This window comes from Canis lupus, chromosome 2, assembly GCF_003254725.2.
Source record: "Canis lupus dingo isolate Sandy chromosome 2, ASM325472v2, whole genome shotgun sequence".
NCBI classification, from domain to species: Eukaryota; Metazoa; Chordata; class Mammalia; order Carnivora; family Canidae; genus Canis; species Canis lupus.
In genome coordinates this window covers 14,798,403-14,849,789 of record NC_064244.1, presented here as the reverse complement: position 1 = coordinate 14,849,789, position 51,387 = coordinate 14,798,403, and the positions used below count along the sequence as shown (strand labels likewise).

Below are 51,387 nucleotides of genomic sequence, written 5' to 3'. Positions count from 1 at the left end.
CCCATTTAAAAAAAAAAAAAAAAAAAAAAAAACTGGGGTCTTGAGCCAGACTGGCTTCCTGGCAAATTACTCAGCCTCTCCAGGCGCCCATTGTGTTCTTTGTAAAAGGGGGCCTGATCCTAATGCCTGCTTCACCGATTGTTGTGAGGATTATGTGAGCTGCATAGGAAAGTGCTAGGTCAAGAGTCTGGCATATGATATGTGTTACTTTAGCTATTACTTTTTAGTTTTTGTGGTATATAAGAATTCTTGCTACTCAGAATTCAGATTTAGAGTTTATACTGGTTTTCAAAATAGTTTCCATCTAAATTTTAGGTCAGAAATCATAATGAGCTCTGCTTGGGATATTTTGGGGGACTCACTAGTAGAATTGTTATGAAGCAGTGAGTGCTGTGCTCATGTGGCTCTGCTGTTTGGATTTCACATCTGAAACCAACAAACAGGTGTCTGTGTTCTTTCGTACATATACAGCGTTCCTTTATACAGTTCTTTTAAAAGCCTTTTTTCATTTGTTCTTTAATTAGGTTTATTCTGTTGGGATAGAAACCTATACTAAGAATTAAAAAGAGATTTAAAAAGCATAATTACTTTAGAGTTTCTAAGTGAAGTGATTTTCTGTTCCCAGATATTTGATCGAATGTTTTCTTTTTTAGGTTGGTGTTAAGTCTAAAATGATCATTTAGGCACATAAAATAAGTGTTGGTATTCTTTCTTTTTCTTTCTTTCTTTCTTTCTTTCTTTCTTTCTTTCTTTCTTTCTTTCTTTCTTTCTTTCTTTCGTAATCTATAGAACAACTTGGACGCTGTAGGTTTGTGTTACTTTTCAGGCTGAGATTAAATTATGTGATGAATTTTAATCTATAAAGGTTTTTTAATCCAAAATTTTAGTTCTAGTCAACTGAACATAGACTACAAACAAATTTAATGTTTTCCCTTAAGTTCTTTGTATCACCTCCCAAATTTTTAAAGGGTAGTTTAGTTTTTATTATATTTTAGGGATAATCTGCCTTTACTTGACCTTGCCAGTTCTTTCTTAAAACTGATTACAGCAATAAGGTCCGGAAAAAGGTTTTGTTCAAGGTGTTTCTTTTCTAGCTGTTTGTTACTAAGCTTCCATTCATTAGCTTTCAATGAGTTTTGCTCAGTCTGTAAAAACAGTTTGAATATGAGCCTACCTAGATCGGATCGATTTCACTTCTACATCTACATCGTTCTGGATTTTATGGCCCACTGGTATAATTCTGGAGTTACTACCACCCATCCTCAGGAAACTGGAGAATTGGTCAGAGACATTCTAGGAAAAAGTCTATAATCTTTCTCATTCACAAACCTCTAGTCATCATAGAGAAGAGAAAATATTCAAAGTAGGGCTACCTGCTGTCATTTACTATATGCCTCTTCCTTTTGCTCAGGGGCTGTAGTCAGGTAAGAACAGAATTGGATGGTTTCAAGTTACGTCATGTTCCTAGAAATTCCTTGGCATTTATAGTACAGTTCTAACAGTTCCTTACAGCCTGTTGGTGCCATTATAGGGAAAAGTTAACATTTGCATGTGCAGTTTAAACCAACACAGGGAACATCTGCAGCAAAGCCAGCAGGAAGAGCAGCCAAGCAGCACAACTTGTCCACATAGCATCTCTCCACTTTTCAAGAGTTGGGCATTCAGTTGATGAGTGGCTGTTAGCCGGTCTCCATTCACTCCCTTTAGGAAACATAGTGGGAGTGCAACATTCACAATGCCATAGACATGAATAAGTCATTTGCATGAGATGGTAGGAGAAAGCTTTATTGATGAATAGCATAGGTAGATCTGGAAAGGATAGGTAGACTGAGAGAGGGGCACAGGGCTTACCGTTCTGAAAAATAGGACAGCCTGAGAAAGATTCGGGAAGAGGGAAGTGTAATTGGAGAACTGGCAGTTTGGATGGGTTGGGCTGTAGTTTTTTCTGTGGTTCTCAGAAGAGTTAAGGTTAAGTGAGATAGTGAAGGAGTGCCAATAGCAAGTGAAGGAAGTTGAGTGTATTTTCAGTGGTAAGCTATTGAGGAATTGTATTGCAAGAGAATAATAAAAATTAAGGCAGTGCTTTTAGACAATTCATCTGTTCATACCAAGTAGTTTTAGATCACTGCTTCTGTTCTGCAAATTTTTAGTTCCATGGATCTCATTAAGTTAGATAAAATTTGGCTGTTAAATTTTCCATAAAGCTGACTCTCATATACCTCAGAGGAGTCTTTCTTAATATTTATATTAATAAGGAAATAAGGTTTAAGTAGTTTAAAGTTATCATCAGGAAATATCAGGTCATGACACACAATTTCATATAAAAGCCTTATTAATGAAAAATTCTTTGTAATATATACTTGGAATGAAAGCATAACCAAAAATTACTTTTCACCTTGGAATGATGTTGGAAAATTTATTTTAAATACTTGAAAGGCTTATTTTGGTTTCATGCAGAGTTCAGTTACTTGTGGATACATATCCCAAAGAATATAAACATTACAATGTTCTTCTGGAATTCCCAGGGAGCAACTCCCAGAAAAGTCTATTTTAGATAGAATTTTTAATCTGTAATATATATAATACAGGATGTATAAAATCACCACAAATTATTTAAAAATAGACTATTTGTATGTTATCTGTGGTATGTGTATCCCACCCACTGTCTTAAAAACTTAGTGGAGTCAAAGCTAGATTAAAGGCATTACACACACACTTTTTCTGTCTACTCTTAGGTAAATGCATTTCAACTTAATTTCCTCCCCCTGTGGTAAAGTTTTGAAGCTATTAGCATGTAGTGCTGAAACATTTTAAAAGAAGCTATTGGAAAGATTCAACTTGAATAGTGAATGTTATGCTATGAAGACAATAAAGCATGGTAAAATACCTAATTTGGAAAGGCCAAAGCAGGATTAGTAAAATTATAAGTTATAGATGGTTATTTTTTCTGAGCTTATTTTGAATTATGGCATGTTAAAAACTTACTGTGATGGATGCTGTCAAATAAAATGGCTCAAATTAATGAAGAGATTACAAATCAGGTCTGTATTATGTTCTGAATTACCAAAATTCTTTAACTCATTAAATTGTTAGGTAGAATGAAATTCTTACATTTTTCTAAGCTTTTCCTGTTACAAGATTACTGGTATTTGGCTTAGATTCATGCAGCTTAGTGATTAGAGTTTTAATTAATCTTGACTGAGTTTACACATGGACTTGGAGAGTGCTGTAAAATAGCATATTGACATGTTCTCTCTCCCAAAGATTAACACTAAAAGGTAGGTTATGAACCTGGCTGATGTCATGAGATGGAATTTGAAATTCAAAGCCTGTTTTTTGTTTTTTATTCCATCTAAACTTTGTATTGTAATTCTGTAAGTACACATATCAATATAAAACTCGCACAGGCTTCACCTTGTTATTCTTCATTAATTTAGGTGATTTAGAAAGGGTTGTTAACAATTTATGTGATAATGCCCCTTCACATTGCACGCTCTCCCATTCTCTAATAGACCCAACAGTAAACTTCTTTGGCGTTTTCCTGCTTGATTTCTTGGCATTACTGGTTATAAAATTCAGTTATCAATATTGACTGGTTTCCTTTAACTTTATGTAATTAAATTTGTAAAGCGAGAACCATAACACCTTTTGCATATTTTTATATTTGACTCATTCACTGTTTCCCAGCTGAGCCAGGAGCCCAGTGCGGGACTCTATCCCAAGACCCCAAGAGCATGACCTGAGTGAAGGCAGATGCTAACCAGCTGAGCCAGCCACCCAGGTGCCCCATCATTTGCCTTTTTTTTTTTTTTTTTTTTTTAAAGTAACTACACTTAGAATAACGAGCACTGGCACTTCATTTATATTTTGTTAACTGGTAAGATGGCTTCAGATGAACAATATTGATTTCCACAACCTCATCCTCCCTTCCTGGCATATGACTCAAATCACTGTCTTAGTCTCACCCTCTGGTACTTCAATTTCTTTTATGCACTGGACTTTGTGTCCTAAATATTGCTCCTCACCTCCAACTGAGCCTGCCTGCGTTGTTAAAATTATCTTCTTCCTTAAACTTGACTAACCTCATAATTTGCCTATGTCTGTGGTTAGTGCCATTATTCTCTGCCACCACAGATCAAATGCTGGGATCCTTTTAGACTCTGGTTTTTCCCCTTTGTTGGGTTAATCTTTTTCTGTTGCCATTAGCTTAATTCATGATTATCTGTCTCCTAATTTAATGCAATAATCCATTAGCTTTTTTTTTTTTTAAGATTTTATTTATTTATTCATGAGAGACAGAGAGAGAGAGAGAGGCAGAGACATAGGCAGAGGAAGAAGCAGGCTCCATGTAGGGAGCCCAATGTGGGACTCAATCCCAAGACTCCAGGATCATGCTGAGTCGAAGTCAGACACTGAACTGCTGAGCCACCCGGGCGTTCCCATTAGCTTGTTTTTTAACCTAGCGATTTCCCTCTTCTATCTACTGATTTAAACCATTAATGTTCAAATGAGTCGATTTAAGAGTACATATTATGGTAAGTGAATATGAAATTACGTATGTGTGTTTGTTTATTGTAATTCGAAAAATAACCTTGGAATTATGCAGACGTTAAGGTCATTCTGAATATCCATGAAACTTTTGTACAGGTATATGAAGAAGATACTGATTAAAGATTTTAATTAGTTAGGATTTTTTTCTGTAATATCTGAAAGGTATTCTGTTTATAAGCTCCACTGATCTCTTGAAGTTTTCAGATTTCTCTAATAATGACACTTAATCCCCAGATACAGTTTGATAGAGTCATTCATTCAGTAACCATGTTTACTATGTACCAGACACCATAAATCAAGACACACTGCTTACTAAGTGATATGAGAGGTTTGAATTGCAGGAAAAATGATTTTTGTTCTTGAATAGAAAGACTTAGTATAAGGGTAACAGTTTTACTCACATGTATTTATCAATTAATAATAGTGCAGTGAATTAAAATCCTATAAGGATTTTTAAATGTGAAAGTCATCAGAAGTCTGTCTTGAAGAATAATCATACAAGAGTAGCTAGGAGAAATTTTTTAGCTTGGTAAATAACCTTAACATACAATACAAAAGTGAAACAGAATGCTATTGGTTTGTGATAAACAAATCAATGAAACAGCCCAGAAATAGATTCAGGATATATGTAGGAATTCAGTAAGCTAAGTGCAGCATTTCAAATCAATAGAAACATGGATTATTTGATAATTTGTGTTGGGACAGCTGATAGCTATTAAAAAAAAAAAGTTTGATCTCATTCTCTTATAAATTCCAGATGAATGGGAATTTAAGTTCCAGAGGAGTTGGAATTTAAATGCGGAGGAGGAAAAGTGTAATCATAAAGTACTAAAATAAATTGTGAATGAACATTATAAATGTGAAGTAGGGAAGCCTGTCTTTTCAAGTATGACATGCATTGATAAAAGAATATATTGATAAGCTTGACTACTTTAAAATGGAAAGCTATGCCACAAAACAACTATAAACAAAATGAAGAATTCTGGCAACTAATGAACAAGGGCTAATTTTTCTAATAAAGATCTACAAATCTATAAGTAATAGGCAAAAACAAAGACGATCACAGAAGCAACTAAAATGTACATGGAAATAGTAAAGATCAAGTGTACCAATAAATATATAAAACTTGATTATGGAGAATTTGAATAAAGTAAACTGAAAAGTATAATGAATTTGCATCAATCTATCACTTGTTTCAACACTTAACTTGACAGATTGTGTTTAATTTACAACCCTATTACTTGCCCCTTTTGTATTAAGTGAATTTCAGTCATCCTAATATTTCATCTGTAAATATGTATCTCCAAAGGATACTTTTTCTAACAATCATAAACCATTATTAAATCTTAATGAGACAAGGAAAAATAATGATTCTTTAATGTCATCACATCCGATTGGTGTTCAAGTTGTCTTACAGATCTCACAGTTTTGTTTTTTTTTTCCAAGTGCATTTGTTTGAGTCAGGATCCAGTTACTGTGCACATATTATGGTTGGGCTGGTTCTGAAGTCTCTTTAATCTTTAGGTTTCTGTTTCATCTCCCTTCTTCCTTGCAATTTATTGAAGATAATAGGTTGTCTTAAGGAGTTTCCCACATTGTGGATTGTGTGGATTATGTCAGCACATATGATTATGTGCTATGGAGTTGTTCAGCGTTAACTAATAACCTAAAAAGAATTTTTATCTGTTTTAGAAAAATTTCAACCATATTTTGTTGTATTTTCTGACCTTTTCCCCATCTTCATTTCTGAAACTCTGTTAGTTTACTAATTTTTTTTTTTAAAGCACTCTTTTTTTTTTTTTTTTTTTTTTAATTTATTCATTCAGAGAGAGGCAGAGACAAAGGCAGAGGAAGAAGCAGAGAAGCAGGCTCCATGCAGGGAGCCCGACGTGGGACTCGATCCCGGATCTCCAGGATCATTCCCCAGGCTGCAAGCAGTGCTAAACTGCTGCGCCACTGGGGCTGCCCTAATTTTTTTTCCCTTAAGCTGTGTTTAGTTTCTTAAACCGATTTGCTGAATTATCATCTTTAGTAGTTTTTTTTTCCAGTTTTAGAATTTCCACTTGATACTTTGAAAATTTTTTTTCTAATTTTCTGACAAAATTCTGTCTTATCTGATTTTCTTACATTAAACAGTCACTTTAAAGTCTGTGTGTAATCACTAGATATCTGCTCCCCTGTAGTTCTCTCTGTTTTTCATGATGTTGAGTTCTCTCCTAGTACACCTGGTTGTTAACTTTGCCCAATTGACATTGTCTATGAGAGAGAGCAGAGATTATTTTGGGGAGGATGGTGTCAGTCTTCCTTCAGAATTGATTCAGTTTTGCTTTCAGAAGGCAGGTAGGGGTACTTAGGATCATAAATCACCTTAAGAAAGGGCTTGAGATTTTGAAGTTGGATTCAATTCCTGATTTAGTTACTCTTGACTCTCAGAGTGTGTCCCCATCCAAAGTCAGAAGCCTTTGCCAAGGTCCTTTCTCTTTGGTAAGCCCTGAACTTCAGGGCTTTGTCTCCTTTCCTATGAGTGTTTTGAAAGCTCTGCTCCACTTGCCTCATCAGCAGGTGTTTCTATGGGAATAGCAGTCCCAGATGCTGGGTATACCTGTGTCCTCTAAGTTTTCACTGCCTTGTTGGCATTTGGATGCTTTCAAGTAACTGCCCTTGGTTTTGCCCACATTTTCTAGTGTTCAGAGTTGGTGTTTATTACCTAGTCTGCCATTAGTGGGAACCGTTGAGTTCTTTGTGATTCCACACAGATGCGTGTGTGCGTGTGTGTGTGTATTTTTAACCCTATAGAAATGGTATATACTATTCATTTCATTTGCTTCCTTGTAAGGAGTTTGAGATGCTATTTCCCTTACCGACATGTGTTGAGATGGGCTTTGGGTAACAGTGTGAGCACCTGGCTGCAGTGAATGCCTAATTCACCACCAAGGAAACAGGGCACTGCAAATGTTTTGTGCTCTGTTTCAGAGATCAGAAATTTCTTTTATTTATGGACTGTGATTATTTCTGGGCTGTGATTTCCTCATACAGGATTTTTGTACGTGCCAGTTCAAAGTTTAAATTTATGCCATGTGTGAATGTGTGCAAAATACCCAAATAGGAATGGGGAAAATATCTGCTTTTTCCAACCATTTTGAGACACCTCAGACAACAATGAAATACAGTTTTTCTTCCAGTTTTCCAAAATATTTCTCTGGGTTGAGACCAGGAATGAGGCATTTTTGGCTAAAATGCTTCTTAGAATTTTTATGATTTTATAAGAAGAAATTTTCCTTTGAACTTCAAGCATATGTTATTATCATGATATTCATGAATGCAAACATTTCATGCATTTTTACATCAGTGAAATAATTTAGATTTTCTATATTATTATGAGTCGGTTATTTCTCTGATGTTTGGCCATTTCATATTTGTTTTTTAGCTCTGCCTATGTTTGTGTACGTAACAGAGAACTTAGGAATTAAAAATAGCTATTATTATTTTGAGCTGGTTTTTAACTTGTGTTTATGTTTTGCTACATATATTCTAATATTACTATTGCTAGAGATTTTCATTCAGGTCTTTAAATATTTAATAAAACCATTTTGAAAACTGAAATTATTTGATGTTTTTATCTTGATTGCTCTGAACAAAGACAATACTTCAAACTTCCCCTTGATGCTTCAGGATAAAAGTCGGGTTAAGCAATATTTGAATTTAGATGTGGTTTAAAATGATTCTTAATTCTGAAGTCCTTTGTAGTTTTTATTTTCCAAGCAATATTAGCTGTATTTGATCTTCTAGATGAAGAAAGATTTGACTATGATTAAATATGTGCAGTGCCATCCTGGAGTAAATTTTATTCATAGATTAATAAAATCTGTCCAGCATGATTTAGGAGAAGATATTTTAGGCCATTAAATTCAGTTACATAAGCTACAGTCTGTTTTAAATTCTGTGCAACTAAAATCTGTTTTGCTTTTAAAAAAAGTTCATTACGCTGGGAAATGTGGAGTATTTGTGTTCCAAAACCATCAAAAGCATGCTCAGTCACTCATTTAGGAAAATTTGGAAGTACTAGTGTTAGCCTTTCAACTTAATGACAGTGACTATCATTGTCTAATTTTCTTCTCTGTACTTAAAAGCCTTAAGAACATGATAATAATTGATTTGACTACATGCTTTTTTAGTGGTTTTTTTTCTGTGCTTCAACTGCTGTCCTTTTCTCAGATAGGAAGTTAACTATATAAAGTAAAGGAGTCTAGCATGGTACCCAGCATGTATGTGGTAATCGGTAAATTACTTTCTCCCTCCCGACCCCCACCACACACACATCTTAGCCCATGGTTTTAAGTGTATTAAGATATAAAAATAGTACCAAGAAAACTTTATGAGCTCAGCTTCCATTTAAATCTTCAAACTACTTTTTCTAAAAGAAAGATTGAGAATTAATACATGGTGTTGTAGGCAGAATTCTGTTGTGGCTCCCTGGATTCCCACCCCCTTGGAGTATATACCCTATATAACCCCATGTCCTGAGTGTGATCAGACCTGTGAATAGAATGTAATAGTCGTTCTTGTGGTGGGGTTGCATTAAATGCCAAAGGCAATGGTTACAGCATTCCTGTGATTATATGTCTAAGATCATATAAGTCACCTAGAGAGTGAATCCTGCTGGCTCTGCAGAAGTAAGCTGCTGTGTTATGGGAGGCCACGTGGCTAGGGCTTAAGAATGACTTCTGAGAGCTGAAAGCTGTCCCTGCCAGCAACCAGCAGGAAATCCAGGGACCTCAGGTCCAAACAAGAAGAGACTGAGATAATAAGTGAATAAACTAAGAGGACCCCCAAGCCTCAGGTGAGATTACATCCTGGCCAACATCTTGATTTTACTGAGCCTTCTCAGACCCGGGGCAGAAGGGTGAAATCAGTCTCTGACCCCAGAGTCACAGAAACTGTGAGAAAATAAATACATTGTCTTAAACAGCTAAATAGGTGGTAATTTGTTACTTAGTAAGAGAAAAAGAATACATTTGGGAAAATTTTCTTTTTTCATGAAAGATGATTATCTTATTTTGTAAATATATTCAGGATCAGCAGTGAAAGGATGAAGATTGAATAGGTGAACTCATCAGTAAACAGAGGTCACTGTATGTGATAGGCCAATTAATGTTGCCAACTGTGTCTACATTTTAATCTCCTTTACATGGTAAAGGGACTTGCTGATGTGGTTAAATTAAAGGTCTTGAGATAGGAAGATTATTCTGGATTATCTTGGTGGGCCCAATATAATCACAAGGTTGACCCAATATACTCACTTATTAGAAGGGCCAGAGGGAGGGAAGAAGATGTGATGATGCAGTCAGAGATATTTGAAGATGATAAGATGATACACTGCCGACTCTGAAGATGGAGGATGGGACTGTGAGCCAAGGAGTGTAAGTATCATCTAGAAGCTGGAAAAGACAAGGAAACAGATTTTCTTCTAGAGGGGAGGCTGAAGGAATGCAACCCTGCTGACACCCTGGTTTTAGGACTTCTGGCCTCCACAATCGTATGCTGTTTTAAGCCAGTAAATTTGTGGTCATTTGTTTAGCAATAGGAAAATAATACACAAGGTACCTGAGAAATGCTTCTTACATGGTAGAAACCCAAATAGTGATTTATATAACATACTCATATCCAGGAGGAAGGACACCACAAAGATAGAAACTTTCCCTGACATGCTTTAGAAACAAGTGAATGTATGCATCCATAAAAGAACAGAATGGTACATATACATATAAACACTCAAAATCTTAAAAATTGAAATATAATAGAATTTTAGAACTCCATATAAGGGTTGGTAGAGTTAAGGAAATTGCTCAAGAAAGATTAAAAAAAAAAAAAAAAGAAAAGGTAAGAAAATCAATGGAGCAAAAGCAGTAGGTCCGACTGAAACCTGAAGAGTTGATCTACCATTGAGAGAAAGGAAAAAAAAAAGAGGGAAAACTCCTTGAGAAAATTTGTCAAAGTTAAAGGATAATGAGTTTTCAGGTTGAAGATGTTTGCTGAGAGACTAGCAAAATGGATAAATAAACTCATCCTAAAGCACATCATCATAAACTTTGATGGCAGCAATTAGAAAATCCTACAGACCCCCAGAGAGATTGAAGGGAGTGAAGAAAAGGAAAGATCATGTACAAAAAACAATGTCTATGTACAAAGGAATATTATCAGGAATAATAGCTTTGATCTTTTTGACAGCAACAAGGGAAACAAGGCAATAGCCAAGCCCTTCCAGGTTCTAATGGAAAAGAAATTCTGACCTGAAATTCTGTGCCTAGCCAAGGTATCCTATAAATACTATTCAGGTAATTTTACAGAAATGCCCTTTCTCATACTACCCCTGAAGGGTGTCTTGCATAACATGAGGGTGCAAACCAAGAAAGAGGAAGACAGGATTCAAAAAAGGAATGAAAATGGGAAAATTGAAGAGAATACCCAGAATGACCTTTGGGGGAAATCCGAGACACATTGTGTCTTGGATCACAATCCTTAGTATTTATTCTTCTGTCAACAAATATTCAAGGTGAAATTATCCAATCTTTAAAAGAAAAAATTCAAAGTACAATTTCCATATAAAACATGAAGTGTGAAATTTCATGTTTTGACCTAGGCATACACCCATCACCAAAATCAAGATACTGGATACATTTGATACATTTATCATTTCCAAAATTTCCATGTTGCATCCTTTTAATCTTTAACTCCTGCTCCCCACCTCCCCACCCCCACCAACACCTTTGTTCCATTCCTAACCTGGTCTCCAGACAACCGTTTTCTGCTTTCTGTCATTGTAGATATTTGCAAGTAGAAATTATATAAATGGGAAATTACAGTGTGTACTCTTCTTTTAATCTGCACAAATTTTGGAGACTCATCCATATTTTTACATTTATAACCAGTTTAATTTTTTAAAATTACTGAATAGTGTTCCATTTTATGAACTATCTGGGTCATTTCCAGTTTGAAGCTGTTATAAATAAAGCTGCTATGAACATTCCATGTACAAGTCTTTATTTGAACATAGGCTTTCTTTCCTCCTAGGCAAATACCTAAGAGCAGAATTGCTGGGTCATAGGGTCAATGTCTATTTGGCTTTTTAAGAAACTGACAAATTATTTTCCAAAGCAGTTGTGCATTACTTTCTTCTATGTATAATTGTTCTACTTCCTCCTCATCCTCTCTAACATTTAATATAGTCAGGTTTTCTAATTTTAGCCATTTAATGGTGTTTTGATTACCTGGTATTGGTACGATGGATCCCCAGCTAAAGTTTGGTTTGGATTTCAAGATTGACAATGCCACACACAGACCAGGGAGGTAGGCAAAGGTTTATCACATAAGAAGACTTTCTGAGGAGACCAGAGCGGGCCTCCCAAGCTGCTTTGAAACTGACTTGAACATCATGGTTTGTCTCCCTCTCTAATTTTTCCCACCCAGTTCCCATCCTTTCCCTTATAATCCCTTTCACTATTTCTTATATTCCACCTATGATTGAAACCGTATAATGATTGTCCTTCTCTGATTGACTTAACTTCACTCAGGATAATACTCTCCAATTCCATCCACGTGGAGGCAAATGGTAGGTATTCATCTTTTATTTTTATTATTTTTATTATTATTTTGTTGTTAGGTAGAAATTTCCTATTGCCATTTTATTAATAGTTTTCTGTCTGTTTTAGAGAAGTTTTGCTCTTCTCATGCTAGCTTCCTTTGTTGTTTGATGATATTTTATGTGTGTGGTGATTTGATTTGATATTTTTCTCTATCTTTTATGTATATATTATAGGGGTTTTTTTTAGTGGTTACCTCAAGGTGTGCATAAAAATATTATCATTATAACCATCTATTTTCAGCTTTGTATGAAAATTCTACACTTTTACTCTCCTCCCAACACGTTGTGTTCTTCTACTCAGAGGTTGCTTCTTTTTATATTGTGTATTTATTAATATATTTTTACCCTTTAACTTTTATATTTGGATTGAAAGTAATTTACATACTATCATTACTCAGTTACACTATTCTTTATTTGTTCATACAATTACCTTACCAGTGAGATCCATTATTTCATATGCTTTTGCATTGCTGTTTAGTGTGTTTTCACTTCAATTTGAAGATCTCCCTTAAGCATTTCTTGTAAGACTAATGTAAGGTCTAATGGTGACAAAGTTCCTCAGTTTTGTTGGCTTGGGGAAAAATTGATCTCTTCTTCATTTTTAAAAGATGGCTTTGCTAAATACTCTGAATATATCTTCCACCCCTCTCCTGGCCTGCAAAATTTCTATTAAGGGACCTGGTGATAGTCTGAGGGGGTCCCTTACATGTGAAGCCATTTCTTTTCTGCTGTTTTTAACATTCTCCCTTTGTTTTTGACTTTTGACAATTGTAATATGTTTTATTGCAGATCTCTTTGTGTTCAGCCTATTTGGCATCTTTTAAACTTATTGAATCTGCATGTCTGCTTTCTTCCCCAGATTTGGGGCTTTTGGGGGGATCATTATTTTTATAATAAGCATATTTTTATAATAAGCAGTTGCCCTTTTTCTTCCTTCTTATTGTGGGACTTCTATAATTTGTATAAAACCCATGGGCTTTCTTCCTTCTTTTATTTTTTTTAATATGTATATATTTTATTGGAGTTCGATTTGCCAACATATAGCGTAACACCCAGTGCTCATCCCACCAAGTGCCCCCCTCAGTGCCCATCACCCCCCCGCCCACCTCCCCTTCCACCACTCCTTGTTTGTTTCCCAGAGTTAGAGGAGTCTCTCATGTTCTGTCTCCCTCTCTGATATTTCCCACTCATTTTCTCCCCTTTCACTATTTTTTATATTCACCATATGAGTGAAACCATATAATGTTTGTCATTCTCTGATTGACTTACTTCACTCAGCATAATACCCTCCAGTTCCATCCACATCGAAGCAAATGGTGGGTATTTGTCGTTTCTAAAGACTAAGTAAAATTCCATTGTATACATAAACCACATCTTCTTTATCCATTCATCTTTCGATGGACACCGAGGCTCCTTCTGCAGTTTGGCTATTGTGGACATTGCTGCTAGAAACATTGGGGAGCAGGTGTCTTCTTTTAATTTTTTTTCTCTGACTGGATAATTTCAAATATTATGAACGTGAGTTCACTAATTCTCTCTTCTGTTTGATTCACTCCGCTGTTGAAGAGCTCTTTTGCATTTTTGTTTTCATTCATCTCTAGAATTTTTGTTTGATTCTTTTTTAGGACTTCTCTGTCTTTGCTGAACTTATTTTCTTCATGTATTGTTTTCCTGATTTCGTTCAGTTGTCTTTCCATGTACCTTTGTAGCTCACTGAGCTTCTTTTTGTCAGTTATTTTGAATTCTTTGTCAGGCAATCTATTCCTTTAGGGTCAGTTACTGGAAATTTGTTGTGTTCATTTGTTTACATCAGGCTTCCTTTTCTTTTTTTTTCATGGTTCTGTAGCCTTGTGTTGGTGTCTCTACTTTTGAAGGAAGTCACCTCTTTCAGATTCTATGGATTGGCTTTGGTAGGGAAAAAACCACCTGTAAGTGAGCATGAGGGCATTGGCTAGGTGGTGTGCATGACAGTGCTGGTTCTAGACTGGGTCTGAAGACACTGTTTCCAGGAGTGCATGATGGCACCAGTTCTCAGAGCAGGGGTGAGGGGAGGGCTGTCTGTTTCAGGGGTAAGTGCAGTGGTTCCAGGACCACAATGTGCAAATGAAGCACCAGAGCTGAGGAATGGGGTATGATATCTCTGATCCTGGGGAAGCATAGCCGTGTCTCTGGCTCTGGATTCAGGAGTACAGCAGTGGTTGTGGCTCTGGGTAGATCTGTCAGCTGGAGTCGGCGTCAATAAAAACTAAGGGATTGGAGCACCTGTCTGGCTTATTGGTAGAGTGTCTGCCTTCAGCTCAGGTCATGATCCTGGGGTCCTGGGATTGAGTTCTGTATCAGGCTCCCTGCAGGGAGCCTGCTTCTCCCTCTGCCTATGTCTCTGCCTCTCTCTCTGTGTCTCTCATGAATAAATAAATAAAATCTTAAAAAAGAAAAAAGATTGAGAGACTACTGGACAATGAAGATTTCAGAGCATCGATAGCCACAGCAAGGGCTGCCAGGGTCCCCAATGGCAAAAGCTGCTCCAGTTCTCCTGTTCTCCTTTCCCTTATGGAGGAATGTCACGGCTGAGGGAGTCTCTTGGTGCCAAGTTATCCTGGCTTGAGGAATGAAGTGGCACAGATACAATGCTTTCTCCATCTTACTATGCAGCCATCTTGGGTTTTCGTGTTTCCCTTGGTCACTGCAGCTTCTTAATTGTACTCTCAAGCCCTCCCCGATACTCATTAATCTGCGAGTAGTTTTTTTTTTAATATTTTGTTTATTTATTCATGAGAGACACAGAGAGAGAGAGGCAGAGGGAGAAGCAGGCTCCATGCAAGGAGCCCGATGTGGGACTCGATCCCGGGACTCCAGGATCACACCCTGGGCCGAAGGCAGATGCTCAACCACTGAGCCACCCAGACATCCCTGATCTGTGAGTAGTTGTTAAATTCTTGTTTTGTGAGGAGTTTGGGTTAGACCTCCTAGTCAACCATGTTGCAACATCCTATTTGCATCATCTTTATTCTTATTACCACATAAAATATACTTAGTTTATCTTTATATATATTCTTTATTAAAGTGTTTCACCAAATATTTTGCAATTTAAAAATTGAGTTCTTTACTTTTTAAAAAATTGAGGTATAATTGACCTATAATGTTATGTGAGTTTCAACGGTACCACACAATGATCTGGTATTTGTTTATTTTGCAAAATGATCATCTGTCACCAAACATAGTTACAATTTTTTTTTCTGTGATGAGAACTTTTAAGATTTACTCTTAGCAGCCTTCAACTTTTGTTTTCTTATTATTGAGTATTATATTTGCGTTCAGGATACAAGTTCTTTATCAAATATGGGAGCCGCTACTGTCTTCTCCTATTCTGTACCTTATGTTTGCATTATTTTAACAGTATCTGTTTTTATTTTACATTAGTTTCAGGTCTACAACATAGTGATCTGACAACTGTGTATGTTACACCCTGTTCACCACAAATGTAGTTACCGTCTGTCCTGCCACCCTACAGTACTATTTCACAGTACTACTATGTTCCCTATGCTGTACATTTTATCTCCATGAGGCATTTACTCTGTAACTGGAAGCCTGTATCACCCACTCCCATTCACTAATTTTGTCCCTCCCTCCACTGCCTTCCTCCCTAGCAGCCACCAATTTGTTCTTTGTATTTATGGATCTGTTTCTGTTTTGTTTTGTTTTTAGGTTCTACATATAAATGAAATCATATAGTATTTGTCTTTCTCTGTCTCATTTATTCACTTAGTATAATACCCTCTAGGTCCACCCATGTTGTTGCAAATGGCAAGATGCCATTCTTTTTTATGGCTGAGTAATATCCAGTGAGAGTGTGTGTGTGTGTGTGTGTCTGTGTACACATACCACATCTTTTCAATCAGTTCATCTAGGGTTGCTTCCATATTTTGGCTACTGTCAGTAATGTAATGCTGCAATAAGCATAGGGGTATATATCTTTTTGAGTTAGTGTTTTTTGTTTTCTTTGGATAAATACCCAGTAGAGGAATTACTGGATCATATGTTATTTCTATTTTTAATTTTTGATGACGCTCCATACTATTCTCTATAGTGGTTGAATCAGTTTGCAATCCTACGAACAGTGCACAAGGGTTTTCTTTTCTCCAAATCCTTACTACCATTTGTTATCTCTTGAATTCTTGATGATAGCCATATTTAGAGGGGTGAGGTGAGCTCATTGTGGTTTTGATTTGTATTTCTTAATGATTAGTGATGTTGAGCATTTTTCAAGTATCTGTTGGCCATTTGAATGTCTTCTTTGGAAAAATGTCTATTTAGTTCCTTTGCCCATTTTTTTATTGGATTTTTTGTAATTTTGTTATTGAAATATAAGAGCTCTTTATGAATTTTGGATATTAACCCCTTATATGATACATGGTTTGCAAATATTTTCTTCCATTTTCTGGGTTACCTTTTCATTTTACAGAGTATCATTTGCAGCGCAGAAGCTTTTAAATTTGATGCAATCCTACTTTGTTTTTTGTTTTTTGTTTTTTTTCCTGTCCATGTGGCCTGTGTTCTTGATTTCTCATCCAAAAAAGCACTGCCAAGACCAGTGTCAAGGATCTTTTCCTCATGTTTTCTTCTATGAGTTTAGTTTCAAGTCTTATGTTTAAGTCTTTGTTCATTTTGAGTTCATTTTTATGAATGGTGATGGTGGGAGTCTAATTTCATTTTTCCTGTAAGTGGCTTTCCACGTCTCCTAAGCACCATTTGTTGAAGATGCTGTTCTTTCTTCATTAGTATGCTTGTCTCCCTTGTCAATAGTAGTTGACTATATATGTAGGGGTTTAATTCTGGACTCTCTATTTGGTTCCATTGCTCTATGGTTTTTATGCCAGAACCATAATTATTAGAGCTTGTAGTACAGTTTGAAATCAAGAAGTGTAATGTTTCTGTGTTTTATTTTCTTATGATTGTTTTTGCTCTTTGGTGTCTTTTGTGGTTCCATATGAACTTTAGGATTTTTTTTCTGTGGAAATAGCCATTGAGATTTTTATAGGGATTGTACTGAATCTATAGTTAGCTCTGGCTGGCATGGACATTTTAACAATATTAATTTTTCCGGTCCATGAACACAGGATGTCCTTGCATTTGTTTTGTCTTCTTCAGTTTCTTTCAGTAGAGTGTTACAGTTTTCATTCTACAGATACTTGACTTCTTTGGTTAAATTTATTCCTAGGTATATTATGGTTTTGATTCTGTTGCTCATGGAATATATTTTTCTATTTTTTTCACTTTGAGTCTAAATGCATCCTTAGTTCTGAAGTTGGTCTCATAGCTAATGGTATGTAGCGGGACCTTGTTTTATTAAATACATCACATCCAGCCACTTTGTGTCTTTTGATTAGTGAATTTAGTTCACTGACATTTAGAGTAATTATAGATATATAGGCACTTACTAATGCCATTTTATTAACGGCTTTCTGGGTGTTTTATATTTCCATTGTTTCTTTTTCTCTGTTTCTACCCACCTTTGTCAACTGGTTTTCCATGGTGGTAGACAATTTCCCTTTTCTTTGTCTTTTGTGGATCTACTCTAAGTTTTTGTTTTGTGATTACTATGGAATTTACATAAGACATAGATAAGACCGTCCGTTTTAGGCTGATAACAACTTACCTTCAATCACCTATAAAGGCTTCAGCCTTTTACTCCTTGCTTTTGTATTAATAATGTCACAATTTACCACTTTTTAGGTTGTGTTTTTATTAATAATTTATAGTACTATGGTTAATCTACCATTTTCCTTTAATATTTAAACTATAGTTGAGTGGTTAATACACTATCCTAATATACAGTTACATTTTTCTAAGTCTGACTGTGTATTTTTCACCTTTACCAGTGTGTTGTGCACTTTCATATATTTTCTTCCTGTTGTTGCAATAGCAAGATTTCATTCTTTTTTATGGATAGATAATATTATATATATAATGTATAATATATAATATATAATATATAATATATAATATATAATATATATATATTATATATACCACATCTTCTTTATCATTCATCTATGGATGGATACTTGGGTTGCTTCCATAGTTTGGCTATTGTAAATAATGCTACAATAACTATAAGGGTGAATGTATCTTTTTGAATTAGTTTTTTCATATTCTTTGGGTAGATACCCTGTAGTGAAATTGCTGGACCATATGGCATTTATGTTTTTAATTATTTGAGGAACCTTCATAGTGTTTTACATACTGGCTTCACCAGTTTGCATTTCCAACAACAATGTACGAGTGTTCCTTTTTCTCCACATCCTCTCTAGTGCTTGTTGTTTCTCGTGTTTTAGATTTTAGCCATTTTGACAGGTGTGAAGTGATATCTCATTGTAGTTTTGATTGGCATTTCCCTGAGGATGAGAGATGTTGAACATCTTTTCATGTATCTATTGGCCATCTGGATTTCTCTTTGGAGAAATGTCTGTTTGTGTCTTCTGCCCAGTTTTAAATTCAATTATTTGTTTTATTTGGTATTGAGTTTTATAAGTTCTTTTTTTTTAAGATTTTTAAGTTTATTTATTCATGAGAGATGCAGGCAGAGGGAGAAGCAGGCTCCATGCAGGGAGCCTGATTTGGGACTCGATCCCAGGACTCCAGGATCACGATCTGAGTCAAAGGCAGACACTTAACCACTGAGTCACCCAGGCATCCCTTATAAGTTCTTTATAATTTTGGAGACTAACTCTTTATTGGATATGACATTTTCAAAAATCTTCTCCCATTAAATAGGTTGTCTTTTAGTTTTGATAATAAGTTTCTTTGCTGTGCAGAAGCTTTTTATTTTGATATAGTCCCAATAGCTTATTTTTACTTTTGTTTCCCTTGCATCAGGAAACATATCTAGATAAATGTTGTTACAGATGGTGTCAGAGAAATTACTGTCTGTGTCCTCTTCTAAGATTTTTATGGTTTCAGGTCCCACATTTAGGTATTTAATAAAATTTTAGTTTATTTTTGTGCATAGTGTAAGAAAGGGTCCAATTTCATTCTATTGCATGTAGCTGTCCAGTTCTCCAACACTATTTGTTGAAGAGACTGTCTTTCTCCCATTTTATATTCTTGCCTTCTTTATCAAAGAATAATTGACCATATATATATAATCATGGGTTTATTTCTGGGCTCTCTATTCCGTTACACTGATATACGTGTTTATTTTGTGCCAGTACCATACTGTTTTGATTACTACACATTTGTGTATATCTCCATATCCAACTTGTTCATGTTAATAGTTTTGTAATGTATTCTTAGGTTTGGTTTGCTAATATTTTGTTAAGGACTTTTGCATCTATGTTCATCAGATATTGGCCTGAAGGTTTTTTTAGATAGTGTCTTTATTTGGTTTTGATATTTGGCCAACCTCATAGAATGAATTTGGAAGCTTTCTTTCCTCTTCTATTTTTTCAAATAGTTTGAGAAGACTAGGTAATAACTCTTCTTTAAATGTTTGGTCAAATTTACCTGTGAAGCTGTTTGGTCCTGGACTTTTGTTTGTCGTGAGTTTTCTGATTACTAATTTAATTTTTTTAAGATTTTATTTATTTATTTGAGAGAAAGAGATAGAGAGAAAATGAGCAGGGGGTGGGGAGAGGGACAACCAGGCTCTCCACTGAGCAGGGAGCCCAACCTGGGACTCCATCCCAGCACTCAGGGATCATGACCTGAGCCAGAGGCAGATGCTTAACCAACTGAGACACCCAGGTGCCTTACTGATTTTATTTAATTGCTGATAACCAATCTGTTCAAATTTTCTACTTCCTGATTCAGTTTTGGGAGGCTATATGTTTCTAGGAATTTATCTATTTCTACTAGTATGTCCATTTTGTTGCCTTATAATTTGTCATAATGTTCTCTTATATAATCCTTTGTACTTCTGTGTTTTGTTATTTCTTCTCTTTTTATTTCTGATTTTATTTGAGTCCCCCCCCTCTCTTTTTTGATGAATCTGACTAAATATTTGTCAATTTTATTGATCTTTTTAAAGAACCAGCTCCTGGTTCCATTAAGTTCCTCTATTTTTTTTCTTAGTTCTTATTTCATTTATTTCTGCTCTAATATTTATTATTTCCTTATTTCTACTGGTTTCAGATTTTGTTTGTTCCTCTTTTCATAGGTCCCCTATGTGTAAGGTTAGGTTGTTTATTTGAAATTTTTCTTGTTGCATGAGGTAGGCCTGTATTGTTATAAAATTCCCTCTTAGAACACCTTTGCTGCATCCCAAAGATTTTGGACTGTTGTTTTTCTTTTTCATTTTCTCCATGTGTTTTTAGATTTCCCCTTTGATTCTTGGTAGACCCATTAATTGTTTAGCTGCATGTTATTTAACCTTCATATATTTGTATTCTTTCCAGGTTTCTTCTTGTGGTTGATTTCTAGTTTCATAGAATTGTAGTCAGAAAAGATGTATCTCTTTTAATTTGTTGAGACTTGTTTTATGGCCTAATATGTGTGTGATGCATTCTGGAGAATGTTCCATGTGTCCTTGAAAAGAGTTTGTATACTGTTGTTTTAGGATGGAATGTTCTGAGTATGTCTGTTAGATCCATCTGGTATAATGCGTTATTCAAAGCCACTGTTTCCTTGTTGATTTTCTGTTTGGGTGATTTATCTATTGATGTAAGTAGGGTGTTATAGTTCCCTACTATTATTATATTACTATTGATTATTTCCTTTATGTTGTTATTAGCTGCTTTATGTATTTGGGTGCTCCCATGTCGGGTGCATAAATATTTATAATTGTTATATCTTCTTGTTGGATTGTTCCCTTTATGATTATATACTGTCCATCTTTGTCTCTTATTACCGTTTTTGTTTAAAGTCTATTTTGTCTGATAATAAGTATTGCTACCTGGCTTTCTTTTTGCTTCCATTTTCATGATAAGTGCTTTTCTATCCCTTCACTTTCAATCTGTGTGTGTCTTTAGTTTCTGAAATGAGTCTCTTGTAGGCAGCATATGGATCTTGCGTTTGTATCCATTCAGTCACCTTATATCTTTTGACGGGAGCATTGAGTCCATTTCCATTCAAAATAATTATTGATAAGTATGTACTTCTTGCCATTTTTACTTGCTTTTTGGTTCTTTTTATATTTCTTCTCTGTTCCTTTATTCTCTTGCTCTCTTCTGTTACAGTTTGCTGGCTTTCTTTACTGATATACTTGGATTCCTTTCTCTTTAGTTTTTGCATATTTATTAGTAGTTTTTGATTTGTGGTTATCATTAGGTTTACATATAACATTTTATGCATGTAACAGTCTATATTAAGTTGATGGTTGCTTATGTTCAAATCCATTCTTTACTTCTCTCCCCCCATATTTTAGATATATAGTATTATATTTTACATCTTTTTATTTTGTGAATCCCTTGACTGATTTTTATAGATCTACTTACTTTTTTTTCCTTTTTACTGCTTTTCTTATTTCTATTTTTCTTACTCCTGCTATGGTCTTTCCTTTTCACTCAAAGAGTTCCTTTCAACATTTCTTATAAGGCTGGTTTAGTGGTGATGAATTCCTTTAACTTCTGTTTGTCTGGGAAATTCTGTATCTCTCCTTCTATTCTGAATGATCGCTTTACTGATTAGAGTATTCTTCGCTTCAGGTTTTTCTCTTTCAGCATTTTGAATATATTATGGCCCTCCCTTCTGGCCTGCAAAGTTTCTGCTGAAAAATCAGCTGATAGCGTTACGGGGTTTCCCTTGTATATAACTATTTTCTTTTGCTGCTTTTAAAATTCTCTCTTTATCACTACTTTTTGCCAGTTTAATTACTATGTTTTTTTTTTTTTTTTTTTTTTTTTTTTTGGTGTGGACTGCCTTAGTATGGATTTTATTGGGGGCTCTCTGTGATTCCTGTATCTGGATTTCTATTTCCTTCCTCAGTTTAGGGAAATTTTCAGTTATTATTTCTTCATATAAATTATCTGCCCCCTTTGCTCTCTCTTCTCCTTCTAGGACCCTTAATAATATGAATGTTATTATGCTTGATAGTGTCATTGAGTTCCCTTAGTCTATTTTCATTTATTATTATTATTTTTTTCTCTTCACTGCGCAGCTTGATTGCTTTCCATTACTCTGTCCTCCAGGCCACTATGGTTCTTCTGCTTTCTTTAGTCTACTATTTATTCCATCTAGTGTATTTTTAATTTCAGTTATTGAGTTCTTCATCTTTGATTTTTTTTAATGTTTTCTACCTCTTTATTTAGGCTCTCACTGAGGTCTCCATTCTTTTCTCAAGCCCAGTATCTTTATGACCATTTGTAAATTATTTTAAATTCCCTATCAGTTATATTACTTATATCCATTTCATTTTGCTTTCTTGCTGTGATTTCATTTGAGACATATTCCTGTATCCTCATTCCATCTAAATCTCTGTGTCTGTTTCTATGTGCTAGGAAAGAGAGCTATATCTCCTGCTTTTGAAAGTAGTGGCTTTATGAAGAGTTCTTGTAGTGCCCTACAGTGGAATGTCCCCTTCACGAGAACTTGGTCTGTCAGGGGTATCTCCTATGTGTATAGCATGTGCCCAGTGTGTGGCTGAGCTGCAATTGCCTTCAGTTCAGTCACCTGCCAATGGCTCTCTTTGCCTGTTATGGGCAGTGTTTGGTCCTTATGTCATTAGTGGGCCTGTCTGGGTCACCTTAGGCTTGAGTTGGGTCAAACCAGGTGCTTGCCAATGATGCAGTAGCACTGACCTGCAAAGCATTTTCCTTGTGTTGTCCCTTGAAAACCTTTCACTGGAGGGCAGGTCCTATAGTCTGCCCCTAGTCCACTACTAGGACCAAAGTTGGACTGATATATGTGGTTTTCTTTCACTCTCCCCAGGGCAGAAGTCACTTTGGAGTGGTGCTGGCCCCTGTCAAGGCTACTTGTACACTGCCAAGCTTGTGGCACTGCTTTGGATGGGTTCTAGCTAAGGGAGTATTGGAGAGGGCAAGTCTGCAAGAGAATGTAGTGGTGGGGTATGCTGTTCCAGCAAGGTGGGCACTGGTGCATTGGTGTGGACCTGTAGCTCCAGGGTTGGAGGGGGCAGATTTGCAGAAGCATGTGGGGATGAGCTACACTGTTGGCAAGCTAGGTGGAAAGTGTTCCATGTATCTAGGATGGAGTGAGGGAGGGGAGGGAAATGACACCCATCAGCTCTTTCATTCTTAAAGAAGTCTCCCAAAGATTCTTGCTCCTCCAGCACACATTCTAAGATTAGTAAATAAATATCCTTCCCATATAACTCAGGTGCTTTTCAAACTGCTGCTTCTAATACTATATCTTCATAGGACTGTTTTTTGTGCTGTCTCTTCAAGGGCAGAGACTCTGACTTCACAGCCCTCCCAGAGCTGAACCCACTGATTTTAAAGTTCCAGATGTTAAGCCCCACTTATTATTAGGCTCCTGTGGTTTTCAAAGGCAAATGTTATGGGGATTTGTCTTCCCCATGTGGGATGCCTGTGCTTGGGGTGCCTGGTATGGGGTTGCTCTCCTACTGTCTCTGAGCCTGTAATATCCCTCCCTCCTGCAGATGGTCCCATGGACCTCTTTAGCTCCCCACCACATCTCCATCCTTCCTACCCTCTAAGATGTGGCCTCTTCTCTACATTTAGCTGTGGAGAATATGTTCTGCCCATCTTTAGGCTGCTTTCTGGGTTATTTACACTGATGTGGGTGTTATCTGGTTGTATTTGTGGGAGAGGGTGAGTTTAGAATCCTTCTACTCTGCCATCATCCCCAGAAGTCCCCTCAGCTGTTATTTCTTTAAATAGACTCTCTGCCCACTTCCCCTCTCTTCTCCTTCTGGAACCCAAATTATTATTATATTTGTGTTATTTCAAAATTCCTATTCTCGAAGTCATTTATTCTTTCTTCCTTCTGGTCTGCCTTGCTACAGGCACTCTGTATTAGATTTATCATCTCATTCATTGAATTTTTCAGTTCCAGAATTGCTATTTGGTTTTTCCCCAATAATTTCAATATCTTTTTTTAATAAATCATTTTATTAATATACTTTATTCCTGATTTCATTGAATTGTTTTTTAGAGTTTTCTTATAGCTTGTTATTTCTTCATAACCTTTAAAAATAATTGTTACTTAATATTTTCTTTTTTAAATTTATTTTTATTTTTTAAATCTTAATTCCAGTATAGTTAACATACAGTATTATATTAGTTTCAGGTGTACAATATAGTGATTCAACCTTTCCATATATCACTCAATGCTCATCACAACAAGCATACTCCTTAATTCCCATCACCTATTTCACTCATTCCCCCCTACCAAACTTCCTTTAATATTTTCTAATAGCCACCTTAAAAATACAAGAGAAAAAAGTGAAATCAATTTTAATAATATATCCATATGTATATTTAAAAATAATTTCAGTTTTTTAATTTTACATTTCTATGCATCACAGTTGTTGTAGGTGCTGGTTCATATAATGATGACAAAAGCAACATGGCTTCTGCTGGCACAGAACTTACAGTTTTTCGGGAGGAGAAAGATATTAATTGAAGGTTTATAACAGAAGGAAGTCCAAATATCTAAGTGGAAGTATTTCATTCAAGAGCATCACAACTATTTTGAATTATTTATCAGATCACAATCTCTTGTCATTGAATTTGTTTGCTTGAGAATTATAATTTTTTTGTGATGCCGTATTTTCATATTCTTTGTAGTTATGTGCTATCCTTATGTGCTTATGTCCTAATGCTTTTACATTGGAAATAGCAGACACCTTTAACTCTTTGCCCCTATCCTTCAGCAGACGGAGTGTTATGTTCTATGCTGTTATTATCTGAGGTTTTTTTCTTTCTTTCTTCTTCTCTGTCTCTGTGAAAGTGTATCTGACTCACTTTTATTGTTCCTTCCTGTGGATGAATTTTTAAGCTTTTGTGTCTGCTCTGGTTCTTATAATTCACTCAGCTGGATTTGGAAACCTTTCTCCTTTTCCATCAGGTGGCACTATAGTTCAAGTTTGTGGTCTGCCCCTTGCCCACCAACCTTGGCCTGTTTTCTTAACTAGCTCCCTGTGTACTGGACCTTGTTCTCCCAGGTGGACTCCTGGTCATACACAAAGAGCAGGTACCAGAGCGAGGGTAGGTGTGGGTTTTGCACTTCATGCATGGGGTGCCCCTGGACCAAATAAAGAGATCTCCAGGTGTGGTACTTCTAGAGGCTTTTGAATGGACTTTCTGCTAAGCACAATCAATATTACTTGAAATTCATATCTGCCTATTTCTCATTATGCTCCCTCTCCCCACTGTAGAGCTCCCACCTTAGTACTGTGGGTGTTGATGGAGAGAACTGTTTTTTTTTTTTTTGTTTTTTTTGTTTTTTTTGTTTTTTTTTTTTCAGCTCAGTGCCATCTAACTGGTATATAGTTCAGCTGTCACTCACCACTTCCCTATTTCCTTGTAGGACAGATAACTTCCTGATAAATCAGTCCATGTCAGTGTTTCTTTGAGAGAGGGGATGGCACTGGGAAAGTTTCTCTTACTATCTCCACTGCAACCAAAATACAACCAAATTCGTATTTTTCTTTTTTCTTCTTTGTCTTCATCTTCTTCTTCCTCTTCCTCTCCTTCCTCTTCTTTGTCTTCTTCCTCCTCTTTGTCTACTTCTTTCTCTTTGTCTTCTTCCCCTCTTCCCACCCCACCTGCTGGCCCCAGCCTCCTCCCCTCCCCCAACCCCCCCCCCCCCCCCCCCCCGCCCCCGTGGTGTCCTAGAGCCCCACTTTGGGAAGACTGGAATTTTGCAGATTCTCTCTTATGCATCAGTGCCTGCCCAGGACAGCACTCACCTAGTTTTTATGCTGACAGCAATGAGAGGGGTCTTTGCAGTTTGACTGGCTCCATGGTTCTGTAGCCCATACAGAGGCTTGTCTATATCTTACAGGCTGGGCTGCACTCAGACATGAGATTTCTAAAGAGTCTCTTGGAATAAAGTACTTGGTCAAAAAATCCCCACAAAGGTACTTTTGTTAATGGAAGGATGTTCAGTTCTTTAATTAAAACGGGTGATAAAAAGGAGGAATGTCTTACCCCATCATGTTGCTAACATAACTCCCTAAACTCTGTAACAGTATCTTTTGAAGAGCAGAAGTTTTAAATTTTGAAGAGGTCCAATTTACAAATATTTCCTTTATGGATCATATTCTTGGAGTCATAGGTAAGTAATCTTTGCCTAATCCAAGGAAACAGATTTTCTCACTTGTTTTCTTTTACATGTTTTGTTATTTTATATTTTAAATTTAGTTTATGTTTCATTTTGACTTGGTTTTTATATATTGTATAGAGTCTGGATTGAAATTCATTGTTTTGTATACAGATATCCATCAAATTGACTTCATACCTTTGTCAAAAATCAGTTGTCCATGAGTGACATTACTCCTGATCAATCATCATTAAGATGGTTTAGTAGGGAACTCCAAAACTCCATCTCTTTCCTGAAACAGTGATTAAGCTAGAGAAAACTTTCAGAAGCAACTTTTCTGAAAGTTTGCAATCTAACAAAAACTTCATGCAATGTACTGTAGGATGCATAAGAAAGGAAGCTAATGGATTTCAGTAAAAGAGCTCTGTGACATTTTAATTTACTTGCTTACCATTTTTTAGTTTTCTACTTGGCAGTGGCTATGAAAACAGCAGCCTGCACTCTTAATGTAGCTTCCTGGTTCAGAGGGAGTAATATGGACCCTATTTTTCAAAGAGTTGTGTTATATGTTTTGACTTGTTCAGTGATTCCTTGAAGAATCATCTCAAGGGCTTGACTTTCATTTATTTTCCTCAGAACTTTATCAGATTCAGAGACTTGGAAGCATTTATCAAAACACTTAATAGGAAATATACTAGCTACAACTGCCTGGGGCAAGAGATAACAGCGTAAACAATAGATACACTGAAAATTCCAGGGGGAAAAGACTGGGAAAGGGAATATGGAGGGATGTAAGAGCAATGAAAAGCTCTCAGATATACAAAAGTCACACAGATGCACAGGACTGGAAGCTTGCTCATTAAAGACCTGAGCAGAGGGATGCCTGGGTGGCTCAGTGATTTAGGGCCTACCTTCAGCCCAGGGCATGATCCTGGAGTTCCGGGATTGAGTCTCACATCGGGCTGCCTGCATGGAGCCTACTTCTCCCTCTACCTGTGTGTCTCTGCCTCTCTCTCTTTCTCTCTCTCATGAATAAATAAATTTTGAAAATGTTAAAAAAAAAAAAAAAAAAGACCTGAACAGATCCTGAAACTTCATCTCTGGATGACCTTTAGGCTTCACAGAAGCAGGAAACAAAGAGTTGTATACAGCTTGCCTAAGAATTGAAGGAATGTCCAAACAGAGTCAATCTGCAAAGATTGGGAGATGATGAAGATAAGGATGATGATTACTGGCTAAGTCATAGATATCTCTGTCAAGTCTCTAGGTGACCAATAAGCTTATATAACAGAGATTAAAGTGACTAATGACAAAGACTATAGTCTTTACAAAATCAGTTTTAGAAGTCACTAAACAAGCCAAAAAAATCCCTCCAAAAAATAGTAACACTAAATCCTGGGGAAGGAGAAGAATCTGATTTTCAGTTACCACATTATAATATTCAGAATGTTCATGTTCGAAAAATTATGAGGCATGTAAAGAAACAAAGTATCACCCATTATTAGGAAGAAAAATTAACAGCAATTGTCCTTAGGGAAGCAGGCATTGTACTTACCAAAGACTTTAAATCATCTTACACATGCTGAAAGAGATAAAGAAAATCACAGACAACAAAGTAAAGGGAACCAAGAGAAAGGTCTTACTAAGTAGAGGATATCAAAGAAATAAAAACCATAAACAGGAATCAACTAATTTTTGAGCTAAATATTATAACAATTAAAAAAAAATTCTCCAGAAGGGCATAGCAATAGATTTGATCAGGAAGGAGAAAGAATCCGTGAATTTGAAGATGGGTCGGTTGAGATCATCCCGTCTAGAAGCAGGAAAAAAAAAAAAGAAACACACAAAACAAAACAAAAACCCAGGAGATAGAATCTGACTGACTTGTGGAAACTTACTATGCTTACCAACCTACACATAATAAAAAGCCAAAGAGGAGAGGAGAAGGTGAAAGGGGCAGAAAGAATATGTGAAGAAATAATGGTTGAAAATTTCCCCATCTTGGTAAAAGATGAATGTATGCATCCAAGAAGGTCAGCAAACTCTGGGTAGGATAAACTCAAAGAGATTTGCACACCAAGACACATTACATTAAACCATCAAAGCCCAAGACAGTCTTGAATTTACCAAGAAAAAAGTGACCTGTTGTGTAGATGGAGTCCTCAATTCAGGTTAACCACTAATTTCTTACCAGAAATGGTGGAGACCTAGAGGTAGTGGCTAATTAATTTAAAGTGTTGAAAGAAAAAGTCTGTCAATAAGAATACTATATCTGGCAAAACTATCCTTCAAAAATGAAGAAGGAGAAATAGTACTTTCCTAGATAAACAAAAGCTCAGGTAGTCATCTGTAGACCTGCCCTACAAGAAATGCTAAGTGAAAAGTTCAGACTTAAATGAAAGGATTACCAGACATAACTCAAAGTCATATGAATAAGTAAAGGACACCAACATAGGTTAACTACATGAGCAATAAGTAAAGCCAGTGTTGTTACATTTTTTATTTGTAATCCTGATTTTATTTTTTATATTATTTAAGACAAACATATAAAATAATATTTATAAAGCCATGTCATGGGCACACAACGTTTAAAGATGTAATTTGTGACAATTACAATATATAGGGGACAAGTCTATAGAAGAGCAGGATTGAAGCTACTCTTCTACTATTGAGGCTAAACTGATGTAAATTCAAACTAGACAGTTATATTTTAAAATACTAATTTTAAACTTCAGGATAACCATGAAGAAAATAACTAAAAGGTGTACAGAAAAGCAAGTAAGAATACAATAAAAATTGTACCCTAGAACAAATGAACACAAAAGAAGGCAGTAATGAAGGAATTGAAAAAACAATATGACATATGAAGCAAATGCAAAAGTGGCAGAAATAAGTACTTTTATTGCTTTAAATGAAAATTAAAAGGCAGAGATGGCAGAATGAATTAAGAAACAAGATCCAACTATATAGGGACACTTGGGTGGCTCAGTGGTTGAGCATCTACCTTCGGCTCAGGGCATAATCCCGGGGTCCTGGGATCGAGTACCCGCAGGGAGTATAATTCTTCCTCTGCCTGTGTCTCTGCCTCTCTCTGTGTGTCTCTCATGAATCAATAAATAAAATCTTTTTAAAAAGATCCAACTATATAGTGTCTGTGTGCCAACATCCTAAGTATATGCAAACTGTAGTGCCTTGATGCAGGAAGTCCTCATGTTTCTGCCTGGCTTCCCCTTCCTAGAACTACAGCTGGAAACTCTCAAGGCAGTAGGCTGGGAAAAACACAGGGCTCACTTCATTTCTTTCCCATTTCTCAGAGCTCACTTCTTTTTTTCTTTTAGGTCTGAAGTAATAAAAACTTATTTTTTTCATTATTTTTCTCCCCATACAGTTTATCTGGTATTTTAGTTATTCTAAGTGGGAGAATAAGTGCAATCCCTGTTACTCCATCTTGGCTGAAAGAAGAAGTCAGTAATTAAAATTTATGCATTTATAAAAGTCACATAATGGGCTAGAGTTTTAAGTTTTTCACCTATTAAATTTGGATTTTATTAGTAAACTTGGGTTTTTACCAATTACTCTATAAACTAGACATACTGATAACCTTATAATTGTTCAAGACAAAAGTATTTCTTTGGCCTTTAAAAAATCATTTTAATGATGAGAAATATGTTAATTGAAAAGACATTGCAGTCTTTTTTTGGCATAGTATAAAATAATAGTGCTTTAGCTGATCTTAATGAATAAAGCCATTTTTTGTCTCATTTCTCTCTCTCTCTCTCTTTTTTAAGTAGGCTCCATGTCTCACATGTAGCCCAACGCAGGGCTTGAATTCACACTCCTGAGATAGACCTGAGCTAAGATCAAGAGTCGAGCACTTAACTGACTGAGCCACCCAGGTGCCCCTGTCTTTTTTCTTCTTTAAGAGTAAGAGAACAAAATTAGTTTTGAATGTCTTGATAAGTATTCATTGCCAGTAAGCTATTTTTCATTTCTCAAGAAAATACCTGTTGTGTGTACTTGGCCATTATGAACTAATAAATTAACTACAGCAGTTACAGTGGGAAGGAAAGAGAGCTTCATCAGGCATTCTAATTACTGACCTGGAAACAGAACAGCTGGAAATGTGGTTTTAAGTTCACTTTAAAAAATAAGATGCTTTGATCTAAAAGCATTAATTTAAGTAGCAGGAAACTCCTAAATTTGGGCATTTTATATGTATTTTCAGGTTTAATCAAAATAATTTTGTGCATCAGATCTAAACTTGACCTCTCTCCCTGAAAGTTGCTTTAGATTAGACTGCTTATTTAAATGGAAGGAGGCTTTAGCCTTCAGTGATGGAGAAGTAGAAATTTGATGCCTCACTAACATTGATATGGAAAAAGAATACCAGAATGATGGTGGATATTGTCTTCATTTTGCCAGTGTAAGTGGCTGTTAGGATAACAAGATCATATATCCTCTAGGTATAATACCAGAAAAAAGCAATGCTTCATATATTATTAAGGTAATAATACTTGGTCCTGTTTTGATAAGTCATAATGCATTTTTGACATAATATTTATTATGATGTATATTTCCTGACATAAATATTAAATGATGAAGTATTTATGGTTGCGATTAAGAAAATTATTTACATAATTAGTCTTTGATAGGAAAATTTTAGAAATGAATGTAACAGAATATTTGCTAATAAGAGTTGTAACATAGTATATCCCTGCTGAATGGTATTTTGTGCTTTTGGACAGCTTACCTTTTTGGCAGACAGTAAGGCTGGATTTTGGTCAATAGATCAGAATCCATAATTTCAGTATATGGATAAATTGAAGCTATTATTCCAATTTTAATTGGGTAGTTTTAGCGTGATGCATGGATGGATGAGTGAATTCATTTTGAGCCAAGTCAGACATATAACAGGAGAAAAACAGATTGCTTCATTTAAGAGTGTCTCTCATGACTGAGAGATCATGACCTGAGCCGAAACCAGAAGTTGGACATTTAACTGGCTAAACCACCTAGACACCCCAAGAAATATTATTCTTAAAAGGGCTGATATGGGGTACCTGAATTGCTCAGTGGTTGAGCATCCGCCTTTGGCTCAGGATGTGATCCTGGGGTCCTGGGATCAAGTCCCACATCAGGCTCCCAGCAGGGAGCCTGCTTCCCCCCCTGCCTATGTCTCTGCCTCTCTCTGTCTAATAAATAAACAAAATCTTTAAAAATTAATTAATTAATTAATTACTTTTAAAAAGGGCTGGTAGTCCCTGAAAATATAACAGCAAATTTAGAGCTGTCATTAGGCTCCCAAGTAATAGCCTCACAGAGATTTCTGGAAATTCATTAAAGTGATAATTATTCTCATATGTGTCTAAGTGACTTAAGAGCAATATAGACCTGTGTCAGAATGTACATTCTGAGGAAATAAAACACTGGTTACTATGTGGAAGAAACATAGTTGAGGCCTTATTTTGGGAGTTAGAGGGAGATGGCTTATATCTCTTTCAGGTGCTATTGCCCTAATGTACTCTAAGATTGAAGGATTCTGTTATATTATTAAAAAATGCATTACATTATACTAAAAAATGATAATTTAGTACCTATATAACCTCATTGTTGTTTCCATCTGAAAATATCTTCTTATTCCTCTTCAAGCTTATTTCTGTTTTATAGCCAAATGATTTTTTCTTAAAGTCCAAACTAAAAATGAAAAGTTGGCCTGATTTATTTGCTTGCATATATATCTAGAATTTGATTTCCTTTAGTTTTCTTATCCTCTAGCTCCAGTCCCTTGGTATGTCCTGTAGGCTCTTCTGCAGAGGATAACCCGTAACCCAGATGTGTATGCTTCCCCTCATCCCTACTGCTTATGCCCTAGCTCAAGCTAGTCATCTTCTTACTTCTCTACTCACTTCCAATATTGATTTACCATTTTCCACCTAACAACAATAGTAATTTGTTAGTATGTTCATCTACTAGGGCTGCCATAACATAATACCATAGACCAGGCAGCTCAGACAAGAGAAATTTAATTAATTCAGAGTCCAAGATCAAGATGCCATCAGGACTGGTTTCTGATGAGAGCTCTTTTCCTGGCTTATAGATGCCTGCCTTCTCACTGTGTCCTCACATTGTGGAGAGAGGTTGATCTCTGGTGTTTTTCCATCTTCTTATAATCCTCTCAGATTAGGTCCTCACCCTCATGACCTCATTTAATTTAACCCTAATTACATCCCTAAAGGACTTAATCAAATATAGTCACCTTGAGAGTTAGGGCTTCAATATATAAATTTGAGGGGAAACACAATTCAGTCTATAACTTTTAGATGAATCTCTAAAAAGTTTAAAGCAGATCATCTTTCTTCCCTGTTTAAAACTCCCCATTGGCTTCTCATCACTTTGAAAGTAAAATCCAAACTCCTTACCTTTACTTTCAAAACTCTATGTAATCAGGTCCCTGTCTACCCCCTTTTACCCAGGACCACATTGCACAACTCCAGAAGCAATGGTTCCTACGCAACAGAATCATTGATGCAGAGACCCTCATCTGGATGTCTTGCAGTACATCTTAATGTATCATCAGGTATCCTCCCTGTTTGGTCACCTGCAGAGGTGGATAGACACTCCTCATCTAAAGTTCAGTTCAGATGTCCAGACAGAAGATGCCACACACACATTCTAAGAAGGTATAACAAGATTTATTACTTACCTATCTGAGATCTTTGAGGAGAGCGGGGCAGGCCTCCCAAGCAGGTCCAAAGTGGCTTTCAAGAGTAAGGAAAGGAGATTGACCTCTGTTTTTTATTGTGGATAGGGATAGGGCTGTGGTGGCTAGGAAAGGGGCATGCCTTGTTTGAATCTCCTGCCAGCAAAGGAGGGAGTGCCCAGTTTTTCTTATCAGGTTGTCCAGATGTGGAACACAAGGGAAGAAGGTGGAGTGAGCCTTTCAGCAATCAAATATCAAAAAGTAAGTCCGAATTATATTCCCATAACTTCTCATTCTTCAAGTTTTGACTCTTTTCAGCCCTTTGCTCTTGCATATAATTTTAAGGATCATGTCAAATCCCATAAAAAGCCCTGAGAGGATTTTTGTCAGAATTGCATTGAATCTATGTATGAGTTGGGAGAATCATTGACATCTTTCCGATGTTGAGCCTTTCCATCCAAGAACAGTGTGTATCTATGTAACTTTTCTATTTATTTTTTTAAAAGATATTATTTATTTAATTGAGAGAGAAAGTCCATGAGAGCACAAGCAGGGTTTCGGAATGGCAGAAGGAGAGGGAGAAGCAGGCTCCCTTCTAAGCAGGGAGCCCGATGTGGGACTTGATCCCAGGACCCTAGGATCATGACCCAAGCTGAAGGCAGTCAACCAACTGAATTACGCAGGTGCCACCACTATTTCAATAAAAAAATAATTTTCTCCATCCAGGGTTTTTATAGTATTTTGCAATATGTATGTTACATTTTTTGTTGCTTTTATAAAATTATTTTATATAAAATTATATTTCCAACTGAATTATACCTTATCAGGCAAGATAATGCTTTTTATCAGGTTAAGGAAGTTCCCTTGTATTCCTAGCTTGCTAAGAATTTTTATGAAGGATAACTGTGAACTTATCAAAACTGTTTCTTGCCTGTTAGTATGCCTTGTACTATTTTGTTGAAAGCCAGCCATGATGTACTGAGTAAAAGGAACAGTCATAAATAGTCCTTTAGTAACGTAGTGATAAAGTGTAGGAGGAAAAATGTTCTAGAATCCTGTGGTTAGGTCTTAGTCTTTTATTGAACCTGTAACCCTGGGCTGTGAACTTTACAAGTGGTTCTCAGATTTCCCTTCCCACCCTAGATGGAACAGGCTGGCCTGAGAAGGCTGGAGTTGTGTATTTTGCATCCCCCACATGGAATACTATAGGATGGCTCAATTTGGAGTTTTCTTTTTTTTTTTTTTTAAGATTTTATTTATTTATTCATGAGAGACAGAGAGAGAGAGAGGCAGAGACATAGGCACAGGGAGAAATAGGCTCCATGCAGGGAGCCCGATGTGGGGCTTGATCCCAGGACTCCAGGACCACACCCTGAACCAAGACCTTCAACCACTGATCCATCTAGGTGTCCCTCAATTTGGATTTTTCTATTGTCTCACATAGGAAGGCTAGAGCCAGGTGGAGTTGGGTATTTTCCTTCCTCAAGGTTGGTTAAGCTCAGATAAAATTCCCAAAAGGTTAGCCTGTGTTAAAAGTTTCTTTTGAGGGCAGATCTTATGAAAAACAAAATGCTCTGAGGTACTTCAAAATGATTATTTTTCTCTTCTCTCTGTCAGAAACAGGAAGGGTTTTTTTTTTTGTTTGTTTATTTTGTTTTGTGTTGTTTTGTTTTCTCTCTGATATTAAGTATGAGAACCTGTAGGGCTCCTGGAGGTAAAAAAAATCACCAAGATGTAGAGGGTCTTCGATGACTGGATACCTACAGTTTTAAATTCTCAGACTTGTCCACACTGAGCCCCCAGCAATTCATCAGTTATAAGTTTAAATTTTTTCTAAATCCTGGTACTAGTTCTTGTGGATGTTTCTGTTCTAGTAAGTTGTAATTTTCTATATTTGATTTGTCTTTCTCTCTAGGTTTAGGGGGACAGCAGTTTGGTGTGGTCTCACTGTTCAGACAGATCTAAGAAGAGTCGGTGATTTTTCAGTCTTTTTTACTTGTTGTTAGGTTGAGGCAATGACTTCCAAGTTCCTTGTATGACAGTCTGAAAAACAGAAGCTTTTTATGTATTTTGATGACATTTTTTAGTTTGCTTAAACTTTAGAAATATTATACAAAATTTACCTTTAAAATGACTCTCTTTTGTCTCTACTGAAACTTACTGTTCTAGTGTGTTTTGTCTAATGTTAGTATGGCCACCTCAGTTTTCTTTCATCTTTAAAAAATTAATTAATTTTTTTTAATGGTATTATACTGGTATATGATTTTCCATTCTTTTACTTTCAATATTCCTGTGTCCCTGTGTTTTAAGTATGCTACCTGTAGACAGCTATATATTTTTTTTCAATCTCATTATCTGGTTACTTACTGCTGAATTTAGTTAGTCCAAAGTCATTTATTATGATTATCTATTATATTTACACTTGTTTCCATTATTTTGTTTTTGTACTTCTTCTGTTCTTTTTACTTTTCTCCTTTAAAAATTGAGTATATGTTCTTTGTTTTTAAGTTTAATTTGATTTTATCTACTCTGGCATTTATATAATTTTTCTATTCTTTTAGTGGTTACTGTTACAATTTTATCATGTATATTTAATTTGCCAAAATCTAAACTCTCCCAAACGACATAAAACACTTAAACTTTGTTTATTCTTCTCCAACTTATACTCTTGTTACCCAGTATTTTAGGCCTGTTTCTTATTTAATCCTACAAATTAACCTTATATTTTAGATAGGTGGTATTTATTTATGTAAATGTTTACAATTTTACTTATTCTACATTCCTGCTTGCACTTCAGAAATGCTTCAGTTTTCCATCTTTCATTGTATAGATTTCTTGATAGAATCCTATCATTGTTTGACTCTCGGAAAGTATTTTATTTTACCATAATTCTGAAGGATGATTTTGCTTAATTCTGGAGTATTATGGTTATATTCTCTCAGCATTTTGAAGACATTCTATGGTATTTTAGTATCTGGTGTTACTACTGAAAAATTGTTGTTAGTCATATTGCCAATCCTTTCTGATTGATTTGTTTTTCCCTCTAATTCCTGTCTTTCCATTTGTTTTAGATGTTCTGTAGTCTATCATAACAGGTTTATGCATGAATTTTTCTTAAATTTGTTCTCTTTTGGAATATATTGTATTCTCAAATCTGTGGATTCATGTATTTTGATCAATTCTGGAAAATTCTCAACAACTTCTAGCCAAATAGTCTCTCTTTGATATCCTTGTATGCTCCTTCCTCCTAATGAGGTTAATTAGATATACAAAGGACCTTCTCATTGCTATCCTCCTATCTCTTAACTTCTGTGGCAGAACTAGCCATTTGTCCACATTTTCTAGTTCCCTTGCTATTAAGTTTGGTCTCAGTTCTGGCCAATGAGTTTAGATAAAGGAGTGTAATAAACCATTCCTGTACGTGAAAATTTCCCATATAAAAATATAAATATTGGCAAATTGAATTCAGTCATAAATAAAAAGTATGATACACTAAGTGACTATAATGCACTATGGCTAAATGATGTCTATACCAGAAATGCAATGTTGGTTTTACATTAAAAAATTAGAGTAAGGGGGATCTCTTGGATGGCTCGGAGGTTAAGCGCATGCCTTTGGCCCAGAGCGCAGTCCTGGAGTCCCGGGATCGAGTTCCGCGTCGGGCTCCCAGCATGGAGCCTGCTTCTCCCTCTGCCCATGTCTCTGCCTCCCTCTCTCTCTCTCTCTCTCTCTCTCTCTATGTCTATCATGAATGAATAAATAAAATCTTAAAAAAAAAAATTAGAGTAGGGATCCCTGGGTGGCTCAGCGGTTTAGCGCCTGTCTTCGTCCCAGGTCGTGATCCTGGAGTCCTGGGTTGAGTCCCACATCGGGCTCCCTGCATGGAGCCTGCTTCTCCCTCTGCCTGTGCCTCTGCCTCTCTCTCTCTTTCTGTGTCTCTCATGAATAAATAAATGAAATATTTTTTAAAATTAGAGTAAAGAAGAAAGAAAAATTTATGGTCATCTCAATAGATAAACTATATCTAGCATCATGCTTAGGTGAAATACTGACTGTTTTCCCCCAAATTATAGAGCAAATAAAAAATTTATAGTATTAAAATTTACATAAAACATTACCCTGAAAGTTCTATCCAGTGTGTTTAAGCAAGATAATAAAATCTTGAAAACCCTGGGGACAAACTAGTTAAAGAAGTTGAATGTTGATAAGTTGCCCAAATTTGAGAAGAATTTTTACCAGGAACACTCTTATTTTCCCAGATACACAGCAGCATACGCAGAGACAAAGATATTACAGATAGACATCACAATAGTGCATTTCTATGCACTGACAATAGACAATCTGAAAGGAAATTAAGAAAATTCCATTTATAATAGGATCAAAAAGAATAAAATTTTTAAGGAAAAAAATCTAACCAAGGTAGTAAAAGACTTGTGCACTGAAAACTATAAAATGTTGCTGAAAGAAGTGAAAGACCCAAATAAGTGCAAAAAACATCCTGTATTCATGAAGTGGAAGACTTCATATTGTTAAGATGTCAATGTTTCCCAAAGAAATCTACAGCTTCAATTCAAACCTTATCAAAATCCCAGTGATGGTCTCTTTTCTCTTCGCAGAAATTGACAGATCTATTATTCTAAACGTCATAGGGAATCTCAAGTAACCCTGAATAGGGTTTTGTCCTTGAAAAAGAACAGAACTGGAAGACTCACACTTTCTGATTTCAAAACTTACTGCAAAGCTATAGTAATCAGAACTGTGGCATGAAGACAGACATATACAGCAATGGAATAGAATAAAGTCTGAAAAATAAATCCTCATATTTATGGTTCATTTATTTTGGACAAGAGTACCATGACCAGTAGATGGGGGAAAGGAGATACTTTTCAGCTAACGTTGGGAAAACTGGATATCTATATGCAAAAAAAAAATGAAGTTGGACCCTTACCCGACCTAAAGAAAACATAAATAAATGGATACAAGTACCTTGTTTGTGGATTGGGAGTTCCACGGTGGTGTTATAATGTCAATTGTTCCCAAATTTATTGATAGATCCAATACAATCCCAGTCAAAATCCCATTAGGAATTTTTTTTCTTTTTAGATATTGACAAGCTGACAGGCAAATGAATGGGAGGAGTCAAAGCAATTCGGAAATCAAAGAAAAATTACTACCATTAAGACAGTGTTGTACTGGTGAAAAGATAAGCAAACAGACTGAACAAAATGGAGAACCCAGTATAGACCCATCTTTGAAAAAGATATGCAAAAGTAGTTAGAGAAAGGATAGTCTTTTCAACAAATAGTGCTCAAAAGGTTGGATGTCCATATGCAAAAAAAAAAAAAGTCGGCCCATAATTCATACCTCATATGAAAATTAATTCAGAATGGATCATCTACCTAAATGTCAAACATTAAAGTATAAAACATTTAAAAAATAAATAAAGTATAAAACATCGAGAAGAAAGCATATAAGAAAATCTTTGTGACTTTGAGTTGGGAAAAGAGTTCTTAGATATGACAACTAAAATAAGATCCACAGGAAAATGGATAAATCAGATTTTATCAAAACTGAAAACTATGCTTTTAAAAGGAGGAAAATACAAGGCACAGACTGGGAGAAATGTTTGCAAATCACAAATCTGACAGATAAGTAGTGTCCAGAATATATAAAGAACTCTCAAAACTCAACTATAAGAAAACAACTCAAAAAACAAATTGGCAAAAGATTTGAATGGACATTTCATCAAAGAAGGTATACAGTTGACAAGATGCTCAGCATCCTTAGTCATTAGGGAAATGCATATATATTGAATCACTACTGATTTATTAGAATAGTTTATTTTTTAGGTTGACATGTGGTCAGTTCTTTGGCAGCTGGGTGAGTAAGGAAAGGACACTTGCTAGGAGATCTGCCGAAGCCATGCAGAGGTTGTCAGAGTGGAACTGTGTTGAAATTGTGAATAAGTTGATTGCTCTGAAACAGCTAGAAGTAGTTCACAAACTTGATGGGAAAGAATATATTACTCCAGCCCAAATTAGTGAAGAAGTGAGAGATGAACTATATGTCTGAGGTGGTCAAGTAAACATTGTTGATCTGCAACAGGTGATCACTGTGGATCTGACTGATAATGAAAATAGAACTAGTGGCACTGTTAAATCAGAAAAAAACATGTTCAGCTAGTGTTGGGACAACTGATAAATGAGAACTACTTGCATTGATTAGCAGAAGAGGTAAATGATAATTAGCAGGAAAGTAAGTGGTCATGTCACCATATCAGAACTATGATCTTCCAGGAGAACTTTCTGACACCAGCACTAACTCAGTGGCTAGGTTGAATTATTAATGAACACATTTATCTTACAACAGAGGAGTAATATTTACTGAAGCTTTTGTAGCCTGACATAAAGCATGCACCATCCACGGACCATTCTGGCTACAGCAGTGAATTCTCTGATTTCAAAATCTGGATGTCAAGAGCAGCTGTTCTACTCCGTGCTTGGGAAGCTTGTTAATAGTGGACATTTATGAGGCAGTGTGGTTGGTGAGAGACGGACACGGTGGTGTTTGTCCCTGACATTTACTCCAGAACAGAGTGCTTGGGCAGAGTCCTTTTTCAGGCAGAATGTCCAGACTTGGATTCCTGGGTGCTGTGATCTACATAAAGAGAAGATAAAAGGCTACATAGCTCTTGTGTTTTGAAAGCAGTGTGTGTTGGTCATGGACCTGAGGATCTCGTGGAAGCATCAGCAGAGGGAGCCTTGAGCTCTGGAACATGGTTAATATTGTACCTCTGTTGCCCACATCTTCATCAGTTGAAGATGCTGCTGTGTTGCTTCCACTGGTAATGAGAGCATTCAGTGAGCAGGGTGCGGCGCAGGCTTTAGTGACACTGTTGCAGTCAGCGGAAAACTTATCAATAGTTATTGATAAGCACAGAACTGTTCAGTGAACTGACGCACCAAAAAACTGAAAAGGAATTTGAAAATAATCCTATTCCTTTAATCAGGGAAGAAGACCTGAAACAGGTCTCCATCTTAGAAAGCATTCATATGAGTAAAAAGGATAAAAAAGATGAACGAAAGAGAAAAGCAACAGAGAGCAGTGGAAGTGTGGGAGGAGATGGTGGTGGCAATGCCAGAGAGTGCAAAGCTTAAAAAACATCTAGAAGAAGGGAAGAAAAGATGATGATCATGAGGATGAGTCATCTCACACCAGTAAGAAGAAACCAGAGATCACTTTTATGCTCCAGGTTGAGATTGAAGACTTTTAAAGAAAACACATGCAAGATGCCCCTGAGGAGTTTGTTTCTGAACTTGCTGAGTGCTTGACAAAACTTCTTAGTAAAATTTATCTCGAGGTGGTGTGTTCTTCTGCCTCTGGAACTAGTAGAAAGCGTACAATCAAGGACTCGTAAGAAGATCCTGCTCTGGTTCTGCAGCTCACACTGAGCCCTGTTTCAGTTCTCTGCCCTCAGTATGCTCCGTGCAACTGGAAGATGTGTTTCCCAGATCACCACTCTTCTAAACAGGAAAATCCCAGAGGATTAGAATATGCTTCTGGTAAAGTATCAGGGTTTGGTTGTAAAGCATTTAGTTAGTCAAAACAAGAAGACTAGGGAGATGATCCTTGGAGTGATGAATTAGACAAAGAACAAGAAGATATCACTAGTACTACCCATCAAGAGCTTCAAGAACTTTCTTCACCCATTAAAAACTTGTTCTCAAATCCGGGAAATCATCTCTGACAGAGGAGTAATGATCTTAATTTGCTTTTGTCATGTTGTAAACACTTTTCCCCAAGGTTTAAGATGAGTGGTTACCAAGGAGTGTTCACTTCAGAATCCCTAGTCTCCACAATCTGGCTTAAACAGTGGTGTTGTACAGTCACCTGGGTGGCTCAGTGGTTGAGTGCCTGCCTTTGGCTCATGTCGTGATCCTGGGGTCCCAGGATCAAGTACTGCATTGGGCTCCCCATAGGGAGCCTGCTTCTCCCTCTGCCTGTGTCTCTGCCTCTCTCTGTGTGTCTCTAATGAATACATAAATAAAATCTTTAAAAAAATAAACAGTATTGTTGTATTCAATGGTAAATCTTATAAAAATGTGAATTTTTTGTAAATTGGGTTCAACCATGGAAAATTTCTTTTTTACATTATAATTCTAAAACTTATAATTTCAGGTTTATTTTTATTTTCAGATGCTGAATGAAAAACAGATTTTCTGATATCTTTCCTCTCTAGAAAAGGACTCATTTGTTATATTGTTAAATTTCAAGTGATATTACTATATTTACATACATATTCAACAGAAACTTGAAATGTGGTCATATTTTTTTAAAAAAAGAAAAAAATTCCTTTTGTGTCAAAAATGAAAACCATGTATTTTAAAATTAATAGAGAATACCTCAAACTTAAAATATAGAAATTTGCAAAATTTATTTTAAATACCTTTAATTATTTATTTGAGAGAGAGATTATTCTCAGAGGAGTGAGGGAAAGTATCTCACGGGCGCTAGATCCCAGGACTCTGGAATCAGGACCTGAACTAAAGGCAGACACTTTACTGACTGAACCACCCAGGCCTTCCCCATTTTGTTTTTTATTACTAAAGCCCTTGCTCTTATTTCTGGCAGGTAGACAGCTTCCCATCTCACCCACTTTTATGTGGTTGGGGGTTTCAGGGATGCCTTCATAGGTACAGAGGAACACCAGAGAGGCCCATCCATTTCTTGCTCTATTCTAAAACAAGATGCTAACAAGAGTGAGAGGAAAAACTGAGTTACTTCTTATAGATGAAAGTTGCATTTTAATATTAAAATAACTGAAAATATAATATAAGTATTTTATTTAACCCAATTTGCATTTCTAAATTTTATGTTTTATATCAGTAGTCACTCGGGCACCTAATTCTTTGTTGTAAGAGGATCTAGAAGTACACTGATGTCACTGGAAGTTTTTTTTTTTTTCCCCAAAATGAAAATCCGTATAAGAAAATAGGTATTCTTGTTTTCTGAAGACTATTAGTTGTTACAAGTACCTAAGATAGTTCCTTCAAGCAATAATTTCAATAAAATAGGCTTTAAGCAACAATTTATTCTATATCAAAAAGAAATTTATTTTGGGAGTGCCTCAGTGCTCAGCTGGTTGAGGGTCTAACTCTTGGTTTCGGCTCAGGTCATGATCTCAGGACCGTGTGATCGAGGCCTGAGTCAGGCTCAACACTCAGCTCAGAGTCCGCTTGAGATTCTGTCTCCCTCTTGGTGTGCCCCTCCCACTCATGCTTACTTACCTGCTCTCTCTCCCAAATTAATCAATCAGTCAATCTTTAAAAAGAGACTTATTTTGAATCTAATAGTAAGTTAAATCTCAAATATCATTAAAGTACAATTTTATATAATTCCTTATATGGCTTTTAAAACTTTCTGTTTCAGAAAGTTTGAATACAAATGATCAGTCTACCTCTACTCCAATTCTAGATAAAGAATTAATACTGAGTGAAAGAAATTAATATAATTGCTAACTAAGTGTTATCATTAAAGTTGATAGGAATGTAACATAAATTTTAAAATGTTTTTCCATTAATGTATTTTCATGTGGGCAAAGGAAGAAAAATGACAAATCCTTTGTGACCACAAACTCCAAATAGTTTATTCAGCTTTCAAAATATTGAACACCCAACTTAATGTTCTATTAAATCTTTAAGAACCTTATCACTTATGTTTCAGCAGATACCAAAGTAATCCCATTTGTGTCAAACTAGATCATAGACAATGAAGCAAACAAAATCATTATGACTTTCTTAACTTGTAAGAATGAAAATATGAAAGACAGCCAAACAAATAAAAAGAAAACCATACTTTTTCATTTATCAAAAATGGTTGTTATTTTTCCACAGTAAATAAAACCAGTTTTTATTGTCTTTATTTGAAAATAAAGTCATTTGGGTGATTTTTTATGTAAAAAATCTTAATTTTACCAATAAAATAAAAATTCTTAAATCATTACTATGATTTTGATGGGCAGATTTAAGAATGTTATTAAAAATACAGTTGCCTGGGACACCTCGGTGGCTCAGTGGTTGAGCATCTGCCTTTGGCTCAGGTCATGATCCCGGGGTCCCAAGATGGAGCTTCCTGCATGGAGCCTGCTTCTCCCTCTGCCTGTGTCTCTGCCTCTCTTTCTGTGTCTCTCATGAATAAATAAATAAATTCTTTAAAAAAATGCAGTTGCCTGTTTCTATTAAATTTTGTGGTACTTTGAAAAACAATGGTTTATTGTTTAAAAAATCAGAGAGCACACCCAGTGCTGGCAAAGATGAGGAAGAACTTATAGAGTGCTGTTGGGAATGAAAAATGGTACAGGTATAACTACTTTGAAAATCAACTTGCTAGTTCCTTATAAAAGGTACATTTGCCATATGATCCAGCAGTTTCACTCATAGGTATTCACCCAAGAGAAATAAAAATTATATTCACATCAAAACCTTTACGTGAATGTATAAAACTTTACATTAAAAAAGCAGCTTTATTCATAATCACCAAGCCTGAAAGCTACTCATACCCCTTTAGCCTGATGTCTGGATAAACAAACTGTGGTGCATTCATACAATGGAATACTATTAATAATAAAAGAGCTATTGATACATGTAACAATATGTGTGAATCTCAAATATATTTTCATATTTAAAATATTTTAAGTGGGATGCCTGGGTGGCTCAGCAGTTAAGCATCTGCCTTTGGCTCAGGGCGTGATCCTGGAGTCCCTCTGCCTGTGTCTCTGCCTCTCTCTCTCTGTCTTTCATGAATAAATAAATAAAAATCTTAAAAATATATTTTAAGAATCTTTTAAAATGAATTGATGAGCTGGCATGAATGATCATAATTATCAAGGATGATGATTTATCAAAAAGATTTCCTACTCCATGTTATTCAATTTGTGTTCTGGAAAAAGCAAAACTATGTCAATGGAGAGCAGAGGCAAAAATATAGCAGTGGTTGTATTTGGTGGTTGGGGGATGTGCTTCAGTACAAACGGGTAACATAAGGAATTTTTGAGGGGTGATAGAACCGCTTAGTATTATGGTTATCGTTGTGGATACATTATATGTCTATTCTATATATTTTGTTTCACCCCCACCTCCTGGTATCAACATTGAGTTAATTCTTTTTTAAGATTTTATTTATTTATTCATGAGAGACAGAGAGAGGCAGAGACACAGGCAGAGGGAGAAGCAGGTTCCCCATGGGGAGCCTGATGCGGGACTCGATCCCAGGACCCCTGGATCGCAATGTGACCCAAAGGCAGGCACTCAACCACTGAGCCACCCAGGTGCCTTGAGTTAATTTTTCTTTGCTATGCAATTTCATGTGGTGAGTTTATTTCTTGATTGTCCATATATTGAGGTTATAACTTTGAGATTTCAGGTTTCTGTAATAGATTTCCTGCTATACTCTCCATTTTGGAGAGTATTATTACTCTTAGTTGGGGTTCTTCAGAGAAATCGAACCAATAGAATATGTGTGTATGTGTGTGGAGGCTTGATCTCAAATCTGATGGGGTAAGCCACCAGATGGGAGACGCAGGAAAGGACTGACTTCGAGTCCAAAGGCAGTGTACGGGAAAACCAGAAAAAGTGGAGGTGACAGATGGAATCTAAAGGCAGTCTGCTGGCAGAATCACCTCCTTCTCGAGGGAGGTCAGCTTTGAGTTCTATTCAGATCTTCAAGCAATTAGATGAGGCCCACCCACAGTACGGAGGCCAATCTGGTTTACTCAAAATCCACTGATGTAAATCTCATCCCAAAACACCCTAACAGAAACATCCATAGTAATGTCTGACCAAATATCTGGGGAATGTGGCGCATCCACACTGACACATAAAATTAATCATTACGTGTCCTGTCTCCCAAGCCCATGTGGTCATTGAAGCAGAAGTTTAAGTCTCTAAGGCTCAGCAGAAACATTGAGGATAAAAGTCTATTTTATTATATTTTTTACTTCTGATGAATACTTTCATTCATGCCAGTTCAGTGATTCATTTAAAAGAATCCTTAAGATTTTTATTTTTCAGTTGGGAAAAATTGCTGCCATTTTCTTTACTTCAAAGTACCAAACTGGTTTCTATTTAGGAAACTTGCATTAACTGTTTTCTACGCCTAATATATTCATCTCCATTTTGGTGGATCTCCTTGTCATCTTTCAGCTTAAAAGTACTGTCAAAATTTTCCCAGCAAACAGATCTGCACATGCATATCACAAGTTCTTTTACACGGTCTCCAATGTTTCTCAAGTCTGGGGGAATCTATTTGGTTTTGGTTTTCCAAGTCTTTTACACAATCTCTCAAAGGTGTTTCTGCCCTCTTAGTCTTCTTAACATGAGCGCCATGAGAGAAGGGTTTCAATTTTCTGTCTTAAAAAAAAAAAAAAAAAAAAAGATAGCTGATCATTAGAGGTTGACCCAAAGTCATGTTTAACACAGGATCCAAACATATTGAAAGAAGAGTGAGGAAGGCCAGTCAGAGGCCTCGCCGAGTGCCTGGAGGGTCTCTTCTAGACAGAGAAGGGGCCAGAGGTGTGGAAGCCAGTTGCTGTGACCAGGCGCAGAGTCCACATCCCCAGTGGCAGTGCTCACTCATTCTTCAGCAACCATTGGTTGAGCACCTGCTGTGTGTTATTTACTTTATAGAAAATTATTATGTCTAACCTTTCCCCTGAAATGAGCCTGAAGATCTACCCCTTTAAACATGATGCAATTCTTTAGTATATACCTTGGTAACATATATTATTATCATCAGCATAGAATGGTTTTTTCTCCATCAGGGCTTATGGAAATCTCAAGACATGACCTATCACACTCTCATTTTATCGATGAAGGGAAGGATGCAAGGCTATCAAAGGGCTGCCTGCAATTTACAGGTGAAAGAAGGAAAAATAGATTCCACATGATTCTGTCCCTCATTTCACCAGTTCCTTCTCTGTGAAGCAGCTTGAGAACATGAGGGAGGCCTTTGTCCATTGGAGCTGGAAATAATGTCTTGCAGCCCTGATTTTGGGTTTCTAATTAGTAATGCTATTTTAATCACCCCCTGCTGAATTTTTTTTCATGGAACTGAAATTACAAGGCCTGTTTCTATTTCCTATACTTGTTTAAATGCTCTTTTGCTCTGCTACCGTAGAATGCAAAAGAGGAAGGTTTTTAATTTTATTGTTATTGGTTTTTTGGTATCAGTACATTTCATTTCATTTTAAAATAACTAGAGTTTGGTTGATGAGGGTCTCAGATTCTTTCAAGAACAGGTGGAAACAGTTAATACTATCATTGTCCTGCAGAGGGAGCTCAATGGTTTTATTTTTTTCTTTTCCCCCATTGTATTGGTTAATGTAGGAGGTTTTAGAGCTATGCATCCATCACACTGTAACTTATGAACTATATATTTTTAAAGAGTCAAGCTAGGTTTTGTTTTATCTACTGCTTCTCTATAAAGTGGATTACCACTCTGGGAGTGGAGAGCAGTTCATAGAGGGGTTTAGTCAAATGTGCTCTAGAAGCTTCTGGAAGGCTCTGGAAAATCTCTCTTCTAGGGATAGGCCACAGGAAGTCTGGCTTGCAGAGACCTGGGCATTTTCGGAGTCTCTAGGAAGACCTGTTGCCTTTTCTGTGTAGTTTGCCATCTGCCCTTTAAATTAGTTTTTAAGAATTATACATGTAATCCATGCTCACTGTAGACAATTTTGAAAATTGAAAACACATTACAGAAGAAGAAAAAAGTCACTCATAATATATAACCCAGAGCCACCCCATTAATGTATTTCCTTCTAGTCTCATCATAGAGAGTGTTACTACCTAAAACATTTTAGGCTGAGCAATTTTACTTGAAAAATCATGAGCATTTTCTCACTGAAATGCATGTCAGAACAACTTCCTGAGCTGAAGAGGGTCAGGGCATGGATGGCTTGGAATCCACAGAAGGTTCTGCAATTGAAAGCCAACTTAACTGAAAATAAAAACCTCTCTCAGGGCCACAAATTCAGCTGATGATCTGAGGTTCAGTGGTTTGCTCTAGGGGTGCTGGTGGCTCAGTTTCCCAGTCTGTCCTACCCAGATGTTGAAAGTCCAGTTCTTGATCTTTATGCTGTCTCTGTGATGGCAAAGCACAGTTTTGGTCACAACCATGTGATTCCATGTGACGTGGCAGGACACACCTAACTTTTGAGGCAACAGATGTTGTACTAGGAACTGCACATTGGACACAACCCAATATGCCTGCCCCTGGCCCCATATAGCCCATCTCCTTTTGTGTATCTGGTGGAGATAAACAGAGTGAAGACTGTACCGCTGGCACTCACTAACGTCTACAGGGAGAAAAATATGAGAATTTTAAAAACCTGTTGCCCATCCGTTTCTTAAAGAGGAGCTATTTCTTTGCCTCAGGGAAACTAGAGTTTAGGAAAGAATTGAGCATTGTGGTCTCCTAGTGAGAACGGAAATACATGCAGAAACCTCCCAATTCTGTGACATTTGTGACTTGTTTGTTAGTCTTCTAGCTTTGAGGGAGTGGACCCTTAAAACACTGCAAGCAGGATGCCTGGGTCTGATTTCCAGATGCCCATTCATTTCTTTATATGAGGGTGAAACAGACAGGATGATGGGTCAGCATAGATCATGCTCCTTGATCCTTTAGCCCAATTAAGTGCCATACAGGATTTGACTTTATGAGGCTTCTTTCGGTATTTGCTGAGTAAGAAAAACAATTCTTTTTTCCTTAGGTTAAAATCACTTTACATGAATCCTTAGTACCTATAGGAAACTCCTTTCCCCCCTAAAAAGCCAGAAAAGCAATAATCTACTCAGAGCTTATGTTAATGCATTTAGATCAGTGAATGGGGTATTTGATGACATAGATACTTTCTAAATTAATTAAATGAAATCAGTGGGACTTGATCCTGGGACCCCAAGATCATGACCTGAGCCAAATGTAGACGTTCAACCACCCAGGCGTCCCAGGCAACTGTATTTTTAATAACATTCTTAAATCTGCCCATCAAAATCATAGTAATGATATAAGAATCTTTATTTTATTGATGAAAGTAAGATTTTTACATAAAAATCAGCCAAATTGCTTTATTTGTGAAAAAATGAGAAAAGACACAAATTACTAATATCTGAAATGCTTCCCTGCTTTACTAAGTGAGGTCTGCTTAGATTCTCAACAATTAAGTGTACTAGAATTCATAACAGATAAAAAGCTAAACTCCAGGGATCCCTGGGTGGCGCAGCGGTTTAGCGCCTGCCTTTGGCCCAGGGCGCGATCCTGGAGACCCGGGATCGAATCCCACATCGGGCTCCCGCTGCATGGAGCCTGCTTCTCCCTCTGCCTGTGTCTCTGCCTCTCTCTCTCTCTCTCTCTCTGATGACTATCATAAATAAATAAATTAATTAAAAAAAAAAAGCTAAACTCCATTTTAAGAGCAGCATTTTAATTCAAGGAGAAACACGCCTTTTGTAAAGAGTTTTGGATGCTCTTGATCTACGTACTACTTTTGTATGAATTGCTACAAAGTCCTAGATAAGCCAGAAAAGGTAAAAAATGTGATGCTTTGAAAAATGTCCTCAGGTTTGCTGAGGGTGTTTCCTGAGGGCGTGGTTGAACCTGAAAGGGCTGTCAGCCTCCTTCAGACTTGAGTGCTGAAAAATGTGATGAAATGTGCTTTCAGCAGGAAGCATTTTCTAAACTTCCATTATACTGGGTATTCCATCCAAATGACACTGACAGTTCACTGCTTAAAAAGTAAGACTAGAAAGTAATATTGTAGGTGAACAGTTCCAATGTGCCTCAGCCTTAATTTCATTATAGTGATAGGAATGGATGCTGGAGAGCTTAATTAAAGATGGAGGGACTTAATTAAGAATCTAAATGAGTTGCAATCAATTACTTGAACATTTGTTAGTATGCAAGAGCTTATCTGTGGATCAGAGAAGACTTACTCTCAGACATAGAACTTTTATAGTCTTGCCAGAGGAGGAGATTATGGTTTTTAATTATGTCAAAGGCAACTTTATTGTTGTGATCTTTATTAACAAAAAACAAAACAAAAACAAAAAACAAAAACAAAAAAAAACACCAGAAGAGTGTATTGGAAGAGGCTGATTTAATGGACTTCCTTGAATTCAAGATTGCTTGACCTGAAAGATGATGTCTATCACATGGTAGGAGTTCAGTAAACATTTGTTGAATGTATTTAATGGATTGCTATTGTCTCCCGCTGTAGACTGTACACCTGGGCCCATTTCCTCCAGTGACATAAAGGAAATACCCATGTGACTCCCCAAGTAATTTAGTGTCTTCTTGGATTGGACCAAGGGCAAGAGGCTAGGCAGCTGACCCAGAATAACAGTTGCCAAGAGATGCAGCTGGACATGCGGGGGTTGATGGAAAAGAACCTGGCTAGCTTAGGTGCTGTGCAAATGTGGCAGCAGGTTAGGCGGGACCAGGAAGCCTCAGAAACAAAGAGGCTTCCTACTAGGCAGGCAGAAGGTGTCTTCTCTCTGACCCCCACCCACCCACCAGCCACATCGATTTCTTTATTATTGAAATTACAATTTCTTTGTTTCAAATTGCATGAGAAATATCTGTTCCCTGTAGAAATATGAAGAGTAAGCAAAAAAAAAAAAAAAAAAAAAAAAAAGCCTTCTATAATCCTGGGATTAGAGATTGTTAATATTTCAACGTATGATGCATTTTGGCTTGTTCTTGCACCTAAATATGCTTGTGTGTTAATATGATTTTTATACTAACATATGCTTGTGTGTTTAAAATATTAGGATATATGCTGTTTCATATGGTTAGTGTTATTAATATACAATATTCCTTAACATTTTTTTTTTTTTTTTTTTTGCTGACCACATAATGTAACAAACATGTGTGCCATGGTTGTTCTGTAGAATCCAGCCAAATTTGTGAAGAGAGGGCATGGGTTTCTTCTCTTCATGGAGGAGTGGTAAGGTTCTGGAAGAACGTGTGAGGTGGGAAAACATTGTGGTAGCCATTTATGGAAAATCTACCCCAGTCAGTGTCCACTGCTTACATTGGCTGTCACACCAGCTGCATAATCTTACCTGTTTTCCAATTTCTTTCTCTCTTCTATAAAAGGTTAATCAGTGGAATGATGTGAGATTCAACATAGGAGATGAAAATAGAGCTGCTAGGTTCACACCAAGGGAGGGTACTCCAAGAGGTAGTGTGTATGCCACAGTGGTTATTACCAAATTTTCGGCACTGTCACTTGTGCTCATGGCCTTTGGCTCTCAACTGTGATGAGTGTCCCAAAAAATCATTTTGAAATTGGAGGAGACAAACCACTAAAATTAAAAACTTAAAAAAAAAAGAAAGAAAGAAAGAAAGAAAGAAAGAAAGAAAGAAAGAAGAAAGAAAGAGAAAGAAAGAAAGAAAGAAAGAAAGAAAGAAAGAAAGAAAGAAAGAAAAAAAACAGAGAAAAGAAAAAGAAAAAATGGGAGGTTCTTTGATTGCTAAGTGACTTTAGGCAAGTCACTAAATTTTCTGTGCCTGTTTCCTTATCTGTAAAATGAGGATAATAATAATGCCTAGCTTATATAGTTATAATGGAGATTAAAATGTATTAGTAAATAATTTAGAACAATGCCTGCTATTTAGTAAACTCTTAATAAATATGATCTTTTAGTAGTAGTAGTAGAAGCAGCAGTGGCAGTAATTTAGCAACTTCTAATGATTGGATATTTAGATTTCATGTTTTTGATATCATACATAATTCATTAGAACATCCTTATTGATAATTTTTGCACATGTCTGATTATTTACTCAAAGTTAATTGCTAGATATGCCTATTTTAAGCCTCTTGATACAAACTGTACTCCAGAATACTTGTTCCAATTTACTTACAGTCAAATTTTAAGAGAATGCCAATATACCCCTCCCTTCAGTACTAAGGATTGTCATTTTAAAATCCATATGTGAATTCATTTTTTCTTTACTAGTGAAGCTGAGAATTCTTTCCACATGTTTATAGTCAGTCATACCGAGTCTTCTGTACGTTGCATCCTTTTTCACGGATTGAATTAAATCTAACATAAGTTTAATCCATTCATATTTACTTACTCTTATATTTTAATACATGTTTTATATATCCCACATTTACTGTGATTTAAGAACTTTTGTCCTACCATATTTTTTTGTGTTTTCTGTTTACAATACATATACATATTATATGTAGATTTCTTTTTAATTTTTTTTCCTGCTTTCTGCTGGAATGATTGAATTTTATTAATTCTCTCTCTCT

General features: G+C 36.3%; 1 pseudogene; it reads left to right on the top strand.

Moving 5' to 3' along the window:
- The first annotated feature begins 11,833 nt into the window (after positions 1-11,833).
- On the top strand, positions 11,834-41,082 carry LOC112670408 (E3 UFM1-protein ligase 1-like; annotated as a pseudogene).
- The last annotated feature ends 10,305 nt before the right edge of the window (positions 41,083-51,387 follow it).